Source organism: Strigops habroptila, chromosome 2 (genome assembly GCF_004027225.2).
Source record: "Strigops habroptila isolate Jane chromosome 2, bStrHab1.2.pri, whole genome shotgun sequence".
Lineage (NCBI taxonomy): Eukaryota > Metazoa > Chordata > Aves > Psittaciformes > Psittacidae > Strigops > Strigops habroptila.
The window spans coordinates 60,088,219-60,160,307 of record NC_044278.2 but is presented as its reverse complement, the minus strand read 5'-3'; the positions used below and the strand labels follow the sequence as shown (position 1 = coordinate 60,160,307).

General features: G+C 39.4%; 1 protein-coding gene across 2 annotated transcripts; it reads right to left on the bottom strand.

Annotated features, from left to right (window-relative positions):
* Positions 1 to 20,127: 20,127 nt before the first annotated feature.
* MRPS9 (mitochondrial ribosomal protein S9) lies at positions 20,128 to 54,749 on the bottom strand. 2 transcript variants are annotated; one of them, XR_003990162.1, is made up of 11 exons: positions 54,573 to 54,741; positions 47,453 to 47,632; positions 39,041 to 39,103; positions 38,920 to 38,950; positions 36,591 to 36,670; positions 30,197 to 30,279; positions 27,444 to 27,519; positions 24,558 to 24,726; positions 22,675 to 22,783; positions 21,669 to 21,813; positions 20,128 to 20,332 (listed from the first exon to the last, which is right to left on the bottom strand). XR_003990162.1 is itself a non-coding variant. In XM_030477160.1 (11 exons), the coding sequence occupies exons 1-11, from the start codon at positions 54,648 to 54,650 to the stop codon at positions 20,241 to 20,243; spliced, it is 1,131 nt and encodes a 376-aa protein (XP_030333020.1). In that variant the 5' UTR covers positions 54,651 to 54,749; the 3' UTR covers positions 20,128 to 20,240. The 2 variants fall into 2 exon arrangements, 1 of the variants encoding a protein (XP_030333020.1); XM_030477160.1 differs by having other exon boundaries at positions 21,669 to 21,838; positions 54,573 to 54,749.
* Positions 54,750 to 72,089: the final 17,340 nt, after the last annotated feature.

The window sequence follows — 72,089 nt, the reverse complement described above, 5'->3', positions numbered from 1 at the left end:
TAACCTTCCTCCCTGTGGAAAGACTTTCTTGATTGAAGCCATGCCATGACAGAATTCAAAGGCAGCCAAAAAGATCTGCCAAGGCCTTTTTTCGAAGCAAACGCTCTGAAAAGCATCAAGAGGGCTCTGAATGCAAAAACTGGGCTTCAGGAAATAATGAGCTAGAACAATTTTAAAATGGAAAAAGCTTGGGAGTTGGGCAGGCAGAATGTTTTAAAGGTTTGCAAAGGGTTGAGGACTGACAGTGCTTACTTGCTGAACTATTTTTACAGGAATAACATGATATCTTCAAGTTCATTTTCATTCTTCCTCATCTCCAAAACCCCAAACCTGAGCACGATGGATATTTGGCAAATGTGCAGAGAGATGGGCCATTCCTCATTTCTTATGTCCAAGCCCCTCTGGATCTAGCCTGAGACCCTCGCAGAGTCTGGCAGATAGAATAGCCAGTAATGTTTGGTGATAGAGGTGACAACTACAGCTGAACTTTCTCATTCCTTTCATATCACCAACATTACATCTAAATGCTAAAGCTGCCCAACCTGTTTGGGCAATTCTCTTAATTTGCTGAATCATAGAATCATAGAATCAAATAGGTTGGAAAAGCTTTAAGATCATCAAGTCCAACCATTGCACCAGATTTCATAGCATTGTCCTGAAAAAGAAAACCTTTATTTTGTTTTATTTTTTTTTAACCTAATATTTTGGGAGTGAAGTTCAGTCCAGTTTTGGGCAACAAATTTTGCAGGCTGTGAGTTTCTCAGCTTCATCAGACTGACCTCCATTGTGGAGGAGGTAAGCTGAGGGAGGTGGAGGAAAAGATGAGCACTATCCATGTTTTTCCATGTCTTACCTAGACACTTTAAATCTGGTATAACGTGGAACCCAAGTGTTAACGTGGTACCCAAGTGTTGTGTGCTCCCTGCAGCGAGGGGTCAGACCCAGCACAGAAAACTTATAAAATGTCTTTTTTCAGGTAGTCCCAGCAATGGAAATCATAAAAGAAGCAAACACCCAGCAACTTTGACATGATCATTTTATGCATCATTACCTGCCGTTGCTTTACACAACTGTTCGCCTGCTGTGGGAGCACTGGGAATGCTCTGGCATACAAAGAGCTTTTTTTCCTGTTCCTTGTAATATTTGAGGGAAGAGGACTGTACCCGAGGTAGAAGAGGACCTCATTTTTCCTTGAATACTGTCATGATTTACCAGTGAAGCAATGGTGGAGGTGTTCTTGCTGACAACTCAGTACCACTCAGCCGCTCACTCGCTGCTACCCAGCCCCAGGTGGGATGGGGAGGAGAATCAGGAAAAAAAGGTAAAAACCCATGGGTTGAGTTTAACTGGGAACAGTTCAATAACCTAAATAAAATAAAATATAATAATAATATAATAATGATTCTAGTGAAAAGGGAGACAACAAAAAGAGAAAGAGAAATAAAACCCAAGAACCCCAAGTGATGCACAGTACAGTTGCTCACCACCCGCCAGCCGATACCCAGCCCGACCCCAGCAGTGATCTGGGCCTTCCAGGTGTCTCCCCCCAGTTTATGTATTGGCCATGACGTGCTGTGGTATGGGATACCCCTTTGGCTAGTTTGGGTCAGGTGTCCTGTCTCTGCTCCCTCCCGGCTTCCTGTGCCCCTCGTCACTGGCAGAGCATGAGACTAAAAGTCCTTGTTCAGAGTAAGCATTACTTAGCAACAGCTAAAACACTGGTGTGTTATCAGCATTGTTCTTGCACTAAATCCACATTGTTATCACTCTAAATCCAAAACACAGCACTGTATCAGCTACTAGGAAGAAAAATAACTCTATCCCAGCCAAAACCAGGACCGTATCCACTAGAAAACTAAGGAAAGAATCAGCACAATGTGCTTTAGCAGGCAAATTACAGAAATGGCATAAAAAATCCAGAGTCAATGCTGGAGGGGGCTGGCAGAACAAGGAAAGGAACAAAAGCCAAAGGAAAGGAAAGGAAAGACAAAGGGGAAAAAAGATGGTGCAAGTATCCCTCAGTGCCCACCCAGCTCTTAGAACCTTTCTGGCTGGAGACACCTTCACATGTCCTGGGGCTTTGGGAAGGTCCCCTTAAGAGTCAAATGAAATCTCTGTCCTGCTGCTCTCCTCCTTGCCTCCCCTCCTCTTGGCTCATTCCACCTGCAAGTCTTATTCTACACTCTCAAATGCAGCAGATCTCTTTTCCCTCCAGCCTCTCAGGGGGCGTTGCTGGAAAGGGTCAGGGACTAAACCCAGCTCCAGACATTTATTTTTGCAACCATAGCAGCACTCTCAGTGACATGTCAAAGTTTTATTAGTCAGATTCATTAGAGAGGTGACTTATTCACAACTTCAAATGTATACAAAAAGGACAATAACAAGCCTACTTAATGATCGTGAAACAGACTTAATGCCATTTAATTACTGCACCTGTACCAAAAGGCAGAAGGAAAAATATAATTAAACTCTAGAATTAGAAAGGGGGAAAAACAGACTAATAATAGCGGCTTCACCAATAAACATAAAGGTTATATGTGGAATCCCCAGAATTTCAAAGTCAAAATAAATTTGTAAAAGTGAAAAGGTTAGATGCAGAAAAGATAATAATCAGGCAGCAAAAGGTAAATAATCCATTAATCATGCACATCTGCTGAAGCTAGTGAGGGAGCAGGGTGCTGGTCTGGCAGCACAGCAGCAAAGGCGATACCCAGTATCCGCCAGCCCGGCCAGCCCTGCCCTGTGGGCACCAGGTAGCACCATTGCCCACAGCAGCCCAGTCCATTGCCTGCTCCCAGGAAAGACCACTGAAATAGACCAATTAGAAACTGGCACTAGGCACAGTTCCTGTAGGAAATGCTGTGCTTAAAGGGGAGAAGCATATGGTAAAAGGCAAAACTTGGTGGGTTACAGCTAGACATATGTCTATGGAAAACCAAGCATGACTGCAGTGTTGGAAATGGTAGGTAGAGGAGTGCTAGCCAGCCTTGTGAGCACTGACACAGCAGCTTCACTTCATCACTGACCAAACTTCAGGTACATCCAGAAGTGGCAGAAAACAACATCTACAGCAAGACACAAGTAGGGAACTTTCAAACCAGAAGGACTCTGGGAAGAGCATTGCATTGATTCAGATCCTAGACAGGTGAATTTATGGAAATAGATTTCAATAAGTAACTATACATACGTATTCAGCACTGCAAAATTCCCGGTTTTCAGTGAGTGTAAGGTCAAGGAGTGGATGGCATTGCAAAGCTCAGAGAGCCTACTTTCACACAACAGAAGTGTTAGTGGCTTCCAATGGTTCCTTCAATTTTTTGTGTTTTAAAAGATATGAAAAGATTAGAAAACAATATTAATCTTCTGAGGAAACCTCTTTAGAGGTGCAACACAGAAACAACTTTTCTGTCGGGTACATGGAGCTGAGCTTTGCAAGAACCTGCAGAGGCATGGAAGTGTTGGCTTTTGACACAAATTTAGCAGCTCCTTCCCTCTCAACTGGTACAATAAGGTACCAGGGACCAAAGGTTTTCAGATCCATGAGGTAAACATACTCCCTTGCTGCTTCAGGTTCATCACAGCATTGTCTGGCCCTACATGGCACAGGGAGTGATAACCATGATAAAAGAAGCTCTCTCACACCTCACTGCCTGCATCCAGGAAGAGCTGCTGCCCTGGTGCGGGCACGACCTCCAGGGTTATCTGTCTATTGGGGCAGCCTAAAGAAACGTGAGGTGTCAGTTGAAATAAGTCATTTTATTTTACATTGTTCTGAAGTAGAGGAGGTGTGTATCTCACTGTGGGTGTACCTTTTGGTCACCTCTTCCTCAGTGTCTCTCCTGAAGCCATCCTGATTCTGTGAAGGAACATTTGTTTCCTGGTCATTCAAATAGCACATATTGCCTTGGCTCAAGGTATGCCCTCGCCATGATGCTCAGTTGGGTTTGAGTCCATGTGCTTTGCCTGGCAGCCTAATCCACTGCGAAATACCCCGATCTGAGGAAGTTTGCTAAATGTGTGGTTTTGTTTTTTGATGTCAGAGGTGACAACAGACCACCAGAAGCAGGGATCTACGGATGTAATAAGGCAGGAAAAATCTTGTTCACTAGGTCTTACAGAATAATGCCTTTGGATGAATTAGAGCGCATTTACCAAAATACTCCCTCATGCCTATTTTTGGTAAATTCATAATAAGAGGGCTAATCCCTCTATAGGATCTTAATGCTGAGAGGCATCAAGGACCCTGGTTTAGCAAAGCACTTACACAGGAGAGAAGCATGATATTACAGGGCTTTGATAACAGTCATGGAGATTTTGCCCTGAGGGAGGTAAAGATCTGGACTTGGGAAGGGAAGGACTCTGGCATAAAAGTCGTCAGTGTTTTTCCCTGCAGAATGTAGTCCCTCCAAGTACTCTGAGTAATGTAAGATAAAACATTTTTTACCTCAAAATTCTCTGGGCTCCTGAACCATGAAAAATGTGAAGCTGATTTTCAAGCTAGTTATTGTGCTTGAAAGATGCATAGGGAGCCATTGAGAACCATCAGGGGGAACATTTCCAGCTTTAGACTAAACAAAGAGAAAACCGGGCTTGTTTCTGGGGGAAGGAGTTTAGCATTTCTCTCTTAACTCTCTAACACTGCAGAGGTGCTTTACTGGACAGAAGCGTCACTCCACTGCAAGAATACCTCGTGGGCTATTCAAAGGTGCACAAAAGTATCTTTAAAAGAATGTTAAACTCTTTGGTGCTAGGACTAAGAAGTCTACAAGTGTGCCAAATTAATTGATGACGGTTAACCTAGATCTCCCAAAACCATGCACATATGTAGTTGTCCTCAGTCTAGCTCCTGGATATTCTCCCTACCAATGTCTAAGAGACATCCGATTGTTGAAATAGAAAACTGCAAAGCTTCATTTGTATCTATCTTACATATTAAACAATAATATGTAACCAGGAGGTACTTGAATTTACCAACACTTCAGGTTCAGCTACAAGCAAGTCTTAAACAGCCATCTTCATTTATATGACTTTGGAAAAAATTATCTAGGAAAAAGAAACTTGCCCAGTTTAAAAAGTTGGTACAGAAACTGTAATAATGAACTAGTTGAAAGCAAAGCCTCTCTGATTTATTGCTTTTTTTCTTGATATTAGCATTGCTATACTAAGCTGATCTCTCTTCCAGAGAGGTGAAGCTATAAAGGGTTATCATTAGTTGAAAGCAGAAAAGATTCTGAATTGAAGATTCAGAACAAAGAGTATTCAAATCTATTCAAAAGACAACTGGAGCACACAGACCTGAGAAGCAGTTATGCTAAAAATGTCAGTGCTATAAAGCCACATGTGAACATTTAGTGTTACACTCTGCTATAGGGTGGCAAAATCACTACAGTGTTTTTCCTGCAAGGTTCAGAAGCCAGCTTCACAACTGCTCCCATGCTGGAAAGCAGCAAAGCGGGATGGGGTGGGTTCCCCTTCTCAACAAACTAAACTGAAAAAGATGTGAAGTAGTTTACTAGAAATCTGCTTTCCACTGACAAAACTCATTAAAAGAACTGAGAGTTCAGCATAACCAAAGTAATATGGAGGCTTGCTTGTCTTAGAAATATATATTTTTCCATTTTTATGACCACATGTCACAAGCAGTTTATATCATTAACGTCAGTGTAGCAGAAAATTGATTCCATGGTGCTTTACAGCCACTGCAATTTTATATTTAGTAATTCCTAAGCTTACTCCTCTACCTGTGTGAATGCATAGCAAGTCTCCTCTGGTAGCTCTGGTAACCTCTTTTACCTCCATTCACTTTGCCTGCTTTTCTATCACTTCCCACCCCCAGTTCCTTTGCCTCTGATGCAAATAATTCCCAGCAGAAGATGGCCTATGCTCAAAACCATCTTTTCACCCTGAATAAGGGACCATGCAAATTAAATGCTCAGCCAAGTAAAATCCAGATTGCTAAATACCAGTGAAATTGTGTCATGGAAACAGACTCCCATAACCTGCCTTTGCTTTTACCCACCACTTGTCAGACATGATCACAACAATAGCAAATTAACTTTAGGGGAAAAAAACCAACCCTGACAGGGCAAAGATACTCGGGCAATATTCAAATGAACCACTTAACCTTTCAGTACTAAAAGCTTCCTGCAATAATGAAACATTAGTCACTAACTCAATGTGCTTTGTTAAATATTAGACAAGAGCTCACATTCAATTTAGCACTCACATATACTTAGCAACAAAGAGCCATCTGTGTTGACGACAATCTCCAGGATGGGAAGTGTGTTGTGAATGGCACTCCAGCGTAGTAAAGCTCTGGTGGTGAGGGAAAAATGCACAACAGCCAGTACATCATGGGAAAAGGTGACCCAGAAAGGAGAATAATCCTGCTTATGAGGTTATTCGCCCTCCCCAGCGCTATCCAGCCTGTGCAAGCACAAAGGTATTCCTATTCCTCAGAATAAAAGACTTGCACCTAGCTAGTGGGTAGGCAAGGAAAATTCTGCCCAAAGCAGGGTGTTGCCCATGCTGTCTGCATGGTTTTGTGAACAGGTTGCAGCATCTCACTCCTTAAACTGGGAGTTAGAATTCACGAAGTCTCTGGATGGCACAAGCATTGTAACAGAAGCAGTGCTTGCATAAGCCCCTGAAGCACTGACTCAGAGGTGCTGGGGAGAAGGTGAAGAGAGCAATGACTTTAAAATACTTGCCCAATTAAGCATGTGGACACAAAGGCTGCATGAATGGGACCTATATGTAAAGTATGCCAAGTTCCTTCCCAAGTAAAGAAAAGGAAGAGTAGATTTATTGCCTACCAAAAATTCACTTTTGTCTTCTTGTGTTCAGTCCAGAAACTGCTTTGTAGTTCCCTTACCCATTGGCCTTCCCTAACCCTTATGGGCTCCCCATTCACTTCAACCGAAGTGCAGTTGCTAGTTGGTAGCTAATGTCAGTACAGCTGTGTCTGCTCTCCAACATTTAATATGAGGGATAAAACATCCTGACATACCTCCACTGGCCACCTGATAAAACACAGATGTTAGCCCAGAGCATGTTAGTGGATCCTCAAACAAAGGATCTTCAAAATATCTAAGTCTGAATTTCACTTATTGTATGATTAAAAGTTTCAAGATGAGCTTCTGAGCTGTAAACCACTCAGTTTCTTCATTTTAAACATGTGTATTAATATACCCATGAATCCATGTTAAAATAAGAAACATTATTTGCCTGTCACCACATGTATTTCAATTGCCTGTAATTTTATTTCTTGTTCCACAAGAACTCAGAAAGTGCTTTGGACAGCTCCTGACCAAGACACAATACAAGTGTTGTCTTCTTTAGCTTTAATGATATTGCTCTGGGCAAGGTCAGCTGTTTCATATTGTTCTGTCAAGAAAAGAAAACGTATAAGCAATAAGATCTGAAAGGTTTCAGGCCTTTTGGGAATGCTCCCTGTAAGGATCACTACAGCAGAAAGTCTCAACCGGAACGACAACGAAAATATGTGGCAAGAGGAACAAGCTTCTACAGCACAAAGTTATATTTTGAATTGTTTCCAATTCCTTTAGCCTCAAAGAAATGCTTTTACAATTTCTGCTGAGCCCTATAGAGGGCTTCTCATCCGCACTTGAAAATTCAGGGTATTCTTTACTTGTACAAGTTCCTTATTTGTGACGTATATCCAAGCCCATAGTGAAGTAGTTCATATTCGGACAACACGACAATGAAGTTTCTGGAAGCAAACAACCAAAATCCCTCTGAGCCATAATTTCTGTATATTTGGGGTGTCTTCTGTATATTTGGTTGGTCCCTTCTTTAAAGAACAGAGGCGATCTCTACTTAATCTTGGAATGTCTATGGAAACTTTTCAGTTGTGAATCACAGGAGTTTTCAGCTGGTGTCTTCTACTTCTGCTGGAAGATGCCAGACAGAAACACACGCAGGTTAAAAACAATTGTAAAACAATTGTAAAATACTAAGAGAATATTTGCTACAATTTGTCCTGGATCTCTTACTACAGAATTTTTTCCAGCTACTTCTCTACAACAAAAGTCACCCTTTCCAGACACAGTGAAGAGCTGAGAATATATTAAGTGCCAAAACATAAAGCTGAACAGTTCTTGTCACAGTACATTATGATATGATGATAGTGCTTTTTCTGAATTGTTCCATTAGAAAAGCTATTCTAAGGGGAAAAAACATGGTTAGCAGTCAAAATATTAGGAAGAATTCTTAGTAAATGCCGCCTATAAAAGTCTGCTAGAATAGCTATGGAGATTGCACACACACGGAATTAAAAAACCCCAAACAGTTTTATTCTAAGATCTATCTTTAGCTGGGTTTAACTGAAAGATTCAACCTACATTAGGGCAACAGATCAAAGGGGGAAAAGAATACTTTTTTAGAAGTATTTATTTTTTGGCCAATAATAAATAGTTGCATTAAAGGCAACTAGCAAAATGAATCCATAACTAAGGAGAACTGCTTGTACTGGGAAATACGAGCAGGCACCTTATAACAGTCTTCCAGTACCTAAAGGGACCTACAAGAAATGTGGAGAGGGACTTTTTACAAGGGCATGTAGTGATAGGAATAGCTTTAAGCTGAAAGAGAGTAGATTTAGATTAGATCTTAGGAAGAAATTCTTCTCTATGAGGATGGTGAGGTGCTGGCACAGGTTGCCCAGAGAAGCTGTGGCTGCCCCATCCCTGGCAGTGTTCAAGGCCAGGTTGGATGGGGGTTTGAGCAACCTGCTCTAGTGGAAGGTGTCCCTGCCCGTGGCAGGGGGTTGGAACTAGATGGTCTTTAAGGTCCCTTCCAACCCAAACCAATCTGTGATTCTGAGATTCTATAAACTGAAATGGTCCCGGAGGAGGATTTCAAGTGAGGTTTTCCACAGCTTTGGTATGAGTGTGTGGCTCATTTCTGAGCTGCTCAGTAGTCACCAGCCTCAGTCACCCCAATGGGGACCTCCCTCCACCAGCACCTCTGGGAGACCTGGCTGGGGGCAGACCCTGGGGAGCACCGGTGGCCTGCGCTGTGGCCGTGGGGTTTCGTGGGGGGCTTCCACAAGGGCCAGCTAGAGGCAGGCAGGCTTGTCTATGTACATACGTACATGTACCTGCATGGGACATTTCAGAAGGACTTTGAACCTGACTTGGGACTTTCCAAACTTTTTTAAAAGAAGGTGTTAAACTCTTTAACAAAGGTAGGTTTCAACTTTGGCTTAAATATGCTCTCTGTATTTATCAATGCATGTTCAACACATACATATGACTTCGTATTTGCATTTATATCTATATACACATATATATTTACATATGCACCTATATATAACTCTGCAACTGTAATTCTTAATGACCGATTTCTACAGAGCAGTGAAATAGGCGTCATGTGGTTGTCTCCTATCATTATAACAAAGTTCATCCAGATTTGAGGGGGAGAGGGAGGAGAGGAGAGGGAAGGAAGAGAGAAACTGCGTATGAACATTTTTGTTTGGGGGGATTGAAGGCATTTAAGGGACCTTTACAAAAACCACATTTAAGAGACCTCTCGTTCATCTCGCGAATAGTACAACAACAGCTTGCAGGAAATGATAATTATCTCCTACTACCACTTGCTGGTACCCTATAAAATATTCTTTTAAAATAGCTAATGCGTTGAGGTGTGTCAAGTAGCTTTTTCACCACATGATGTGTGATAAACAGGATATCTCTCATAATCAGAAATCTACAGCACGCGGAATGTAAAGATTAAAAGAGCAGTGTTTTTCTTTAAATGAATGTAATCAATGTGCTTATTAGTTTGCTGCGGCAGAAGGAGGGAGTGGGTGGGTGTTTCAGAGCTGGCACATGTCTATTTGGCAACAGTGAATAGCCTGAGTGTTTATAGAGAGAGCTCTGTGGAATCCCTAGATTCTGCAGATTTCCTTACCAATTTTGTCTCAGATAATTAAGGATTTTAAATAATAAAAGGAAAAGTTAAAGAGGAAGTACAAGCTCCAGCTGGATCAAATAAAAAATTAAAAAAAAAAAAAAAAAAAAGAAGAGTTTTTAAATTCTCAATATTGCCTTAAAACTAAAAATCAGCACTAAAGCACAATTTGGCTCTTAAAAGTAACTATGGGAAACTGGCACCTGCTTCCTCAACAGATCTAGTCCCTGGATGTATCCAGAGATATATCTTCTTAAACCAGTGATTAAAAAAAGTTTCTACAGCTGTTGGACCTGCAAGACACAACCCATAAATGGGACACGATTGAGCCGGAGACTTTCTGGTCCGTACCTCGCCAAACTGCACCACTGCACTGACCTGAGTCCCCAGCCATGGGTTCGGTATAAAGCTATTGTCAGCCACAGTGGTATGCAAGCAACAACCCCAACGTCTTCAAATCCCACTGTGTGCTTCGAGAAAGGGTAAAATGTGCCAGCAACCCTCCTTGGCTAAAATGGAAATGAATGTCAGTTTGCACAAACAAGTAGTCGGTCATGCCTGGGAATAACAGTGGCAGGCCTCCAGATGGGACAAAGCCTCCCTCTCCGGATAGCAGGACCACTTAGTCTTAGGCACAGTGTGTGCACCGCCTGTGGGAGGAAATTATCCAACGTAACAAACTGGATGGAGTATTACTACACCTCTTTTGTGCACACGAGGCTCCTGGAGAGCCAGTGTGGCCGCTGCTGCTGCTGCCCTCAAGGAGGAGGTGAAGACACAGAGAAAGAACATCACTCATTTTTGAGGAAGAACTGACATCAGTTTTGCTAATAACAGCAAAAACAAAAAGTCTGACCTGCTCTTCTGGCCGACCTTTTCTCCTTTCCATGGCCCAGCCCAGCCCCATAATTCTGTTTCATCTACAATTCCAAAAAGCCATTTTTGGCCAGTTTTGACCACCAGCTAAAAGTTGTATAGCCATATTAGGTTTTAAAAGTCCCAAAAGCCTGCTGAACCGAGCCCTTGGAGGGCTGGTGGCCAGCTTGGAGTGGATAAGGAGGCAGCACTGTTCTTTGAGAGCAGCATCTCTGGTGCTGTTGGACACGAGGACTTGGCTCAGGACCCAGCATGAAGGCAGCAGCACAAGCTGCAGCCTGCCTGTGAGCAGCCATAAGGATGGATAGACAAGGTCAGGGTGCCAGGCACTAGCATTCTTTTACTTGGATTTTTAACTGAAATCTTGGACACTGCCAGAAAGACCAAGAGCAAAATAGGCATCCAGTGTTACCAAATTCCTGCAGCTCATGGTCAGGCGGTCAGCAATTTCTCTGTAGTCACATATGAGCTCTGGAAAGGAGCAGGAGCTGAACTATTTCCTGTGTCCTAGTCCAGCACCATAAGAACTTCTCAATCGAAATATTCTTCTGAATTGTTCCAGTCTTTATATGACTTCCCTAAGTCATAACTATAGCATGGCTATCAAATTAGCTCAAGAGATAATCTTTTTTCCCTTTTTTAAAAAAATCAGAAAGAATAAACTATCTTCCTTAGATCTAATACATATAATATATATGTATAAAACCTGGATGCATATGTGTGTGTATATATATAAGCATATAACACACAGATCAAATACTACTTTATTATAAAGTGTTAATGTCTGGTTGACCAGAATGTTTCCTACTTTTACTATGACTAAAAGAGACTGACACTCTTGGGTAATGTTTTATTTTGACAGTTGTATGAAATTAAAAGCTAAGTAAAACCAGGAGCAATTCAGAGTGGGGTAAAATCTCTGTATTGTAGAGATGTTATATCTGGTTTTGACTGACTAGGTGCACTTTGTCCTTTTTTTTTTTTAAAATTTAATACTCAGAAAGTTACACTGAGCCTCCAAGCCATAGAACACCACCATGGTCTGTAATAACAACTCCATATCACAGCTCTGCCAGACCCCCATTAAGGAGGCTCCTTCTTTCCAGTGAAGCCAGCTCCTCTTCAGACACTGGCACCCTCCTCCTACTCCCCAAAAAAAAGAAAAGAGTATGTGCTCTGATAATCTGTCTGAGAGCCATTTCCATATACTTAGATCTGATCCAACGTCCAACACTAGTATAAAGCAATCTTTGCTTTAAGGCCACTGCACTGGGGCCTCTCCCCACTTGGAGGCATCCTATCACCTGGGGAAAAAACATTAGGCACCCAACAAGAGTCCCCCAAAAGGCATGGCAGGGCTTGCAGCTCTCTCAAAACATTCAGTGTTTAATGCCGCTCTGAAAGGGGTAGTCACAGCTTCAGAGGCTTTGCCAGCTTCAGGAGCCTCACCAGACCCTTCTGGTCACAAGCTGTAGAGGGTGGAGGAGCCTCTTGTCTCAGGACACTTCTGTCTGGTGGGAAGGAGAGGGAGAAGGGGTGAACCTCCATCCTATTCGCTCTCCGGTGGCCTGGTGAATATGAAGAAGCCATGGGAGGAGTGTGAACCTATAAACCACACTGCGCCATAGGCATTGATGGGATTTCACAGAGGATAAAGGTCAGATCTTAAATCCTTGAAAACATAAGGGCCTGATGCAAAGGGCCATGAAGTCCATATGATTTCCATATGATTTCTACTGACTTTGTATCAGGTCCTGAGGGTATCACACAGTGGGATACTATCCTTAGGCAAGACCAGAACAAATGTCATCCAGAAGAGGCAGGCTGAGAAAAGTGGCATTTGCTCGTTCTAAGCTGCAAGGTACAGTCGCAGCTCCATGCTGCATCTGTTCTCAGTACACATAGCATCTGGATAGAACATTTTAAATCGTATCCTTCAAAGCACTTTCCCAACTATTCAGCTTTGGCAGTGACCATTTTCTCATGCGATGTTGATTACCCCTACCATTTCCATGACCATCTATTATAAATAATGGCCATGCACAGAACTGTGTAGGTGAAGCACATTAATGTGCTTATACCACTCTGCAATGGGGGCATGCTAAGCTGCTTCTATGGGAAGGTTCCTCCCCCCCTCCTATTTTGATTTTTCTGCTGCTATACTTGATGACTAGCAATAAAAATGGGTAAACAGAGATCCAAGGGAAATGAAACTACATCTGCGGAACATTCAGAGCCAAAATACACAAGGTGGATAATTTGCATGCTGCATGTAAAAAGTAGTTACGCAGCTTTCTTCCTACTCTTTACATCTCCATAAAACATAATAATGGATTTCTAATTATACATCCAAATAATAGTCAAGCTGCAAGATGCTGGGAGAAAATTGGAAAGGGGGAAAGAAACTAACCAAAGGTACAGATGTAACGAGGCTAGTGACATTTCTATAAAGATGCTTTAATGGTTGTTAAGTAGTCATTTTGAAACAGAAAATTTTAAGTGTCCTAATAGGAGTTTTCATTTTCAGACAATTTGCTACGCAGTTAAGTGATGTCAGACTACAAGCTGTAATCTACTACAATGACCAAAGAGGAGCATTTTTCACGCCCACTACAATATATAATTGATATCTAAATTGGCGTTCTACAAAAGAAACCAATCAGATTGATGCCAACTTCAGACAGTGGATGAAGTCTTGATTTTTTATGTTAAACATCTGATAAAACTTTATGCTCAAGTGTTCTATTTGTAAATGACAAGCTCCTTAAGGTAAAAACAGACCCACAGCAGGTTATGAAACACAGCCAGTGTCCCCTTTTCATTGGCAAATGGCAGAATTTGGATTGGCCACATTGCTGCAGGGACAGGGCACATCCTCGGCCCGTGCAAGGTGTGAGAGCTCCTGCCGATGGTTCCTCCTTCCCTTCCCCACTGCTGTCCTGCCTAGCTGAGGCCAGCCCAGGTGCCTGCCTCCTGCTGCTGGCCAGTGTGTTGGTGGGGGAGATACAGGACCCCCTCCCTCATGAATGAAGGGTGACATCCCAAAGGGTTGAAGCGCTAAACATCATCACTGCATCAGTTGGTGCCACGGCATCCACACTGAGCAGCAATTGACTGCCTGAGCTGGCTCCTCTCCCAGGACCTCCCCAGCCTTCAGCAGCCACCAGGGTTGACCTGATGCTCTAGCAAATTCAGTTGCCCTTGACCCTCTGCTGCTGCTCTGAGCTGTTTTGCCTCCTGCCTAGTTTTTGTTTTGTACCTTGGGATAACCTTATGGGGCAGCCTTTTTGCACATTCCTGGTCTGAGGCATCTTCCAGAGGGTAATGTGTATGTTTTGCAGGCTCAGCTCATCAATATCAGCTCCATCAGCATAGTACCCGATGCAATCAGCTCTCCCCAATGAGTTAAGGCAGAGATTACCCAGTAATCTTGCTGTTACAGAAACAAAGCAGCAAATGTTTTTCTAATGAAATTTTCTAAATATCGTTTTCCTTTCTCATTTTGCCTTAGTCAAATAAAATCATTTAAGTGTTCTTCGCAGCTTGAGTACAAATGAGTCCTTCAGCCTTGGAAGCATGCACTGAGAAGAGAAAATAATCTGCCTGTTTGCTTAACAAATTGCTTTGAAACTAAATGAAGTTCAGAGGTAGTGTTAGGGGGAGATTTAAACAGGTCTCAAAGTGACTTATTCACAGGGAAAGAAACTCTATGAGGGAAGCTGACTGTAAAACCTGTATGTCTCATCAGCTCTCCTAGCAGAAGCAGTAACTACCAGAGAGTTGTCTTAGGTGAAAGGTAGAGGAGGGATCCCTGTGGGCCTGGCTCAGAAATATCCAAGGGATGTCAGTGCTCTTGTCAATGTCTCACTAAAGAACAAGTTTTTAATTCCTAGGAATTTAACTGCAGCTGAGTGAGAAGGAAACAGAATTCTGCTCTACCTTGCAGATGATATAACCCACGGATGAACTTTTACTAAATAACAGATCCTAGATATATTACATCTACATGAGTAGGGGCAGCCTTTGCTTTAGTGATGCTGAGGTCCAACGCCACCACAACTTGATAGCCTCAGCGAGATCCTTCCGAGTCTCACATCCCTTTTGCAGTATAGACAGACAGCAAACACCAGCACCAAGCCTAGTGCTGCAACATAACACCACAGCAGTTGCTGGTAGGGTTTCCTTTGCTATCTCGAAAGTTGCTTACAGAAATGGGAATGTCCAGCTCTGGCTGAGCATGAAGGGTGGCATGCAGCAGAAAATTGGCAGATCGTAGAATCACAGAATGGTTTGGGTTGGAAAGGACCTTGAAGACCGTCTAGTTCCAATCCCCCTGCCATGGGCAGAGACACCTTCCACTAGACCAGGTTGCTCAAAGCCCCGTCCAACCTGGGCTTGAACACTGCCAGGGATGGGGCAGCCACAGCTTCTCTGGGCAACTTGTGCCAGGGCCTCACCACCCTCATAGTAAAGATTTTCTTCATAAGACCTAATATAAATCTCCCCTCTTTCAGCTTAAAGCCATCCCCCCTTGTCCTGTTTCTACATGCCCCTGTAAAACGTCCCTCCCCAGCTTTCCTGTAGGACCCCTTTAGGTACTGGAAGGCTGCTATAAGGTCTCCTAGAGCTCTCTCTTCTCCAGGCTGAATAAACCCAGCTGTCTTAGCCTGTCTTCATAGGAGAGGTGCTCCAGCCCTCGAAGTATCTTTGTAGCCCTCCTCTGGGCTCGCTCAAGCAGTGGCTCCAAAGAATGTTTATCATGAATATGGTGATAGATGCTTTACATATATAAATATATATGTATAAAATATAGACATATTTCTTATGTTAGGGCCCCAGAGCTGAATGAGATTAACAAAAAGCAATTTTGCCTTAGTTTCAGGACTGGTCCCTGATCTGTTCCTGCTTGCCTAGTTATACTTTCCATTAGTAACTGCTGTTTCTCGAAAGACAGAATGATGCCAAGATAAAGGTGATTGCACCAGTGGTTCCAGGGCAGAAATTACTCAAAAAACTCCACCATGCCTTGGTACAGTCCTTATTTCAAGTCCCAGAGCAGCCCTGCGAGATTGAGGTTGGTGGTGCTTCTGAAACTTTGACCGTAAATACCTTGTACCTAGAGTGATGGATCACATGTAGGCAGTGGCAGCTATAAAGTTTTTTAGCTGGTGGAGATATTAGCAGGATTTTTTTTGTTGTTGTTTAAACTTGTGTTCATATAATGTAAAAGAGGTCTTAGAGGAAAATACTGTGCAAAGCAAGAGTAGTATAGAGTATTCACTGTCAACAATAAAATGACAAGGATATTGTTATACTGCATAACAGAGGGAAAAGAGGTCATTGCTTTATAAAGGACCTTGTGACTGTCTTGCATACTGCTTTTCACGCCTGGCTGAGCACCACATACTTGTCTCTGCAAGTGTGAGGTTAGCCAGCAAAATCTCCACTGAGAGCTCTTGTGCAGGGACACCAGTGCCTGGCAAGGCTATGTGCACACTGAAAATACAGTGCAAGACAAAACATCTGCTTGATTCAACTTCATTGCAAAAAGGAGAACGCAAGCACATGGTTACACGATATCCTCCCCACTCAGCTCACATACAAAACCATAGGGCAGCTGGGTTCTCAGGATCTTCATCAGGGACTGTAGCAATAGGACAGGGTAATGGGTTCAAACTTAAATGGCAGAGATTTAGGTTGGATATTAGTAAGAAATTCTTTTCTGTGAGTGTGATGAGACACTGGTACATGTTGCTCAGAGAAGTTCTGGATGCCCCATCCCTGGAAGCGTTCAGGGCCAGGTTGGATGGGGCTTTGAGCAACCTGGTCCCTTTAAGATTAAACCTTTAAGGTCCCTTCCAACCTAAATCATTCTATGATTTTAACTTTATGATGACTGGCACAGTGTTACTGTACCATTTCTAAGCTTCACACATCTGCAGCTAGCATTTCTTAGTGTACACACTGGAATTAGATTGCTGAAAACTAGCATTAACTGACGTTTATTATTTCTCACTGAAATCTCTTTTCAGGAGAAAAAAAATCCTGGAAAGACAATTTGAATCTACCCTTTTGAAACCCAATACATTTATTTTCATATTAATCTGTTGTTATAAAATCATTATAAGGAAGATTCATCATAATTTCTTTCTCAAGTTACATACCAGTTCTGAAAATAGCTCGTTTCATTAGATTGCAAACTGCTCCATCTTGTGGTAACGCAGCAGCATTAATGCAAAACAGCAACATCCTCACAGCTTTACCTTCTGACAGGTTATATTGCATTTGTCTTAGAGACAATTTTGGTATCTTAACTCAAAGCCAAACATCAATGTGTTGGAGAAAAAAACAGAAGAGCCTGGAGGAATCGCACATACACTGACCCAAAAGCACAGGCGGTCTTGTTCTTTTTGCCCATGTTCAGAAAATATTTTTATGTTTAAAGTATAAGAACCAGTCACATTCAGGACACTTTTCTGAAATCTTGTTGGCAAGAATAAGTTGGTCCACACCGAAAGTGGTTCAAAATTGAGGCCTGAGAAGCCTGGCTTAGACACAGTTAGTAGGCTGGCGTTCAGGACTGCTGCTTTCAATAACCTTGGGAGTGCAAGGGAATGAGAGGAACAGCAAGTTAAAACAGGTTAATCAAACTGGTAAACTGAGTCTACTACTGCGCTGCTGTCACAAACCAAAACTAACAACCCCAATGAAATTTCCATGTTTGGTTCTCCCATAAGATACTTCTGGTCTGATAAATCTGTAACAATGAGTGAAAAAAAATGGTACTCCCCTATTGATCAGCTTTAACACTAAAGAAACAGTCCTTCTTAACCCAATTATTTAATCTCCTAACTCCTAACGTGACATGTATTGCAGACAACTGAGAATAATTTCATAGAAGTGGAAAATTCAGAATTAGTTGGAATCCTGAGCAAGTAGCTATGAAGCAAGTAACCTGGTGCACAGCATTAATAGTATTTCGAAGGACTTCCCTAGAAAGTTCTTATATGACAAATTCTATAGCTTTACCCTATCTAAAGTTTTTGCTGGATCTAAGCAGCAAAGGACATGCACATACCTTTTTGGACAGTAAAATGTTAAGAAATCCTTTAAAATGTGATAAAAAAATTCTGTATGTTGTAAGTACTGTTATGCTGTTGCACTATTACAGCTTTATTAACTAACAATGAGGTAGGAAAATTAATATGGTCAAACTGATCCACTTTCATTTGTCTTAAGATAAAAATGCTACTATTTGATTTCCTCTTCTATCTTCTTCAGCTAGTATCTTTATTTAGGTCCATATGTTCTGTTACGTAAGCATGTCAAAAGAATCCTAAGCTACCTGTCCCAACATGGATATTTACTGAGTGATTTTATTACAAGCCACAGCTTTTACTGAAACATGATCTATTTTGCTACACACAAACAATTCAGAGCTGAATTAGCAGAAATGCTAATTAAGCCACTTTGTATTTGCCTTGGTGTAAAACATGCCTCATGTAACCTCCATTTGCTTTTCAAAGTTAGATGAATTGCCTCAGCTGTTGAATACAACTTAACAAGTCTTAGAATCATTTAGGTTGGAAAAGACCTTCAAGATCATCAAGTCCAACCATTAACCTAGCACTGCCAAGTCCGCCACTAAACCACATCCCTAAGCACCACATCTACATGTCTCTTAAATACCTTTTAAATACCTCCAAGGACGGTGACTCCACCACTTCCCTGGGCAGCCTGTTCCAGTGCTTGACAACCCTTCTGGTGAAGAAATTTTTCCTAATATCCATTCTAAACTTTCCCTGGCACAACTTGAGGCCATTTCCTCTCAACCTATTGCTTGTTTCTTAGGGGGAAAAAAAAAAAAAAAAAAGAGACCAACACCCACCTCGCTACAACCTCCCTTCAGGTAGCTGCAGACACGTATTTTGAATAAGACAAACTACCTTAGTTTACCGAGTACTCTCATGAAACAAGAGTTAAAAAGAAGCACAAAGTGGCTTTGGGGAGTAAAGAATCAGAAACACGTCAGTCAAGGATGCATATCCAGTTTCTGAACTTCTCTGCTTTACTCAGTTCAAGAGATCTATTTACTCGCTGCCCCCTTCTTGAATAGTGCTCGTGAAAATAATGACCCATACTGATCACTCATAGCTGTTTATGACCTGCATTGCCCTGCCAGCACCTTCTGTTACCTCTGAGGCGTAATATCTTTGGTATAATCTACAGCAAATAAGAAGGGCGGCAGGTACTTTAGTGATTAGAAATCTGGCTGGGGAGGAAAAATTCCAAGTACTGAGGTCTTCTAAATTAAAACAAAGTTGGAAGGTGCTCTGTTGTTAAAAACTACTGAGTTGAAAATTTTTTCTCTGCTTTCTTTTGGTGTGATGAACCTTATACTCTTTTTTTGCTGTAGCTTAGTTCCTATGGGAAAGATTAAGGAAATGCTCTTCCTTGGAAGCTCTATGTATTTGACCTCTGCCCCAGGAAGTTGGCAATAAACCAAAACCTTGCACTTCTGGGTGATTGCTGTAACCACTATTCTATTTTGGAAGGTTACAATTATAGACAGGAGGTGGGCAGCACTGTCATCACCTCCTGTTTCTGATTTAAAAAAAGAAAAGTTATGACTGTTTTTGGCAAAGAGTCCAATGCTGTCTTTGTGCATTAGCCATATTCGGAACATGCCTCCTTGTTCAAGCCCCTTGAGATTTAAGGGGTGGGGAAGAGTATTCTAAAAGATTAACTTTAGTCTAATCCCTTCAAGCTCTTTCTGCATTTGGGAAAGAAGAGAAAAACTGACTCCTCCAGAGGGTGATTCAGAGCACCTAAATTTAGGTATTGCTCTGAATCACACTCTACTTAACCTGGGGAGGTATTCCTGAAGACAACTGATCACACAGTCAAAGGTTATCCTCCGTGACTGTTCCTCTCTCAACATCCCCTCAATTGTCAGTACCATTCTCACTAGTTTCTTGACTCCACCACAGCTTAGGTGGGAAGTTGTCACTTATCCTCAGATACATATGAGGCAGAAAGGGAGGCACGTCAAAGTTGTCCAAATACCTGGTTACAAGCTGCCTAATTCCAGAATTTAAATAGTCAAGTCATTAAACAAATAGACTGATTTTTAGAAGTTACAATCTACCAACAGTTTCATAAATCGCTACTGACTTCAGTGGAGCTAAGACGCAAAGCTGGCACTCACACTACTATTTCCGATGTAGCATTTTGGCAAATGACACCACTGTTTTCTGCAATTCTAAGTAAATTTAAAGAAAGTTGCTTGTTGCTTTTGAAACAAAGAAAACATGGTTGTTATAATGGAAAAAAATCTTTATTACTAAATATATTTATACAACAGTTTTAAATCATAAATCAGTATGTTCTGGAATTCTGGTAGCATTCTGTCGTTCCTCAAATACTCAGACTTATCGCTTTTTCCAGGTGAATTTCCGTCTGGCTCCCTCTTGACCAGGCTTTTTTCGTTCCTTCACACGTGGGTCATATGTTAGTAGTCCAGCTACAAAACATAGAAAAGCACCCGTTTGTTTACTGTTATTAGTTAATATTAGATATACTACATGTGGGCAATCCAAGGCAGCCAATAACTTTGCATATGAATTGGAACATCTAGAAGGATAAGGGTTCAATATAAAACACAGGGAAAGGAATGTCAGCAGATCCTCTAACATTTTAACTTTTCTTTAGTAACTTTCTTCACATTTTGCTTTACAAACCAGTACAATCCCACATTGTTTATATCTGTACTGCTTAAGAGCAGTGGTCTCCAAACATTTTTATTTTTTTGAGCACACGCCCCCAATATATGTGTAATTGATAAATTATACACACTACCAAAATTCTAAGATTTTCCTCCTGTACTCCCACAGTGCATCTTGCACAACACCAGGATGCGCACACTCCACTTTGGAGATCACTGCTTTAAAGCACACTTAGTGTTTCCAAAGTGTATTTGACAGTGTCCAAAACGTGTTCAGAATTATGCTGATGTCATTAGAGATATCCAACTCCACACAGTTTCAGTTTACAGGAGTATTCCTAGCAAGTCATACTTGTCAGTACTGAAAAGCTATAATCAAAGAAATTTGTTGCAAAGATACCAGCATGAAGATAGCTTTACTTCCATGGATGGCAACAGAGTGAAAAAAATCATAGCTGTTCTGCCAGTAATGCACACTGGTATGTCTCCCTACCAGCCCAGAAAGAGCATAGTTAAAAGCTCACTGTTCAGAATTCTGTATTTGCTGAAACAATATGGCATCTAATTACCGAGAAGCACCAAACACTGCAGTTACCCAAATAATTCCTATCTTATCCCAGGTAGCTTGTAACCTCTAAATAAAGCAAGAGAGGAAAGAAGCTCTTTCAGTCTGGCTAGTTGCATGTAATATGTTTATGCTCGTTACTATCCCTTCAAAGATAACCTTCTAGAATAAAACTTTTTTAAACATCAATAAAATGCAACTAATCAAGTAAAAGAAAATACAATGATAATACCTTTTAGCTCAATAATGCCTGATCCAGATTTGTTATAGTGAATACACATTCATGAGTTGTAAATTCTATGTTTTGGCAATATAAGCTGGTTAACAGACATAAGAGAGGTCATGAACAGATGGAAAAAATGCTCAAGTAGTCATTCAAAATGTACACAAAGGCTGATATGAAACAAGTGAAAACAATTTATAAATAAGTGAAATCTCTTTCATACAATATACAAGGTTTCACTGGGATTATTTACTGAAATCTGCACTATCTGATCCTTAATGATCCTCATATTAATTCTGCTAATTACCAGAACACATTAAGAAACACTGAAGTAATTTCAGTCCTACCTTGCCTCATGAATTCCACCTCCTTTTCTGTCACGAAGCTCCTTAAGGCTTTTGCAGAGGCTAAACGTATTGCTCCAGCCTGTGCTGATCTTCCTCCACCAGAGACTGTGCAAACCATATCATGTTTTCCAACTCTGTCAAGAAACTGGAAAGGGAACAACAACTGTTCTCTAAAAATAAAAATAAAAAATATATATATGTATACACACACACGTATATAAAGTTACATTTCTTACCATAGTTTATACAAAAACATAGTTAACTTTCAGGCAGAGATCCAGAAAGGCATTTGTATCTCTAATTTCCTACTGATATCAACTAAATCAATGGGAAACCAGCAGCTAGAAACTGTCAACAGTAAGCATTTTAAGTTCAGTTTTACAATTAATTAATGAAACAAAAGTATCCATAAATGCCAAGATCCTTCAGCTCTGGATATTAAAACTGAGCAATCTCTCACTTTATTCTTGAGCTCAGAAATCACAGTATAAAAAATCACATAAGGGATTAAGACCTTAAGTCAGACTTATGAGAAGTCTTCTCTGTATTAGACTGTGCTCATCCTCCAAAATCTGAAGCTTTACATGAAGTGTCTCACCTTGTTTGCTTCCACTATGTTACTGCATGCCACAGTAATTACACATGCATACAATCTGCAAATCTCTCAGGAAATATTTAAAAGACACTGTGTATTATTTACTTATTTTTAAAATAAACTGCAAGCCTTTTCTAAGGAGAATAAAATTTGAGGTACCCAAATAGTCTGTGCTTTTGGTTTTTGCACCCCTTCAGAAAGGGAGAGACAAGAACCACAGAGCAAGGGTTACCTATCAGTTCTTCTACTACTGACTCCTGAAAACTAGGAGGGAAAGCAAGACAGAAACAGGAACAGAGCATCAACTCTGTGGTGGAACACAGCACCAATAATATAATGGCATGGCATGGCATGACTTTTGCTGGAATAATTGAAGTACAGTAAGAATACAGCATTTCAAAGTGCTCTCACCTGTCCTGCAGCACTGGGAAGTAATGTAAAACGTCTATTCCATTCACTGTAACTTTTCCACTCCCATTGTCATACACTACTGCAGTAGCTCTCGCAGTTTTTCTTGCACCTTAAAGGAATTAAACCAAATCTGTTATGAGGCTTCAATATTCGACAGAACTGCAAGTGCCCAGGAAGTTAAGCAAATCTCAACACTTTCATACAGTACCAGCTGTCTCTCTTTGGATACTGAGGTAACAACAACAAAAAAAAAATTAAGAGGAGGAAATAAATACAAGCGATACACAACTAGCTTTCAATATTTGTACTCAATGTCTATCAAGGCGTATGGGGAGTGTGTGTTGGGAGAAGGTAAAAGTAACACTCTACCTCCCGTAACTTCAGTAGGTCAGGACATTTTCTTGACCTGGCGATGTCACGTGTATGAAAATAAACAGCTTGTTGAACTATAAGTACATTTTCTAGTAATATTAAAATACTTTATAAAATCATAGAAAGGTACAGAAGTTTAAGAATATGCACATGGAAGAGGTTAACGTTTTAATTACACTCATATAAGCAATGCCTATGCATCATTTACCATAGTTTCCTCAGAAATTACTACTTACAGTTAGTCCTCTCTAAGTGCATTACCTTCAAGTTAAACCATGATAAACTCCCTGTGCTAAAGCCTAAGACCAATCTTCTGGAGGACAAAGGAAGCAATCATTCTGACAAAGGAATTAGGAAAAAAATTAGATATTTTTCTCAATTTGGGAGGGCGATGAGACAAGACTGTTCTTGAACTTAATTCTTGAACTTAAATTCTTACGGCTTTTCTTTAATAAGATGGGTTGCATCTCTATCAAACTTCAGTAACTACCGTTCTGAAGACACTATTGAAAACCAGTGTGGATCAAACCCCAGATTGACGCTCTCACCTCTCCTTGTTGTCACATCATCTTGAAGCCAACCCAGCTAGAACAGAGCTCTCTAGCCATTTTGCCATCAAATTCTCTGCAACCTTTGTCCTTATTCTCATCTGCTGCATGCTGCTTGAGATTACACATCACCTGTAAGGTTCCTGTTCAATGTACAGCATAAAATGTGTGCATACACATATGCTTTGTCCAGAAAGTCAGACTTTCCTACACATGTTGTCGCTACATTACTTTTTCTAGGCAATCACTCATATCATATATCATTCTTCCCTCCACTAAAAACATAAGCAACCTGTGTTTAGAGGACAGATACCTTCACAGCTTTTCTCTAACATCACCTCAGTCTTGGTACCAATGACTAATTCCTGTGTCCCATATGCTAGCTCTGGTCATCCACTTCTTTAATAAATTTAGGAATTCCCTTTTTGTATTTTCCTAGGCTGTTTGTAAATATCCAGATGCCTTGCTATTTATTCTTGGCATCTTCAAAGTTCTCCTTTGCTGGACTGCATAAAAAAGTCATGATACAGGTTATCTAGGGGCCTAAGCATGCCACTTCTACACCACACAACAACACTGTTACAACCATGGAATTCTCCATACGCGTTTGTACTCTCCCAGGCTCCTGCCCTTTGTGTTCAAGTCAACTTTTGTCAGAAATTAAAGTCCTTCTGTATCCTACAACATGTAGCACAACAGGGTCCTCTCTACAGAGGCACTACTGTATAGAAATACAGATAAAACTAGCAGTTGATAGACTCCGTGCCAAAAACTTCCACTTTGTTACCAGACCATGTCATAACTCAGTATGCCATACCATAATAAACAATTATACATGCAATATACACGTAAGCATATAAAATGAAGTAATGACACCTTCAGCAGCGTTGTACATATTATAAAGAAAGCAGTGTGAAGGGGAAAAAAATACTACATCATTACCAACCAACTTGAAATTATTACCTTCACCAGTGCTGAAGGCCACTCCTCGCTCATCATACTTCAAGGGCTCAATAACTACCTTGTGTAACTGCACAGCAACTTCTTTGGTAAACTTCTGTATATACTTCTCTTCGATGTCACCACATGGCAACGTCATCAATTTTTGTAAGAGTTGAATAAACCTTGAATACTGAAGACAACAAGACTTCATTAAAGGATGCAAGTGTAATTGCATTTGCTAAAACTTTCTATTTTTATATAATTGATCTTTCCTACTTCACTTTTATTGATGATTTCTGACAAGATGACACTTTTGCACCTACATGCTGATTTAAGAACAGCATGCATCATTTTCTGTGTGACTAAAGATACCTATTTCTTTCTTCAGGCAACAATGAAACTTTAATTCAAAGCATAACCAACCCCTTTGTAATACAGGATTATTGTATTAGAATAAAGTTCATGTCACTTTTGAAAAGAAAACATTGAGGGGGTCTTCATTCTTTTATTATTGTTTCATTAAAATGGCAAAAGGAAAAGATTTTCACCTCGTTTTCAGTAAGTCAGCATGTTCATTGACTTGGAAATAATTTTATTTCACTGAACTGAACCTCTTAAATGATTATATTTCATAATATATACAGGAAATACCTATCTATCTATCTTTGGCTGTTCAAGCTGAGTTACTTTAATGTTTATGATTTCCTTTAAAACTGAACAATCAAGCTATTTAAAAATTCAAGAGACACTTGACTTAAAGGGCAACCTCTTGAAATAAATTATCCTTTGCTACTGTGTGGTTCTCCTTCCCCCTTACACCCCCCTCCAAAGTTCTTCAACATGTGATTAAAGAGTAAACACCACCGTGTTAACCCATTTGTGCTAAAAGCTGGGATGTCCTGTTATGAAGTGTTACTGCAGGAGCACCAGACAGCTGCTCACTGGATATAAAGGTATGCTATCATCTAAAACGGATTTCTCATATAGATATCATAACCTTATTTTTGAAGTTACCTTTACTTACAAGCTGTTATTAAAAGTATTTTTTCTTCTCTCCGTTACCAGTCTTCTGCACAAAACTAATACTTTTCTTGTAACTTAGCAATAGTACTTAAACTCTGACATCACTTAGAAAGCTACTTCTGTCTAATGATATGACACATACATGTGGTAAAGCCTTTGAAGAACAGAAATATAAAAATATAAAAATTTAAAAATTATAGAGGCTATAGATGCAGAAAGCTTCCAACAGTTCATTTGCAGAGTGCAAAGGAAAAAATTATAAATAGCTCTGATTTTGTTTAATCATGCAACCACCACAGAAAATTCTGTTGCAATGGCAAAATACAAGAATTTGAGCAGGTAAGATCATACAGAGCTCATACGGAGATATTTCAAATACATTTAAACAATGTTTGTTTCTATAGGCTGAGGCTTTGTGGTTTTACATGTGAGAGACCAGTTAAAAAGTTCTGAGTTTGTTTTGGGAGGTTTTGGTTTCTTTTTTGTTGGTTTGGTTTGGGGGAGGGGGGTTGTTGGGGTTTTGGGTTTTTTGTTTATTGGAGGTTTTCTGGATTTCTTTTTTTTTTTTTTTTTAAGTTTTGTGCAGTCTGCTTTTACAGCTGTAGAGCGTACAAAAACCAAGCAGTGAAGAACACTAAACTGGTTGTAAAACTAGACCAGTTCCTGGAACTCTAAGAGGAAAAACAGCTATTCCAAATGGAGGAGCTACTGAAAACACTGAAGTCATAACTGCTTCTACTGTGGCCAAGACAGAGGAAGTCTCCTGGCTGTACGAGGATGGAGAATTTACAACAACGATTTCCAACTAATGCTTATGGAACACAACCTACTTGAGACCTTTTCACATTCCCCATAGACAAGGAAGCCATCAGATGTTACTGTTCTGGATGACAAGTGAGCAAAGGGCATGTTTGCTGCCATTATGCTATTTTTTGCAACGATGCTGTCCATGGCAAGATATTGAAGAATACTCTTTCTAGGTGAGAAAATACTCTATAACACTATTTGTCTGAACATCTATTCTCTGGTACTACCATATTCAAGCTTAAAATTCCAAAAGAAAACTGAAACTGGCCCCAAAGACTGAACCTGCTGTTACAAAATCTAATGCTATTTAGGGGACTGTAGGAAAAAGCTCTGAGTGAGATAAAGTGCACGACTATCAGGATGTATACAGTCTTATTCCCCGAGACACATGTAAAGAAGGACTACGAATCTAGACAGTGATAGAGCTTGCAGATCCTGGGAAACTGCAAAACCCTCCTCTCTCCCACCATATTCCTATCATGGAGAATATAACCAGAGATTACTGTATCAGACCACAGATCTGTGTAGCTTTGTATCTTGTTTTTGGTATTTGATTCTGTACCCAATCAGTAAGAAAAAGGACCCTCATTTCTCTCTGTGCAGGTTTACCATTAGAGAAATCCATCATGTTTCCCATCTTGAACATTTACCCCTCCTCTACAATAAGCAACAGAGCTTTTAGCCCTGTCTGGTTTTCACCTGTAACTAGAATAAATGATTATTTATATCTATTATAAAGTGTTACCACACTCCTGACTACATAATTAGATGACAGGGAAAAGTGCCCTAGGCCTCACAATGTTACCAGGAGAAAAACTAAACTATGTTAGTTAACAATGGAAAATCCTTAATAGTTCTGTACTGTGCTAGATAAAAAAGCGACACAGCTCACTTTTCTTGAAAACATGAACGTGACGGTGCTGTGAGCATATACAGACTTTATGAGAAAGAAGAGAATTCTTTTGAAGAGCACCTGCTTCTGTTCTGCACAGTACCTTTTCAGCATCCAAAAATGCACCCAGAGTTCATATTTTTAAGACACAAGCCTCCTTAAGATTAGAAAGATTAATTACTTACATCATTATCTGACAGTTTTTCTAACAACATTTCTTCCAATTCAATCTTAGTCAGCCATCTGCTGCCAGCCAGGTTTCTGTTTAAAATATCACATATATTCTCCCTTTAATTAACCATGCAATTAGAGTTACATCACAAAGGACCACACATAAGTCAGTCTTTGTTCAGAAATACATTTTCCAGTATAAATGAATACTGATCACACTCCTATAGTAAACATAAGAAGGCCTACATTGATTTTAAAAGATCTGTCTTTTGACAGGGAAATAACTTCATGTATTGAATTAACCACATGAAAATTATGAGTATCAGTTATGCATTATTCATATTATTGAAGTCCAAGATTGAGCTAGAGTAATACTGTACTACTGAACAATCTTTCCCATAACTTGGGATTTAGTTTTAAAGGGCTGCTGCTAGGAAAAGTTTGGTTTACGAGCAGCAAAGAACAAAATCAAAGGTAGAATGTTAAAAATCAGATTCTAAAGTAACAGAATTTTGCCTCTGGTCTTTACTCTTCTGATCAATACAAAAGAACTCCACTAGCACTAAGCATAGTCAAAGTCCTACTACTGCAGCAGTGACACACTGTATGCTGTCTACTGTGTAATCTTGAACTGCTCAGAAACTGCACTGATGATAGCAAAAGCAGAAATTTCTAGTAATATAGCCTCATATGGAGGTGCTAACACAAAGAAAAACCAATGCTTGAAATAAAGCTTTATGAAATACCTATGATACAAAGTGATCAACCAAACAGAATGCCACCATAAATATATATGCCAAGATTATCAGCTAAATTTAAGGCAAAGCTGCAACTAGTTTCTTACCTCTTCAGGTTTTTTAGAAACAATCTTAATGAATGTTTTTCAGCAGCATTAAGGAAGCTGCGATTCAGAAAGCACTCCTTCTGAAGGCTGATTTTAAGTAGTACTTCTTCTTAAGTATATATTTTAATGCTTTTCTGAGTCAGGGCACAAGAAACGTTTATTTAGAAATGATGCTGGGTTTAACAATAATTTTAAAAAGCTTCCAATCCTGACAGACTCAAGTATATACTTACATTTACATATCGCTACTTCCAGTGAAGTCAATGAAATTTTTTACATGTGAAAAGCTGTAAATTTAAAGTACTTCAAGATCAGGTCCTAACCCTACAGTTAATATTATAGAATGTATCCACAATAGACCATTTTTGGGGAAAAAGAAAAAAACAAAACAGCCCTTCCCACCAACCCTCTACCTATACTTCAGAGATGAATTATCCAGGCTAATCTCAGAGGAAGTACCATATCCAGTGTGGAAAATAAGTCTCAAAAATCCTTTAAATTCTCTGAGCTTTTACCAACCTAACAGGGAAAAAACCTTTCATCTCTGACTAGCTTTAGGTCATTTTTCACATCAGTAAATCCACTGGCTGAGCTCTGTAAGGAGTCAGGTTATTTTTCAGCAGCATACACCAAGAAACTAAATTCATTTGTTTTCTTGTCTGCTCAGAAGCTAGCATGAATCTATGATAAAACATTCTGTGGGTCATAGGACACTATTTATATCATGAAGAAACATGAACTTCTGTTACTTAAGAAATTGAAATAATCTCAGCAAATTAATCCTTTCTAACATAAATAACAAATGGCTGAAATTAAGAAATGACAAACCAACATGATGTGCAACTGGAACAGCACATAAATCTGGCTAGAAAACGCACAGCAAGAACAAAGATAAAAACAACTTGAACAGTGAAAAACTAACTATACAGAAAAGCAATAAATGCCCAAATCAAAACTTTCTAGCTGTATCCATTTCTTTTAAAGACTTCCTTATTTTAATACTCTAATATATCATAAAATCCTTGCAAAAAAATCTCAAAATGGAAAATGAAGAATACAGCCAAAGAGAAGCAAACAGTTCTTAAAGCATATGCCCATTTCAAAGACAATCCTGACTATATGTGCTAAGAAACAAACAATGGTAGCATCTCTCATAGCTTCTTCTGGTTGACATGTATCTTTTTCTGTCCATTGGCTAACTAGCTGAAAAGGGCTCCCTGTGCATACCAGAGAAGTTAAAGAGGAAAAAGAAGACAAATTCAATTCAGTTACTAATAATGGTGATATTTAAACAAATCCAACCAAATAAACTTTTCTAAAATTACTATAGTTTTTGATGATTTAGCTGGTCAAAGCCATTAGAAGAAAAATAGTGAGATTAAGTATTTTGATACTCTTCAAGTTAAATATTGGTAAGTAAAAATATTCAAGAGCTGTCATTAATGAACGAGCCTCAGGCCTTAGGATTTTTGCAACAGATAAACAACTTCTTACGTATTTTAAAACACCTTCTTTTATTATAAAGAGCTTACCTTTTTCAAAGATCTTTAATAAAGAAATAATTAGAAAACTTCATATACAGAAACATAGAATCCTGGATATACTCTACTTATTTTCAAATCAAACTTTCATATAGGAGAGAATATTGAAAAGAGCAGGAAGACATTAAAGAGCAAGAGAAATGGAGGTGGTTGTCCCTATTCAAGCAGTGAGAAGCAAGCACTCCACACATACATACTACAGGTAAGACTTTTCAACCTGAAATTACCATGCAAATATTAGACAAGGAATAGAGAAAAAGTCTGAAAATGTGCTCGTGGAATAAAAGGCAGGTAGGATGGGGACCCACAAGAAGTGCCAAGACAACATATTGAAGCATTTTAAGAAAACTAGTATCAATATTCAGTCTAACTGGAAACTTACTTTTTTTCCTTCTGAGGAGGAAGGTCTTGAGCTGTCAGTTCATCTTGATATTTCTGAACATTCAGTAATTTTTCATGTGTGTCCTAAAATGTATATGGAAAAAGTACTTTAATGCATTTTTCCATTTCATATTTAAATTTTGTTATTTAAAACATATGCTTATGTGGTTTTACTCTCCAAACACTTAAAATGCAGGGGTTGGAAAACAAGCAGAGCTCTTGACAAAACAAGAATACAGCAAGTTAAATCTAAACCAGTAAAAATTTAGACAGTATATATAATATTTTCATACGCAGGTCTAAGTAATTTATTTTGAATTGAACTATTTTTCAACAGTTAATCATACGCTTGTACATAAAAATTCTCAACTGTATACAGAGTAGATTTGTATAATGGATACACTGCACAATAAATTTCATCAGTGCATCTACAGTTTAGTTTGACTTCCTCAAAATACTGACAAGGTATTAGTTAAGAGTTTTGTACATTGAGAGTGTGAGCTTTATTGGTGGTCGATATCAGTCAGAAATCCCTCTTACCCAGACATGTCTATAAGAACACACATAAAGTTGTATATTTACCATAATCAGAATTTCTGTTCTTTCAAATGTTACAGATACATTTATTCTGAATTTTCATTACTTTTTTTCCCTCGAAATTCTTAACTATGCTATTATTTTCAAACAATGCTGTGACAGCCATTTACCATTTGGAAAAACAAAAGAAAAATAACACTCCAGAAATTCACACTGAAAATATTACAAAAGAAACATGTTTTTAATAAAATATTTTCAGGGGTTTTTCCCAGTTAAGAAACTTTCGGAGACTATTTGGTTCCAAAATACAATACTCTGAACTACAACAGTGATTCAAATCACAAGTTTAATAGGAGTATTTGGAGAAATAATTTTAAGTGATATTGAAACAAAACAGGATTGCTGTACTACAACGAAGTACTTATATGCCAGATAATTTACCTCCATTACCACGTGAAAATAGAGATCTTATAATCACTATCATATACCTTATTAATATAATGAGTTTTATAGCAAATACTAGAGAGAAACTACAGTGCAAGAATTAGAAGGGACAAGGAACAACTGTTAGGGTTTTTTTTTCTTTGTATTACTTACAATAAGCAGTAAAAGAAGAAACATTAGTTCAGAAGTTAATCAATGAAACGCTAGTTCTTAACATAATACTGGGATGTGCAACAGGATGCAATGAAATTTCTGCAACAGTGTGCATTTAAAAAGAAAAAGCTAAGACAAAAACCTCTTGCTTCGTTATAAACACCTACTGTTCAAGCTGATTTATCCACTAATATAATAATACACCCGCACATAGACTAAAAATATTTGTACTGTAAGTGTATGTACTAAGAACAGATTGTTATCTGAGCTGCACTCAAAGCATTTAAATAGGGACAATTCACTGAAGTCTTTGATGCTGGTCACTGGTGACATTTTTAACAGCACAGTGGAACAAATGCACTTTTGGAATAACTCCACAGTATAAAATCCTGAAGTACAAAACCATCCACTTTTGAGACAGCATAAGAACTCACAGTAGCATGCCTTTCAGAAATCTTTTATTTTTTATAGAGATAACTGTATCAGACAGAAACTCCAAAAATTTTTCAACTTAAAAAAAGTCTATCTTCAATCACGGGAAACAGAAAAGAGTACTAGAAATTGTACTTCCAAATACTTCCAAACCTCATAAATAATCTGTAGATCTCTAAGATACCAAGATACTGCAGCATCACTGTGGGCAAGATTCACGTCACATCACTAATAATCTTAATGGCTCCATTCAGAGCTGACTATTAGGCTGCAAAAATTACTGCCTATATATTAAAAGCATAAACATGGTTTGGGTTAGAGGGCATGAGATGTGCCTGACACCAAGCAATTTTTAGGCATCTGTAGTTAGACATGAGAAAGAATCAGTATGGAAGGTTCTGCCTGGGACTGTAGAGGGAGGGAAGGGGAAAGAGTGCTGTGGCTGTCCCTCAGCTACCTGGGCAGAGCTCAGCTGGAAAAGGCGTAGAGAATCCTGCGAGCTCCACAAGTTTCTGCATTTGGGAGCAGTCAAACCAGGCATAAAGACAACATTCCAGTGTTAGATGATCAGAAGAGGTACTGGGTTACTGGGTCTTATATATAAGGCAGTTTTTCGCTTTGGTGCTAGTCTCCCAGTTTACCTCTTGCCTTCGTAAGGCACTGAGTGTCACCTTCCCAGCTGGCAAAAGCAGTCTGCAGTCTGCCCCCTCAAATAGCCACCATCTTCACTACACTCCATCATGTACATTTATGTATTGGAATGGTCAGCACAAAAATACATGAACCAGGAGCTCAATAAACACACAACTGTTCTTTAAAAAAGGGCAGGGGGAGGGAATCACTGTTGTTACCTTGGGACAGACTGACTACAATCAGAATTGCTTCTAAAGAAGCAACTGAAGGATTTGCAGGTTAACACGACACAAGGAACACTTAAGGATTTTGTCATCATACTCAGAAACTACCAATAAACACAGGCAAATAAAATGAGATATGGGTTGCCACCCACTAGTTTTTAGCCTCAGAAATTTGTTGTTAAAATGACAAAGCAAGCTTTACAACAACTGGACCAAGATTTTCCTGAAGACCCTCCCTAGGTATTCCCAAAGAATACCAACACTCCACTGTCCATTTAAGTTCTAAGAATGTGCACTTCTAACAATTAAAATGATCTCTTTCAACTGTTCATGTTAAATTACAGTAATTATGTCCATTCCTACAGAAAACCTTTTACACAAGAAATGAAGCCAAATGACATTAAAAAGTAGTATTTTAAAATACTTCCAAGTGAAGAAAACCACTAAATATAATTTCCTGCATATTTCTGGCAATGAAAGTGGACTTGCATCTCTTATGAAATAGAATTTTGGCCTGAAATATTTAAAAAAAAAATTAATGCATGTATTTCATCTCTGTATAAAGATGAAGTCAATAGACTAAAAGGACCACTCACGTGTGAAGTAAAGTATGTTGGATGAGCCTTTGCAAAATCAGGAATCACATGTAATGCCTAATAATTTATCTGACAAATCTTCACTCCCCAACGGCTAAAGAAAGCTTCGGAAGACACAGTTGCTTTTTCAAAGCTGACAGGTGAAGATTTTACTAATCACTTCAGAATTCAATAGTCCAATTCATGAATGTACACATCTGTGTGCCTTGTAAACTCAGCTATTACACAATCAAAATAGCTGATTTTACAAGATTGTCTATGTACTGAAATGCGTCCATTTCTAATAGAGAGATCAAATTTCACATACCTACAAGGATGCGTTCTTAAAATAAAATCTTATTTTACTCTGCATTAGAAAAATAGGGAAGGAATTAACAAATGAAACCCTAGGAGCAGATATTTTTATGATAAGAAATATTTTAACATTTTGGTTAAAATATGCTGCAGATGATATTTTACATCAATTTGCCTTTTTCTTTTCTTATGCAGTTTTGACTTCAGCATATACTTTGGGGTTTTTTTAGTTGTTTTTTTTGCTTGTGGGGGGTTTTTTTGTTTTGGGTTGTGTTTTTGGTTTGTTTTTTTTTTTTAAGACTTAAAATGCTCTATTGTTAGAGCATTTACCTTTGATAAACAATCTCTGATATTTCTAAAAAAGTATGAGAAACACTACTACATAAAATTACTACTTTGTTAGACAAAATGGTATTAAGAAACCATTTTGTCTTGTTCTGCACATTAGAAAAATATATTACTCTGGAAAACTCTTAAGTTAAATGATGATCAAATACGATATCGAACATTTGTGAAATGGTGTTTCATGCAATAAACATTATTTTGTGTATCAAGAAAAATAAATTGTCCTTTTCCCTGCAGCTAAACTTTATTCAACAGGCAGAACAAAGACAACAATGGAGTATAAAGCAAATATCCTTTATGAAAATTCACTTAATATTCAAGGCATAACAACACATATATCGGCGGATATAATACATGCAAATATACACAGTTTATTTTTAGTAAGTGTATAATATTATTTATTAGCATTAATTAAACAAATAATGCTGTGATCAGTTATATTGCTAGCAATTCATAAAATTCAAGTTCCACATGAGTCTATGTAGTAATTAATGGCATACAAGTTTAAGCTAAATATTATGTTTATCCGATTTATTAGACTTAATATACCAATTTAAAAGACATCCTCAAATGGGATTGATTACTTACACTAGACTGTATTAACATACACCCCCCTTTTTTCCCTAGCCAAATTAATTAGCTTTGAGACTTAAAAATACATTTTGTTAAATACACATTAGTCTAATAAGAGGTTAAAACAATGTTGGGAATTTCATGCAGATTTCAGCTTTCATTTGGCTGACTAAAAAAGAAACCCTGTTAAACCTCACTTAATGGATTTACATTTATAAAAGCCTATTTAATGAAAAAATTCAGAAACAGTAGCACACTCAAGTATCCTATACTAATGAAAAATGCATTTGTCAAACCCATTTGTTTGAAGGTGGTTGCCACACTGTTAGGAACAAGATGCACACTATTCTTTTCGAGATTTCCAAGGCAAGCTTGCGTACTCTTTCTAACTGCTAGGAAGAGCTAAAAATAAACTCGTGCTCCTTGTAAAATTTGTAATTTCTTCATTATGATGGAATGCAACAAAACATCTTGCCCTTGGGTTGCTCTGTTTCAGCCAAAACAAATGCAAATGGCTTGTCAGATGACAGCTGTTTGATAAGGCTCCTCTACAAGACCTGCATGCTTTACTTTTTTTCCGTGAAACTTGGGATGAAAGGCAGAAGGCAGGAAGAGAATTAATGTAGCATACAGTCTAAAGGCAATGCTACAACCGTGATTAAGTAGAAAAGTTAAAAGGCACAGATTTTCCACAGCCTTGCTGTGTGCAACCCATCCGTGTAACAAGTTGACAGGCCTAGCGCGTCAGCTCCATCATCCTCTCCGACAGCTAAAACGCAGCATTGCATCCCTTTTCAGAGAAAATTTGCGTCTGCACCATGAAGCGTTGTACATTATTTCTTAGCACTGCAGGGGGCTCAAGTCCATATGGAACCTTCACAAATATTACCACAGATCAAACCAGCGGCGTTTCGAGGCAGATTTGACATACCTATTTAAATGAACAGCAGGGGTCCTCGGGCTGCCTCAGGCTGCGCAGGAGAAAACCTCTGTGGAAAGCCTATGCTGCAGCTCCATTACTCAGCAAAGACACACTCTACATTTATCATTCATTTCATTTCTGCCAGGGCAAGAAGCTCATTTGCCCAAGGTCAACAACAAAAAAAAAAGGGGGGGGGGGGGTTGAGGGGCTGAGGGGTGGGTTTTATTCTCCCAAAGAAATAAATGTACCTGACAAGTGGGGATTTTGTCCTTTGGGTACGCAGAATGCAAATAAATATCAGATAATTCTAGTAAAAACACTACACTCAGTAAAGCTGTGAACCGAATTTGAGAACATGAAGCTTATTTTTTTTGACAACAGACTAACCACAGAACTAGCTTTATAAGACTATCTAATGAGGAAACAAAATCTGACATGATTGTCCAATTAAATCTTTCTGCATACATTATAAATGCTTTTGTCTTCTCTAAATACATGTCAGAAACATGCACATCTTTCTATAAGCTCTTCTAAAGAGGTAGAAAATGCTGGCATTATTGATGGTCATAGATACGAAATGTCTGTTCATCATTCACATTAAGACTCAGGGTCTAGTGATGTTCTATTAGATACAGCTTTTTTCATAAAGGTAAACAAATGCAGATCCTTTACTCCTGGAACCACACTAATCAGAAAAAGCCTTAAGTTTGCATGAATGGAAGAGTCTTGGAAAAATCAATTAAGCAGTTTAAATGCAAATTTTCTTCACACTGAATGTCAGCACAAATAACATTTCCTACAGCTCTGCCCTTCAAGGGGGAAAAAAAAATAAAACCCACAAAAACAAACCCACAAACTAAAACAAACTATTCTCTATTCTATGCTGAATTTTCCTAAAACTACGTATTTTTGTTGTATATGCATTCGCCATTGCTAACCAGATACTGCCTACAAGAAAGCATTTGGACTATTCAAACCTAGTCCACAGCTAAAACTGTAAAATAAGCCAAAAAATTAATAGTGAGAACTATTATGTGGTCTATTTGCTTAAATGTGATATAAAAATGCCCCTAATAATGGATATTCTGATATAAAAATATACACTTCATTTAGCTTCAGTGGTGATATTAAGGCCTCCTGTGAAAACATAAGTAAACTCAGCAGCTCCTGATGCGCATCTCTAGAATAACACATACTTGACTGGGATCTAACATTACTTATTACAAATTATAACATACTTACATGCATTAATGAATAATATGCCTGCTTGCCAGTATAAAAGAGAAAGTGAAACGGTCGGCCATCTTCTCCCCATTGGATTTCTAATGAAAAGCAAGATTAGACAAGAAAGCAATATACACTCACTAAATAAAATCCCCTGTATTTAATTGCAGTTATAAACCTCTTTCATAATACCTATTACTTTTTTAAATATCAGAGAACAAAGACATTTTACGGGTGTTCAACATCTCCAGAAATCTAACGACTTAGACTAGCTTGTTAAAAACCAATCTCCATCAGCAATTATAACCAAATATTTAATATAATGTTTCTAAAGATCATTTAACATGTACATCCTAAATAAACTTTCAAAGACTGTATAGTTGGTATTACAGATAGAACTATCCCTTTTAGAATAGGAAGAAATACAAATTACGAGACAACTGAAATCTACATAATGACCCTGAAAGATTAACAGTTCTAGAAAAATGGTGCTTTAAACCCAGAGCAATTTTTTTGTTAGTATAATACTTCTAAACTAAATCAAGTATTCATACAATTGTTTTTTGCAGGTAACACAACCGTATTCAGAACTGGGTGATTTTAGGACTTGTTCATGTTGATACATGTGGAATATGTAAATACGAAGACCTATCCTATAGTTTGTATAATTCATTCAGCAAGAAATGTATGTTCCATATAATTCAGCACATCCAGTTTATTTGGTTAATTAAAAAGATGTTATTAAAGGAAAAAAAAAATCCACTTCCAGGAAAAAAAAAAAAAAAACAAACCAAAAAAAACCCCAACATGACAAAGATACTTTCCAGATAAAGTGACAAAAATAACCTGTGAGCTCTTTACAAATTGAAATGTAGAGAAAGTCCTAGCCACTTTATCCAGTGAAGTTCAAATGAAGCTATCTATAAGCTATAGACAAAGGCAAGACTCCAAGAACTTGTCTGATAAGCATGATATGTATTGCATTAGAGTGTTAAGACATAATACAGCAGAAGCTGAATGTAAAGATGCAAAACTTACTAGAACAGAAGGAATAGAAGAGGCTTTTAGCCACACATACTACTAGTAGAATAAGTGAATTTCCACGTATGCAGCTGTGAAAGTCTATTTAGTCGAAATTACTGTTCAGGTATTTACATTTTTGTACTTTAAAGTTATCAAAGATATAATGCATAGACAAGACAAAGCTGCTTTAAAGGAGATACTTAATTGCAAGTGTTATTTTTAGATGTAAATACAAATATACATACTTATACTAATTAGTCCTTACACTCCTCAGGACACAGCTAGTATTTCAAAGAATTCTTTAGTCCTGAGAACATATAGAATAGTAGTTTAGCTCTGCTGTAAAACAGCCCTTCGATTTTTGAAATTGCATAATGACTAACTCCCTCCTACCTTTTTGCTTCCTACTTTTCACTTCACAATACTATGAAATTAGAAAATAATGCATGACACCATTTGAAATCTGAAATTCAAAAATTTCAGATAATTTAGCTTTCTAAAAGACACACAAAGCCTCAAAAACATGAAGTATCAATTAATTCCACGAACAGGAAAAGAACAGAAAATGGTCAGATTTCCACTGATAATCAGAGGTGTCCATCTGGGACTTGATAGTTCAGTGAATGTAGAATTTCACACCCATGCTACTAGTTCATACCAAACATGAGTCAAAAGTGGACCACAGGTTTTGACATAACTTTATGTAAAATTAATTTGGCAGTTTCAGTGAAATTCTCACTGACCGACACACTGGAATATCACTGACAACTGGGACTTCACATAGCATGTACAGAGCAAGGCCAAAGACAGTACAGATGCAAGTGCAGAGTTAAAATTTTCAGGTCAAAACCAAGGCATGATTGGGAGAGTTTCCACTCTCCCTATTCTCTCAATTGGCAATTTCAAAGATGTAATTTCTAAGCTTTTAGAGCAATGAAGTTACCAGGAAAACTTTGGTTTAAAATAGTATTAATGAATATTTTATGCCTGTGATAGACAGCTCTGACAAAAAGCTACTGAATTCAACAAAAGGTTTTCCCATGACTTCAACAGATTCTGCACGTCATCCTACCTATTGTTTATTTTTAAACAATGAAAAACATTTATCTATAGTCAGTTAACAAGATGTCTGAAAAGAACACTGGTATTCCAGAATCTAGCAGTACTTTTTATCCTAAAAACTAGAATATTAGATCAGGCTTTTACTGCTTGTGTCTTAGCAGTTATTAGGAACATTGGAAAAAAAGTAAATCTGTGAAAATAAGATATTATACATATGCAAAAATTCTTAACAACAATAATAATACCAACTATGAACACTTACTCCTCTGCTCTGGAAAAATTTCAGTAGGATGCTGTGAACAAACAAACAAGTATCAGCAAAAGGAAAAAGTTACTTAAAATCATGCTACAGCTATTTAGAAATGCAACCAAAAAAATCCTACCTTCATCATGGGCCTAGCTTGTTTGTCAAATAAGCCAGAAGGAAAGAGATAGGCAATAGCTCTCTGAAAACAAAAAGAGAGATCATATATGTAAATTTTTTTCTTCCACAAAAGCATCATCAAAATATTTCTTAGGTACTTTCCCACCGGGAAAAACAGTGTAACTTTTGTACAGTAGGCAACCAAACCAGTAAGAAAGAATGCCATATATGTGCTGTGCTGAAAAGCATATCATTACCTTAGGAATCCTCAGGAAAAGTTAAACCTCATTCTGAAGTCTGCACTCTACTGTATCAGAATGAATGAATTTTCTTCTTCAGTTTAGTTTTTATGGTATGCATTTATCATAACTTACCAGAACTACTCAAGTGCAAAGACCACCATTATATAACTAGTGATTTTCCCCTAAAATTTCAAGTGCTGTGACTTCTAGAAGAAATCACAACATTTATCTTTGTGAAAATACGTTAACAGACCAAGCATGGAAATCTTCTTTAAAGCAACTGGACAAAGCAAAGTTTTACACACATAGAGTCCCAGTTTCTCTATAGTTTTCTCTAGAAGTCTAAAAGCAATGGCAGTAGAAGATATTTTACATAGCCTAAATAAGCATTGTATTGACCACTGAATTTGGAAATAACTGTGCATCACTACAATCTTTGTTGAACTTGAACTGCTCAGAAGACAGACTGTTATATGACATCTTTCTTCACCTTAAATACATGAGGGTTTGCTAAAACAATTTAAAAACAACATATGACATTCATTACACACTCATTGTTTACCACTGTTTTCACTACCTACAAGGTATACCATTTGGTTTTACTTAACCAGTATCTACCACTATTCATGTGATGTGTAAAGTTAGTAGTATTTGCCTCCAACAAATAAAATAGGTATACCAATATTCCACATCCATTTCTGTTCAACATCAACTTACTTGCCCCCTTCAGTGTAACTAAAACATGATTTAATAAAGCAAAAGTATGCATTTATGAGAGCTGTTTATTTCCATTTGTTTTTAAAAACAAAACAGAAAATGCTAGCCATCAAAAACCCCCAAAGGTAGGGGTCTGACAAGAGTAGCCAACTTCAGACAGTGGGTAGTAGTGCTTAAGATAGAAATCTTGTGCTTGTACAGTAACAGGGACTAACTGAATAAACCCCTTTGGCAGTGGTCTTGTTTATATTTCCATTAGACAGTACAGAAAAGTAGAATTACAATAAAATCAGAGTTTAAAATCTTAAAAAGAATGGCTCTTTGTTGCTTAGGTTACCTTAGGGCTATTGCTTGCTGATATTTTTTTCCATGGACATGGAGTGGTTTGTCAGTGCTTCAACTGATTTAATATGCATGGAGTGTAAAAAGACCTAACCTATTACTTTCATTAATCCCCTACTGGCATTCTGAGCAGAAATTTTGAGAATTCTGAAGCAAACAAAAGGCTTAACTTGATTTTATGAAATGGTAATTTTGTTTCTCTTAGTGACTACTGTATTCCCATTTGTTAGTCAATGGGCATTTTATGCATACACACAGTAGGTGAACACCTATTTATGAACAAATGGGGATTAATTATGATGACAATAGAGAAATCAGCTGTGAGCCAAATGATGTTAAACAAACACCTTATATAATATATTAACAGAATTTATTACGGGATACTGAGACTGACTGTTTGTGTACTTAAGGCATAGTCTTTATACAAACATTTCCAGAATCTCAGTCAAAACAGCTACTGTAACTATGACACCTTAATAAATGCCAAATATAACAATTTAGCATTTATAATAACAACATTTATAACGAATAGAGTGGATGCCATTGGAGACCTTCTACTTCTAGAAAGTATATTTTATATTATTTGAGTGTATACTGGTGTCTTTCACACTAAAGCATAAACAAACCCTGCATTAAGAAATCCTACCATCTACTTTCTGCTCTCCACACAACTAGCCAAAGAATAGTTCACTTTGTAAGTTCACTTTTTTGTTGTTCCAAAATAAAAAGAAATAGAGTCCTGTCCTGCCTTCTCCCTTTTTATAGAAATGTAATTAAGAATGGACAATTTGTCTTTACTTCCCATTAGGAACTATCCTGGAACTCAACAGATTCCAGTTCAACTTTGTTCAGAAGTTTCTCCTTGATTTTAAATAGCTGTGTCCTCAGGCTGTACTTTTAGCAAATACATAGCATAACAGTCAGCCTCTCGGAAACTACATGTATAGAAGCTGATTTTTGTCCATGCAAATGTTTGTTTTGTAGAAAAAGAGCATTTCGGAAAAACGTGTAATTCTCAACACTCATGTGTACTAGCAATAAAATAAGACGGTGGAACAACCTTAGGAATGGCATCAGAATTAGTCTCTCCAAACTGCAGCTGGAGCACATAAATAACCATGAAATATTTTCCTGAAATCTTTTGACAATGTCTCAAGATTTGGAACACAGGCTTCCTTTCAGGAATCTCCATGTCTCAAATCAAAATTCTGTATAGAATTAACTGCACATTCTGCGTTTTCCTGAACATACAAGAAGCAGGTGAATGACCCTCTTAAAACTTTATAATCAAGGTTTTAAATGCTAGCAGTAAAATTCCCAAGAAGCCTTTTAGGCTTAGCTGCAGTCTTCCATTCCAGGAGTGGTCTTCTGCTTAAGGGTCATGGCCCATATCCTCCTTCTAGTGCTTAATTTGACTTGAACTCTAGATGAGAAAGGAAATGTCATGCTCAATATGACCAAGAACTACTTTCTTCATTTCAGCTATGCAAGATTCATTCACCCCACTCTGGCATCCACTGCTATTTCACAATTGTATTTGCTAAATCACACGGTTACCATTGTCTTTGGAAATAAAACACAACTTTCAAAAAAGAAACATCCATAATTATTTTCAGCAGAAACACAATTAAAAATCTGGATACCTAGTATCACAATAGCATTTCCAAAAATCATCACACAAACTACTGGAAAAAGGTGGAATGGGTACAGCCTGCTTCTGCTATAAGTTACTAAAAGAATTAGCCATTTCCTTTTGGGATTTGAAAGTGTATGTTTTTAAACTCTAACAGTAATCCACATGCACGGGGGGAGGGACGGAAATCCAGTCACACCTTTAAAAATAGCAGATAGTAATGAATACATGTTAGCAACAACATGGTTTACATCAGACGTTTCTGAAACTGTGCTAGTGAATGCAACATTCCTGTAACAAACTGAAAGGAATCCTGTCGTATCATCACTTATTGAGGGATGGCCTGAGTCAATATACTGCCCACAGGACTACGATGTCTTTCACTTGCAGCTGTAAGTTAGAATTCAAGCCAGTCTGACTAATGAGAACAAGCTTCCATCCCTATTAAATAAATACATATCTGGCAGTCCTTCAAACATGCAAACCAATTCATTAAATAATATCTCCAGCACTGCATGTTGCACATTCTGACTTCTGATCCTCCCTCCCTTCCTACATGCCAAGAAGTTTTGTTCACTCACTCCCTCAAACATCAGACTATCTCTGAATCGAACAAGTTCAGCTGGGTCAATAAGGGTTATGGGTTTGGTTTTTTTACCCTTAAGCCTTGAGAAATTAAGAATTCAATACTTTAATTCAAATAGAGTTGACTGAGTCATCCTGGGATAGGGAAAGGAGACTGAAACAGTTCAGTCCTTAAATAAACTGCCATAAGGAAGAGAGGTTTGGCAGGGCAAATCAATCTTGCTCAAGTGTCTTCCCATACTTTTGCTGAATCTACAGCTCAAAACATTCCACTAATTTTCATGGCTCAAATCATGTGCAAAGATAGTTATCTAAGTAATATCCGGGGAGAAAAGGTATTTTGTAGAAAACAAGGAAGGAAAGAAAGAAAAAGAAAAAACCAAAATCAAACCTCCACCCTGGGGTTCCCTTGCAACAGCATCCTTTTTGGAAGGGGACTCAAGAATCCAGCTCATTCTTTTTTAAATATACACGAAACTTTAATCATCAAAACACTGAAGAGAGAAGTGACACTTTATGCCATAACGCTTAATGAAACACCTGAGCAATAGCTGTTTCAGCTTCTTCTACTCCTCAACTTGATCACACAAGAGCCACTTTTCTTCTTAAACCTTGCCTCTTGAATCACGTTATTTAGCCTCTGTACTTCAGCATTTCTCAGACTGAGATGTTTGCTGGAACAGCTGTTTTCCCTTCTAACCACACTAGCAGTATACTTTAAAACTTTTCAGCACCCAAAATCCAGACTATTTGAGGCAGAAACAGGAGTGAATGAAAGAATGGGACATGAAATGTTAACTCTGAAATGGTTTTATTTATTTAACAAAGATTAAACGGTTAAAAAAAAAAAAAATCCATGACACACCTAAGTTTACCTTATAAAACAAAAATCCTTCTCTAACAGTTAACTACTAAAATTTATTGAAACCACCCAATTATTTGTCACTTTATCTGAGTTCTGGCTTAGAGAGAAAGAAATTTCAACTTCACAGTGATATATCATTTTAATACCATCACTTGAGGAAATAAGAAATGCTAGCATTACATGAAAAAAAACCCCACCTTTTTTATTACATTATTTTTATACCAACTAATAATTTCAAAACAAAAATTAACATCTTGTCCTGAGCTTGCAGAGCAAAAATATACCAAAAACCTGGTGAAAGAAACAGTCATTATTCCCATCTTCATTTCAACTTTTCAAAACACTGGTCAATATAAAAAAAGAGCTAAAAGAAAAAAAAATAAAATACAGCAGTCATCAATTCAGATGGACTTTGAAACAGAAGCAAGAAAATACTGATGCAGAGTTTGGCTCCACTGAGAAAAAAATGCTGAAAAGAGCATTCTAGCTTCAACTATTTGAAAAACAATACAAAATCGAGTATTTCTTGTAAGGACAGTGCTGGACAACACACTTCTTGCAGGTAACAGCATTTTGTCCTGAATAATGTTTCTGACATTTCACATATGCCAATATTCACTCATTTCTAACACTGTGTTACTAAAATTTGAATGTTATTTAGAAATCAGATGTGTTGAACCACTTTTAAAAGCAAATGAATACAACCTATTTTTCATTAAAGTCTTCATTCATTAAACAAAACTATACCCTATGAGGAATGAAGTTTTTCCATATTTAACATTTTCATAGTTAACAACCTTACTTATAGTTTTGCAACAATATATATGCTAGTGAAGATAAACACGTATTTTAGATTCAAATTATTCCATCTGCTTGACAACAATTTATTAGGTCATAGGGCAGACAACAAGAGAAAATGAGCACAGATCTCTCGCTTTTGAGTTTTACTAACTCTTATGGAGAAAGAGTATTGCTTTATGATGAGCTCACATCTGGGAAAGCATTTAGTGACTGCATAAAAATGCATAATAAAAATACTGGGATATAAATAGGTCATGAAGATTAAGATGCTTTTCTTGTATTAATCTTACTTCGATTTCTAGGCTTTAAAGTAGAACAGAACTGACAGTGGAAAATGAAGGTGGGCTATTTACTATAACCGTAAGTTAAAGTTAAATTACAAAATAAAAGGATTACAGACTCAACCGGGGAAAAGCACTAGGTCAGGACTGTAATCTCTATTAATTAGGTATCCCAGCTGGGCAGTGAGTATGCAGCTGTTAACTTGATCAATGACTTACCTAAATGTCATCTCTACTGATTCGCTTATAAATTACCAGCAAGTGAGACTAATGTACAGGTGCTAATTTATTTAAACTGTTCTCTGCAGTTCTACATAGCTTTATAAACTGCATCTGGCACCTAATGTTAGCTGTCAGTTGTACTTAGACATGCCTGTCCTAACGACTCTGTTCATTAGAAATGAGCACAAATTATGAAATATTGTGAAAAATGATACATCAAATGGAATGGGCAAAGCAAATCAATTAGAAAAACTTCACAGCACATATTCACACATAGGAGAATAAAACATCCTAGCTTCAGAGTGAGGTCTATAATACCAATTAAAAAGCAATTGGTAGACTTCTGCAGAGTTATATATCAATTTGCTGGATTTTTATTTTTTTCTCCTCCAGAAATACAGTTGTAATGCATAGCTTAACTTTTCATTCCTAAATAAAAGCATCGGCATGAGGCGATTCTGCTTCCACAACATCCAGAAGGATTAGCGAGTCAACTTACTTTCCTGCTTAAAACTTCACAACGTTTAGCTTTTACTAAGCTATACCTAAAACTCCAGTGAAGAACAGAATCCTGTGATGTCTACTTTGGAAGTACACTGCACAGGCTGATTAACGGTAGAAGACATGGAGGTATATAAGCACTCATCAGAAAGAATTATTACGATGAAATGTAAAGCTTGATAATTCTCCTGCCAGTGCTTAAGCAGCTTTTATATTTTTATAACAGAAATTTAATTATGCATAGCAGACACTATTACACACACTAATTATTTTCCAACACCTGATGGAACACGAAGAAATTAAAAATGTACCATAGATACTTGGTAACACCAAACACAACATTACTCTTTTGACTCCAATTCTCTATCTTTTCAGAAACAGAGTGCAAAGCAGCCCCATACCTGTCACCTGCACTGCATTTGGAAAAACTCATTTCCAGAATGTATCTGCTTTTACTAATGATGGAGCTCAGTTAATTTTTTGCAAACTACCAGTGTTGTGGATTCATAAAGAAGAAACCACTACTTAGATCTGGTCATTTTCAATTTCTTGCAGTTCAATTTCTTGTAAGCCATCTGTAAGCCTTCCCTCTAGACCCTGTCAAAGAAGGAAGCCAGACTGCAGATTAATGCAGTCTCCTACTATTAGCTTTTTCAGCAAACAAACAGAACTATTAGCAGCAGCATCGTATTGTACTAACATGGGAGGTATTCTGGTGGCAACTCTGTACATGAATACAAGAAAGTAACTCAAAAAGTTAAAGGTCATTAAAGGTAAGAAAAGAACATCTGAAAAATACAGGAAAAGAAATCTCTACAGGCTGTACAGAAATAAGAAAGCCAATGTAGAGTATCAGGCTGTTATTACTGCTGACCCAGATGCCTCGATGAATACTTTCACTGCTGACAGGACCTTATCAACTCTACACCAAGATTGTAATGGTCTCTGCATTGGCACTTCTCTGTAGAAGAGCAAAGTGACATCTCCAATTCTGAATGAAAGTAGCCACAGTATTAGTGCAAAGCTTTGTACTCGTAAAGCTTGATTTCCTACCGATTGGTGACTTGAAGTCAAGTTTCCCTTACGGATTTTCTGATATCTGATAAAACTCAAGTGTCATTTTAGCCTTTTTCTCAGCAGGCCATTAGCTGTGTGTCTCTTCTCTACTGTCTATTTTGGGGAAGTTTTCAAAACTTAGTTTTGAAGCCTGTCAAATGTATTTGAAATCAGCCTGTATCACCACCTACAGACTTAGTTCGTTCTTGGCACAAGCATGCTGTCAAGACCTCTTTTGTGGACACAGCTATGCTGACAGAATTTTGCCACTGAGAGGGGCAACAAACTCCTCACCTTGAAAAAGCTAAACCACGCACACTTCTCATTTCCCACATACCACATTACTATGCCTACCCTAAAGACCCTGCCAATATACTGTGCTGCCATGGCTATAGTAACAGTGCTGCTGCTGTGGAGAGAAAGCTTCAGCCATGAGACTTCACGCAGCTTCACCTAAGAGTGAATGTCACCAAATGACATTTCTCCTCCGTACCTCTGATGTGTGATAAAATAAGACAGAAGCGAAGACCAAGTGGGACATAAAAAAAAAAATAAAAAAATCCATGCAACAAAACATTTTGCTGAGTGAAAGGGAGAATATCTATACATAAGCCTAAATGACACAGACAAAGAGGAGGCCACCCATCCATCAGTTGTCAGACGGAATGGCAGTAAAATAGTATGTTTGGAGCTACTGATAAGAGTTTAAATTCACGTCTATATTAAAATCTCTAAGCTAAACCAGAGTGTTAGTTGTAAAACATCCTATAAAATTTAATTTGCATTACCGCAACCACAGTATCACACAAGAAAACCTGACCTAAATATACACAGCAGGTCAAATTGTGGGTAAACGTTTCAAAGTGCTACATAAACCTTTACGGTGCCTCTTATAACCTTATATCAAGGGAATTATCCATTAGTACTTTTAAAAAGAACCTACTGTGCTTTAGCACGATATGGTATATAGCTCTATACTGTGATGTCTGACCTCACATGGTAGCAGGGGTAGAATATCTATTCACAGTCACAGTCACAATGTTTGCAAAGTATAGTAGCATTCTTTCTTATTCTGACAGTTTGATTAAAATTCACAGAGAGCTGAGGGGCTCATGCTGAAGTAAAGTGCTTTCAATATCTGAAACTCTACAGTAAATTACTTCTCCAACAGAGCAACTGTACTTACATCAATATCCTCTTGGGTAAAAGTTTCTGGATCTTCTCCCATCATGTTGGCCAAATGTCTCTTTCCTAGGTTGAACTCTTCAATCTGTTTTTTAATAAATTCCTCTGTGTACTTTTCAGGTCCTGGGGCTCCTACATGTCTCCTCTGCACTGCTTTAGTGGTACAGATTAGCCTTAACACCTAACAAAAAAAAAAAAAAAAAAGAAAGTGAGAGTTACTTTACATTTTTGGCACAGTAAGCTCTAAACAACATGAATAATATAACAAGCCATTCATACCTATAACAAGATTCAATGCATTACTGTAATAAGTTAGATAAAGCAGTGCTTTTCATGAAACCATTTTCTTCCAATTGTTTAATGCCCATAAATCGATAAACACATTCCAAAACTTTACGTTTTCACACATTACAATGAATTCTGAAGATTTTTCTGACGGAAAGAGATGTATCATATGTCAGGAACATCCAGCAGAAGCAAAACACAGCACTGATCAACAGATGCGGTCTTCAGATAAAAATCTATCAGTAAATAAGCAGGTTTTGCCTTCACCTAAAAGCATCCCATAACAAAGCATGAAAAAAATCTGTGGGGCAGCTCTCTGGTGGCTTTCAGATGTGGCTGTACAAATGGTGCTAAAGGCTCTGGAAAGGTTATGGAGTCCTCCTTCCTTGTTCATAATGCCAGAATAGTTCTTAAGCTATTTCACTGTCTCAGGCAGAACAATCAGAAAACTAGTAAGTCTCACCAGAAATACTACTGAGCATCACACCAGCTCAGAAGTCACTTGATCTTTATGGGATACAGGTTTGGTTTTTCTTCTATCAAGGCAATCAGTAGTTAAGATGACCGATTTCCATCAAGCGCTCTGCCAGACAAACAGGAGCTTCACTGACAGAGCTATCTATAATGTCCCAATTCTGGCCTAGTGCCAATATTATGCACTATTTTGTCTCTCCAACGTTAGTATTAAAGTCCTCTGCAGCTTAATTATTCCACAAACTGAATGAGAACTGATTATTTGTGTGGTTGTCTGTGGGCGGCGGGAAGGAGGGAATCACAAGTAAAAAGGCTGTGTGGGACAGAAAAGCAAAGACAGAAAAAGAATCATTTCTGAATCAGAAAAAATGCCTGGTTGTGTTCACAACATAGTACTCTGAAACACCTCTCCAGCTCCTTCAACACTGCACAGCTTGGCTTTGTGAGCAGGCAGTGCAGTTTCACAAGGCAGAGCATGCCCACCCTAGAGCCTGCCCCTGCCAGCATTCTTTCTTCCACTCCCTTCACTCACCCTGCACCAGCTCTGGCACTCGGACCCTTTTGCAAGGCAGGCTCAGGTGCCTACATGTGGCAGAATTTCTGCTCCCTCCCAGTGAGTGGCCAGTCCTCAGCTGAGCTGGTTAAGTCCAAGCAATTCAAAGAAGGCTCGGAGAAGAGATGACATTGACATGAGGTGACTGAACCACACAACTCGGGGCAAGGAAGCAGAGGGGGAGTCCTCCCTTTACCTTCATTTCTTTAAGCAAATTATTAAATTGCCTCTGTGTTCTTGGAGCTGCAGCCCCAGTCTGCATTTAGCCAAACATTAAAACCCAAACATGCACAACAAAGTGAAATAGTTAGGGTCCTCATTATGAGGAAGAGAATAAAGCTAGTATGTGAAACAATTAAATGTTCTCCAGGTCCCAAGAATCATCTTCTCCAGATCACAATTTAGACATGCCAACGATTTTGATGGTTGTTTTCCCATTCTGAGTTAAGCTAATATGAGTAGCATAAAATACTTACTATCTTCCTGTAACTAATACAACAGTAATCTTCAAACCCAACTATAACCAAAATTATACATGTCTCATCAAAACAAGATTACATGGATATACTTGCAAGACAAACACAAAAGCGGATCGAACTTACACCTTCTGTTAGTAACATGTGTTACCTTGCATGAACTCCTCCTGTGAGTAGAAGCTTTGAGTGTCGTCTATTACATAGTCAAGTCCTACATGAGCAGGAAATGAAACACAGCTATTCTTCTACTTTCACAGAGCCCGGCTGGTATTCTGGACATCTTGCAGCCCAGGATGGGCTGATTAAATGCACATCTGTAAAGCTATTACAGATAAAATTACCTGTCCAGGAGTGTCTCCAGATTCAATACACAAAATCTAACAACTCTACTTAAAATTTCAGTTTAGAATAAAGACTACAATATCCTGCCCTAAATCTATGTATAGTACATGGCTGTGCTGCAGGATAGGTTCTATGAATTCAATAAGGTTTAATACCAATGGTAAAGTAATCTTGGAATAACAAGGTCACACGAGATGAAAAGAACTGACCCTCTATGCTTTTACAACCTGACATAGATAAAGATATGCCCCCCAAGGTATGTTCCTCAGAAAAGTAACCAATACCTCTGCCAGAAAACATTTAAAAACAGCTTCAAGGCAGAATTTGGTGCTGAAGAGCCCACTGTTGCTTTGTTTCTCCACAGCTTATATGTATCATGTGCCATGCTAGTCCTGGTTTGCCCCCCTTTTTTTTTAATTCATGTTTTCTGTGAGGTTACATTAACATATACAGAATTAAAATAAAACAATCAAAATTTAAAATGTACACATTTTCCACAGGCAAGGCTCTGGTGAGTTCCTTGGAAAGCAGAGGTATGTCTACATATTCCCTATTCTTCTCTCCTAGTCACTCCTTAGGAAAGAATTCAATTCATCTTCTGTCTTACTTGTCTTAATAGTAACTAATTATTTGTAATTCTTTTTAATGAACATATGATTCCTTATTATGTGGCCCAAAATTGCTTTCTCTCTGCTATGCTTTAAACGGAATACTTTAAAAAAGATTGCTTTCATCTTATTCCTGTCAATTTCTATTGTAATTTTCTCATTTTTGTCCTCCTTCCCTCAAGCTATTCATATTCTTCCCTAGTTTCAATTCATCACTAATCAAAAGTCCCTGGACACACAAACTGTTCATAATTAGAAAACAGCCTCTTATGCAAATTAATATCTACTGCATTGGGTACCTCTTCTGGGATAAGAGTACTATTTCATGGGTGGTACAGGCAAGAACTGCAAAGCGCAGCTAAATGCTTCTGGCATTTCAGTCAAACAAGAAAGTGTGCTCCTCTGCTTTCTAGAGGCTTGCATCCACTTCTTACACGTTTCATAAGGCATTTCAGTAAATAGCAGCCTTGCCATTTTTTAAATAATAATGGTTATTAACATATCCCTGAAATAATAGACTCTCCACCAGGACAGAGGAGAACGGAAAGCCTTTACTTCTGGATACAACTCCTTGGTACTAACCCTCCCTCCCTACTCCCTCGCATTAAAACAGCTTGGCAAATCCTGATTTTCAAGGAAGACTATAAATATATGGAAAATCAGCTTATATAAAATTTGCCTCAGGAAAAGAAAAAGGCATTTTCAGACAACGTCAACATCTTGAACTTATTTTTTCCAAAAACAGAAGTAACTAGAACCTTTTACTTGTCCTGTTGATTTTGCTTCTCTAGAGTTATATGGATAGAACATCAACACATATCACAGAGGAATCAAGCTTCCCATATTTTTTGAATGCAAGGAAAGGGGAATCAGAGACAGGAGGCTTCAAGTCAAGAGAAAACATCATCCATTTGACAATGAGGTAGTTACAGAGATAGACGATGACAGCAAATGATATGGCACGCCTGCTGTTGCACCATTTTCATGCTGCTTCCATGCTCTAAGCTGGCACATTACCAACCATCTCCATTTCCAAAACCATGGAGCACACAAGTTTGTACTAAAAAATTATCCTTGGGGTAGAACTTCTGCAAGACATGTGGAACTGGAGCTGTAGAACCACATCAGCATGCAGGACTAAAGCTGCCCCGTGTCCACTGCTCCAATTACTGGCAGAGCTACTGCTGCTGAACCAAGCAGACAAGATACTAACAGTGGTCTACCAGTCACTTGTTGCACAAGAAAAAACATGTATTATGTAGCAATCATATAGAATGTAAATGCTCAGACCCATCCCGAGTTTCTAAAGAATTACATTTCATTCAATAGGTGAGTTTTTGCTTTCTAGTGTGCCGTTTTACAAAAAAGTGTTTTAATTTATTTACTTAAACAATATTTACATAATCTCAGATTTCAGTCAGCCTATGAAATAATTAGATGAATCAGAATCAGGTTTACATTTTAAGAAGCATCCTGTAAAACACTTCAGAAAGTATCACAAGGTGTCAGCAAATATGCATAAATGATTTTATATTAGTTTTTATACCAAATTTCACAATGTATTTAATCAGAAGAAACTTCATCTAAAAATGAAGTCTCTTAACAGGTAACTGTAAAACTGCATCTCCCCCACCCAGAAAATCTACTTTCTGTGCATATTTGACCAAACCTACATATTAAGTTTTGCTTATACGGTATGCTATGGAAATAAATGGCAGCTCTAAATGTACGGATACATGGCAAGTGGTCAGATGTGCTTAACTGGGAGCAGAATTTAGATACAGTTGTTTTGAGGCACAAGTTATTAAAAATCAACAGGCTCTTCAACTCCAGCTTAGTTAGTAACTGCAGAAAAAGCTACTCCATTCCAAGTATGTAGTTCTGAAAGACGGTCACCAACATGCTATCATCTCTTTCTGGTATCAGTACATATACCATCTACAGAGATTTAGATAAGGTGCCTGACCCAATCAAATTAAATAACACATATGGTACTCTGAAATTGTCAGAGAACAGCTAGTCAATCACATCAGAAGTGATTTCTTTTCTTTACGAATTCTGCTAAATCTCTGCAATTTGCTTATTTAGAAGAATAGGAAACTAAATCTGTTGTTCAGTCAAAGCTAAGGGGACTGGAATTACAAAGTTTCTCTCCACTTTCTCAAAGTGAGACACTTTTAAATTTAAAAAAAAAAAAAATCCCCAAGAAATTAAACTGCTTCTCCCATTAAGACAGACAAGAAGCAATGAACTAAACTCCAGCAAGAGATTTTTAGGATCGCCATCATAAAAAAAGTTCCCCAACAGTACGGGCAGGTAAGTGCTTAGTGTGAGAAATGGTTATTGCAGGTTAGAACAAGAGTATATCAACTTATTACCCCATCCTCAACAGCAACCGGTATCAAAAGCACAAGAAGAAGACAAGTACTGATAATTTTCCCAGGACACTTCCCCAGTTTCCAGCAATCTGCAGTTCAAAGACATGCTGATATCTGGTTTTTAACAGTCCCCAGTGGAATTTTCTTTCAAGTTTCTCAAGTGGCTTTTTGTATTCCTATAAATGCTTAGTTTCCTGAACATCCTCAGGAGTTCCACAGGTTAACTACACCTGTGGAAGGGTGAGTTTCTAAAGTCTCCTGGACCCACCTCCCATTAGTTCCCTTCATATCACAGAAGGGTTTGGATTGGAAGGGACCTTAAAGACCATCTACTTCCAACCCCCTGCCATGGGCAGGGACACCTTCCACTAGACCAGGTTGCTCAAAGCCCCGTGCAACCTCCGTCGAACACTGCCAAGGATGGCGCAGCCACAACTTCTCTGGGCAATCTGTTCAGTGCCTCACCACCCTCACAGTAAAGAGCCTCCTGCTTACACCTAAATCTACCCTCTGTCAGTTTAAAGCCATTCCCCCTTGTCCTATCAATACCTGATCTTAGAAAAAGCCCCTCTCCAGCTTTCTCGTATCCTTTGGTTCACAGTTAGGTGGGCTGCATACAACTACAGACTTAGGTACTGATCCCACCTCAGGGGGTGAGAGGAGTAGACAAATGACCTCTCAAGGCCTCTTCCAGCCCTGCCTTCTACAGTGAGTCCTCCTTCAAGATCATTTCCTCATTTACAACACAAATCTTTTTCAGCTCAAACTCAAGCAGGTGCCTGCCAGGAAAACTAAGTCATTGTCATAATCATACCTTTGATATAGGACAACCAAACCAACACAAACTATTCCAACTGAGAATGGAATCAAACGTTAGAATATTTTCAGCCTTATTCTGTTTCTCATTCCCTGCAGAACTTAAACGCATGTATTTGTGCTGCATAAAGAACTACCCCGATGGGCACCAGGTCTTTCTCCCTAACGGACAAAGCTAATCTAGAAGTAACCAATATAAACAGTTCAAATTGCTCCTTCCAGTATTACCTTTCATTTCCTTACTGCATCTATCTTCTGCTGCCCCACAGTTTGGTTTAGTTCTGTCACCAAACAGTTCTTCAACCTTTATTATCCTAAATTACTCTGTAATTTGAAAGTGTTACCAGCATGCCTTTTTACCCACTTGCTGGTGACTATTTAAATGTATATACAGGTGTATCGAATACCACTGCACAAACACAGTGGCTGTCCTCAATACTGACCACAGCCAAGCTTTTTAATGAACCAGCAATCAGCTGAACACCAGTATCTCTAAAAACAAAAGGGTAGTGCTGTTTAATCATAAGTTAATACACTTGTGGAGCACATTCCTCTCTCTTGCAGGAACTGGAAGAGTTCGCTTCCTACTTACATGCTGAACGAACACAATTCAAGGTGATGAACCTAAAATACTACTATCTGGTCTTGCGGAAGGTGCCCCTGCCCATGGCAGGGGACTTGGAACTAGATGAGCTTTAAGGTCCCTTCCAACCCCCAAACCATTCTGTGATACAACTTTGCGTTGCCTTTGGTCTACGCACTGCCTTGTTAGTTCTAGGTACATACGTAATGTATCAGGTTTTAACTACGCTTTCCCTTTATATCAAGAAAGGTGAGCTCGGCTCACGGTGGGGCCGGCCCTCGCCCTCCCCAACGCCGCCTCCTCTCGGCGCCAGCCCCGCCAGCGCCCGCTAGGCCGCAGCCCCGCCGGCCCGGGGCAGGGGCCGGGGACAGAGCAGCACCACGTCCCGGCCCAACCGCGGCCTCCGCACTGTCACCGCGGCAGGGACACCCGCGCTCCGCCCCCCCTCCCGCTCGCCACCTGCCGCCGCATGGAGCGCCCCGCGCCCGGGCAGAAGCCGAGCGGGCTCCGCATAACGGGGCGGCAGGAAGGGCCCGGGGCGGCAGGAAGGGCCCGGGGCGGCAGGAAGGGCCCGGGGCGGCAGGAAGGGCCCGGGGCGGCTCTCACCTGGCCGCGCGGCCCGCCCGGCACCGCCGCGCTCCAACGGCCGCCCAGCCGCAGGACGCGCCCAGCGGCCGCCGCCATGCCCGCAGCTCCCCGTCCCGGCCGGCGCAGCGCGGAAGCTCCCCGCCGCAGGCCGCAGGGGCACCGATTGGCGGGCGGGGTAAAGGGGCGGGGCCGCGCCTGCGTGGTGGCCCCGCGTCCGGCCCGTCCGGCTTCCTGAGCGGGGCCGGTGCGGCGGGGCGTCTGGGCTGCGGTCGGGTGTGGGAATGTGTTTGGAACGTAAAACGCTGCAGCGTTATCAGAGTTGAGGCTGGTGTTTAAAAGGACGGTGTATAAGTTGTATTAACTTGGGACCAGGTCAGCGGTAGGCCCCCAGCTGTCACCTGAAGCGGGCTCTGCCCCGGTGAACCTCACTCCTGAAGGAAGAGGCTGTGATCAAGAGTCCTGTTTAAGCGGGTAGCGTTGGGCATCCCAGCGTGTCCCTGCAACACGGCTGCTCTGGAGAGTTGTAGCAAAAAGTATGCCTCACCCCAGCACCGGGCTTTTTTTTCCGTGGAAAAATGCCATTTTTCTAGAGATGCAGCAGCTGTCCCCTGCTGAGGGGGGGTTGGTGTCAATACTGTCACCTCCCATGGTGACATTAATCGGGGTGCTGGACTTTGAGAGTTTGAGGGTTTTCATCAAGCGTGATTAGCAGGAGGTGATCTTGCCCCTCTACTCTGCTCTTATGAGACCTCACTTGGAGCACTGTGTGCAGTTCTGGTGTCCTCAACATAAAAAGGACATGGAGCTGTTGAAGCAAGTCCAGAGGAGGGACATGAGGATGATCAGGGGGCTGGAGCGCCTCCCGTATGAAGACAGGCTGAGAGAGTTGGGGCTGTTCAGCCTGGAGAAGAGAAGGCTGCGTGGAGACCTCATAGCAGCCTTCCAGTATCTGAAGGGGGCCTACAGGGATGCTGGAGAGGGGCTCTTCATCAGGGACTGTAGCGATAGGACAAGGGGTGATGGGTTTAAATGGGGAGATTTAGGTTAGCTATAAGGAAGAAGCTCTTTACGGTGAGGGTGGTGAGGCACTGGAACAGGTTGCCCAAAGAAGTTGTGAATGCTCCATCCCTGGCAGTTGTTCAAGGCCAGGCTGGACAGAGCCTTGAGTGACATGGTCTAGCGTGAGGCATCCTTGCCCATGGCAGGGGGATTGGAACTACATGACCTTAAGGTCATTTCCAACCCAAACCCTTCTATCATTCCACAAATTACATAGTATATACCCTAAGAGGTGACTGGATTTTGGCAGTAGTTTTTTCTACCACAGGAAAAGTGGAAAATAATTAAAAATTTAATTTAAGGAAGTTCCACTTTAGACTTACTGGGACCTTCTCTTTAAGAGCAGTTATTGAAATGAATCTCTGCTTTTCCAGGTTTGTTTTTCTTTTCACATTTTCACAAGTGACTCTTGCTTTGCCCCATGCATATATAAGGAGGATTTTCTTGCTGGGATGTAAAAGAGGGTATAAGAAAACTGGCCGTGGGCAAGGGAAGTCACCCATGTGGGGAGGTCAAGGAGAAGCTGCCCGGAAAGGTGCGTTTATTCTTGCAGTTACCAGCTATGAAAATGAAAACATCAGTAGTTTTATTGACATGGATACATGTGAACACAATGAATGCTGCACTGAAGAGCGGTAGAGTGTCTCTTTCCTGTGCACACCTGGCCAAGCACTGGGAACTGCAGCTGTGCTTTCATTCATGAGATGCACAGGGATGGCATTTGGTTACCAGCTGTTTCTCCAAAAGAGAAGAAGGGGGTCGGGTTAGGGTCACAGTCCCACTGACCCACCTCCCGGAGCAGCCAGCAGAGCTGAAGGGGTGGAGAAAGCCAGAGATGGCATGGCCTCTTCAAGGCCCGTGGTGAATCTCATCTGCCATCTGTCGCCCCGCAGCTTGGCTTTGTTCAGTGGTGGAGGAGCTCCTCGGTCCTCACAGTGCTGAGCAATTGTTGCCTCTCACCCCTGTCAGCTCTACAGAAACAAAGCACTGCTGGAGTGAACAGTTCTTATTCGCCACATATAATTAATTGTCAGTTAAACTCCAGGAGCAGGACCACCTATAAAATTCCGTCCACTTATACTTGGGAACTCGTTGATGTAAATGCAACTCCCCTGACTCCCTAAACCTATCTACTCCTATGCCCACTGTGGAAAAAAAAAAACTGAATTATTTTGTACTTGGGAGCATGTTTTCAATGATGTGAGAGTTCATACAGCCTGTGATTTCAGTCTGAGGTTACAAAAGTGTTCTCACAAATTGCTGAATGGAGTCCCTGATTCCTGTGGAGTCCAGCATTTAATGACAAGGGCCATGTTGTATCTCTCTCAGATCTTCAGAGAGCTCAGCCCTTAAAAATCAATGGCTGCCCCTTAAAGGTGGAAGATTTTTAAGGTGCACAGATTCCAAGTGTATTTCCCAACCATCCTGCTGCTGCCAAAGGGTTTACCTGGGCTTGCTTGTCCCTGGAAGATGCTACAGAGATGCCTGGGTGACGGGTTTCTAGACTGATTATACAGCTAAATGTGAGTGTAGGTGGTTATTACTTGGGATGCTTTGAAGAAAACGGACTTTCGTGGTGGGCACAGTTAATGTGTCCCAGAATGATTCCTTCCGGTGGAACGACTGCCACTTCTGCTTGAATGGCAGGAGTCTGGGTTTGCCACTTCAATATCAGTTTTTAGCACAAGCCAAGATAAGATAAAAATGAGTGGAAGTTATTTACATGCTCAGCCAGCCTGCATCCCCGTCCCTCTGTCAAGTTTATTAAGATTTTTAAGAGGTGGAGGGAAATGCGAGAAAACCATGTCTAATCTGCTTATCCAAGATTAACTCCAAGGGGCTTCTCTTTCTATCTCTGCATTTAGTTGACAAACTGTAGATGCTTACCTAATCCATGCAAACTACCCTGATGCTTCGCTAAGCCCTCTGAGGATCTTTAGTCTCTTGTGGCAGGAATGTCCTTTCTGAGCACAGCTGGGCAATGTTCAGCTCCGGGGACTTGTTCAAATTGTGAACCTGATTACCCATATACTCGTGTAACTTGCCAATCATGCTCTGTGTAATCACAGAACTGGGGACTGTTGCCTGCAGCGCATTACCTGCTTTTGTTTTGAGACTTAGGTAGTGAGGGTAAGCATATAATTTGGGATGATGGAAGCTTTGGAGTACTAACAGGAAGAAAATGGTGGAGCTTGTAGTTTCTGAATTAAAAAAAATCACTGAATGCAGGATAAGCAAACTGGGCTGAGCCTGCCATGTGCATGGGTCAGGGGGCAGCCTGAGGGGCACATCCATATTAGAGGCAAATTTCTGAGCACAAACCTAAGGCTGAGCTTCAGCCCAAATTTGCTGGTTGCTTACATTACCAACCTAAATGTAGACAGTTCTGCAGTGAGATTTGGGATGTCCTTTTGTAATTAGAGTTGGGATTTGTAGATAGCATGAGGTCAGGTTACTGATATGGATAATAGGAAAACCAGTTGCTTGAGGAACAGGTGTCCCAGTGGCAGTGATGGAGATGTATAGATCCATCTCCAGCTTACTGACTCACAGCTGCAGACAAAAAGATGGCAAGGATGGCAGTATTGCATCAGACCAAAGGTCCATTGAGCCTGGTAGCTTCATTCTAACAGTGGCCAATGATAGATGCTTACAGAAGAGTAGAAGTACAGGGCACATATACAGAGATACTTCCCTGATAAAGTCTCCTGAACTGCAATGAGCTGAAGGCTGTATCTTAGGCTTCGACATGCTTAGAAACTCATGCAGGAGAATAGGACAGGACTTAATGGAGGATGTAGCAGATTCTGCTGCTATGCAACAGAACAAGCTAATCTGCAGGAGAGAGGGTGCATGAAAAGGGGTCTCCATGAAACAGAAAGCAAAGCAACTAATTGTAACAGAGTTAAAACTTCTCAGGATGCCATAATCAAAATCCACTTCTGAAGAGATGCCTAAGATTTTTGTGGTTTTCTCTAAACAGAAATAAAAGAGTAGATTTGGTTTTGAATTCTGAACTGAAGTTATTCTTCTTGTGAATTATTTTCTGTTCTCTTTACCCTGTGCCTTTCTTGCTTAGGCTGTAAGTATTTTGGCTGAAGTTCTGGGACACCGGTGCCAAAAGGGACAGCAATCACCAGGGCTCATCCAGGGACCAAGTGGTTGGGTGGCAGTCTGAGGATGCTAGACAGAGCATCTGCATACTGAGAACACTCCTCAGAGCCTAACCAAGGGCACTTTCTGGGTTCTCTTTAGACCCAGGAAGTTTAGAAACACCCAGATTCAATGTTCAACAAAAAAACTTGAGGTTTTGGCTAAGGAGAGCACCGGGAAAGGGTGGCTTGACGGTAAGCTTTGGGTTTCAGAAGCTTATCAGTATGTGTTTGGAAAAAACCCAGAATGCATGTTAAAAATGCAGAGAAATCAGCAGTATTTTAACTCTGTTCCAGTTAAGGAATTTCTAGATATTTGATGGCATGTGTGTGCTTTTTGACATCGAAATTGTTTTGCATTGATCTTTTTCCTCACTATTGAAAGGCTTGAGGCTGATATATCCAGAAGTCATGCTTTCGTAAATGCCAACACATAAATTTTCTTTAAAAAAGCTGGTAATAAGAACCACTATTTCATTGCACCTACTTTTCTTCAAATGTGGAGTGAGCACACTCCACTTCGTAGACTGCATACGCTAGCTACCTAAGGGTTGTCAATTATGTTACGCTATAACAGGCACAGCACTTAGGGGGCTGTCAATCAAGTCGGTTGTGAGAGAGATTTCAAGAATCATTATTCCAACAGTATTTATCAAATATAAAAATAAAACAAATTTGCATGACCACACCAAATACAGAGGTACTGTATTTCATTTTATAGTGAAAGTGGTTTGGATTGAGCACAGAATTAGTAAAGGGAAATCAAAAATAACCAGAGATCTTTGCTTGTAAAGCAGTGGCCCCTGTTTTGTTCATTCCTACAGCTTTCCTTCTCCATGAAAGAAGATGTTACCCAGATCTTCACTGCGCTTTGGATCACAGCCCTGCATCTGTTTCATTTTTATTTCACAGTCTGAGGGTTGTTGGTTGAGGAGTTTTTTTCCACAGCTTATGGGTATTGTTGAGCACTGCAAGACATTTTGGGGGGGAACATTATTTTCTGCAGTATTATGTTCCAGCTCTGCCATAATTTCTGTGCTTGAGTAGCCCCCATTGATTTTACAGACAGTTCTCAGAAAGAAAGAGGACTTGTATGGATGTAATTTGGAGGCATCTGAAGATAGTTTTATTCCACATGGATGCCAGAGTCAGCCCAAAGAGATCCAAATGCAGTGTCTCGGCCTATTTTTAGTTGGCAAGTGCTTTCAGACTATGTAATGTGTCTTTGTCGTTTGTCTACCATACGCTTTGCCTCCATATGTTTATCACTGTTGCTATTGCTGATTCAGTATTTCAATAATAGAATCATTTGGAGCTGTTCTTTAGATTAGGGTTTGCATCAGACTTTTTTGTCTCTATATAATTAGACTAATGTTATTACTGATCCTAGCAACAACTTTGAGTCAGAGCTGACATTATATCCAGAAGCTGTGCCTATAGTGCTCAATAAAAGAGGCTCAAGGACTGGCCTAAAGAAGTGACCTTGATCGAGTCGCACCAGGACTGATTAGGGCCACCTTTCCTGTACAGCAGAACTGCTTGGAACAGCCCAAAATAGAACCAGAAATACAATTAATCTCCCCCATCCACAACCATGGAGCAGTAGTAGTTTTATCTCTTCATCACACAGAAGGAAACTTATTGCAATTCCCATTAATGAACCTGTTCAGATTTATAAACTTTGCATTATTGATTTTTATAAATACTGGAAGCATACATATATTCAGAATAAATAGAAGAAAGCAGTAGTTTTTCAAATTCTATCTGCTTCCCAAGATTCATTTGTAGATAGAGAGTAGACATTCTTAAGTCCTATCTACCTCACCAAATAACCAGAAAATACATCTTAGAGCATGCCCTCCTGGGACAAGGCGAGGAATTTGCCAATGTACAGTTTATGGATGCTGCTGAAGGTTGTGAACTCCATCTGTATCTCTGTCAGACTGCAAGCTCCATTCTGGTTTTAAGGCTGGGATGTGCCTTCCAGTGGCCTCACGTCTTTCCTGCTGGATTAAAATTCATGCAGGGGACATGACGGTCAATGGCCAAATACCATCCCATAGGGTGCTGTGGTCCCAGATACTAAGTTACTCCTGCTAAGGAGACCAAGTTGTTGAGGTCACGGTCACCTTGGCCACAAACTATTCTGGTAGAAGACCGCATTTACCTGCTGTAAGATGAATGAGAGCGGAGAAGTTATAGAATAAAAATGATCCTCTTGGTGTCTTTGGAGCTTGGGAAATGGCAGATCCAGCACCTAACACTTCCGTGCTTCTTGGAGATGCTCTGAAGAGGACAAAGTGGTTATTCAGAATTAAATTGCTTCTCCCCTCAAAATAAAAATTATGACCAAAATACCAAGCAATTCAGAGCTGAAAAGGAAGTTTTAACTTTATTTTAACAGGCTTCGGACCAGTCTCTGAAGTAATGAAGCACAAGAAAATATGACTTAAAAGATTTCAGGTTTTAAAACAGATGTAGCAGCAGCAGCTTCTGAGTCATCAGGCTTCCACAGAAAGTTGAAAGAAATACATACGATGCATCTTTCACAGAAATAACAAGGAAAGAGAATGAAAAACTAGATGTGGATTAAGGAAAAAGCACCAAGTACTGCTGTTACTTTCTGATCATTATTCAAATAATAAAGAAAATAATGTGCCATTTTCTGCTGTAGAACTCTTTACAGAAACAAGCAATTCATGTGCCTGTATTGAATCTATATCAAGGCTATAAATTGTCCAGCAAAACCAGGTATCTAACATAATACAGATGTCTTCCCCAGGTGTTCTGAGAAAAGACCTGATTGTTCTTTTTGGCTTCTCTCATGCTGCAGCAACGAGGCATTACCTATAGTTTACCCTGTGGGTGCCAGTATCTGAAGACCAACTCAGCATGACACCTAGAAAATATCCCTTCCTGTCGTTCTGCTGCACAAGTAGAACTTAGTCCACAATAATCCTGTTTGTGTACAGCTGCAGGGGGAGGTAAGCACAGGAAGCTTCTTTAGCATTTGAACATCAGTGCAAGATCTAACCCGAATACAGAAGTAGTACTCTGCTCTCCAAGAGCTAGGCTGGTGCCTGGAAAATAGTTTTGATTCCAGATGTTTTATGCTACCCTGGAGAACCTGTTCAGCCATTGCCCACTTTGTGCCAAGTTCCAACTGCAGGAAATAATCCTGAGGAGAAGAGTAGGAAGCGCTATTGAACGCTTTCTCTTCTCAACCATCTGACCTCCACGTTGAAAAGCACTCTCTGTTTTGACATCTCTTGCTCTGCTGTCTTCAACTGTCAAAGAAAGCACTTAAGAGGGCAAATGATGCAGTCTGGAACTAACTCATGAAAAAGCGCACATAATTAAGATTATTATACATACCAGTAGAAACTGCCTGAATCATCACCTCTTTACATGTGAGAATCTGATACTGCATGTCAGCCTAAATCTGAACATCTGCAGCAAGCATCTGTATTTCTCAGATTATGGTAGTTCTGTTTCAAAATAGGAGGTAAAACAGGGGAGAGAAAGTTTACAGATTTGGAGCAGGAGAAGAGATCTCCAACTTCTGCAAGCGTGGTCATAAACTGACTGATTTACTTACTTATTGATGGCACAAGTTGTGTGTCATTTGTAATGTGCTGCCAGAATCCAGCTGGACATGGTTGGCTGGCAGCAAATTATCCTGAACCTTGCAGAGGTAAGTAGGCTGCAGCTTATTTTAAGGGATGCCAGACATTTTGTCTCTTTGGCCAAGCCTTCTCAGTCATTTATAAAGCTACATGGAAAGGTCAATCTGTACTTAGATATACAATATGATTAAAACAGATCACATTAAATTATTTCATTTTACTAAATATATATATATAAAAGCAAAGTAAAATGAAAAAGCTTGTTAAATATCTCTTGGGAGAGGACTTCACTGCCCCTGGGATGCAATTGCTAGTTTTTCACTCTTCTGGATACATTTTTTTAATAAGGATCAATCAGGAGTTTCATTAAGAGTTTCTGTTGGAATCTAGAGGTTCTGAGCAAATATGGAAAGAAATACAGTATTTTGTTTCTGGAAGGAACCTTCAGAGTGGAGTTGTCAGAGAAAATGTGATACTATTCAAAATAAAAAGCTACAGTTTCAAACGCTAAAAATAAAAGGGAAGAGGAGTCAACTACAATAGGATAGGCATTTTTTTCTCTTTGCCTCTCCTGTATTTCTGTGTGACCCTCCTCTCAGCACTCTTTTCTCTACATTCCAATGAATCTAGCACTGAACCAGAAGGCAAGAACTTAAAGGCAAGTCTTACTTGTCCACAATAGATGACATCATTTGCTCGTTTGCTCTTTCATATACTTCAGCGACAGCTCCATACCCTACTGATCCTGCCTATATAGACTTGACCTTACTGATCTGGTTTGCCTGAGTCTGTGGAAGGTATGACACTGATCTTGTGGCTGCTGGATCAGATCCTGTCTAGATAGCTTTTATATATGCTCATTTTCCCTGGATTTTTATTCTGCTGAAATAGGAGAACAAAAGATGACCATGTGTTTAGTGGTTCTGGGACTAGAAACTGTTAAGAGCAGAACTTCAATCTCACTACAGGCAAATGTCATTGTGTATGTCAGGACTAAACAGCAGAATTATTAAGGTTACTTTGGTTTTTAAAAGTGCTTTCCTGAGAAACTGCCAGCGTTCTTGCTCTTCATGGGTGTTTTCCATAACTAAGGGAATGATACCTGCATATTTTATCAAAAGATAGGAAGGCAGGGAGGGGTGGTTAACAAGGTTGTATTGGATAGTGTGGGACCTGAGCATCGTATAAATGGTATGAAATGAGGATTGGAGAATGTGCTGGGTTTGGCTGGAATAAAGTTAAGTTTCTTCATAGCAGCTGTTATAGGGCTATGTTTTAGATTTATGCTGGAAACAGTGTTGATAACACAAGGAAGTTTTAATTGTTGCTGGGCAGTGCTTACAGAGTCAAAGCCTCTTCTACCTCTCACCCCACCCCGCCAGCGCACAGGCTGGAGGTGCACAAGAGGCTGGGAGGGGACACATCCAGGACACATGCTGCTGACGCCAAATGACCAGAAGTGTATTCCAGACCCTATGACATCATGCTCAGCATCTACAGCTGGGGGAAGAACAAGAAAGATGGAGGATGTTCAAGGGGGTGATGTTTGTCTTCCCAAGTAACCATTATGTGTGATGGAACCCTGTTGTCCTGGAGATGGCTGAACACCTGCCTGGTGATGGGAAGTGGTGAGTAAATGCCTTGTTTTGCTTTGCTTGCACGCACAGCTTTTGCTTTACCTGTTATACTGTCTTTATCCCAACCCATGAGTTTTCTCACTTTCACTGTTCGGATCTATCCCCCATCCCATAGGGGAGGGTGAGCAAGTGGCTGCATGGGCTTAGTTGCCAGCTGGGGTTAAATCATGACAAGGGGAAAAATGTTGCTTTTAGATGAATTTGTCATAAAAGTTCTGATTCTGAAAATGCTCAAACAAATGAGTAATTTTACTCCTGTGAAGAATGTTTAAAGAGTTCTTTCATGGTTAGACATGTGGCTATTGTTCCTGTATCAGAAGTACTTTCTCTTGACATGAGTAAGTAAAGGATTAAGAGATACAGCTGACAAAGATATTCCTTACACACCTGGATCTATCCTTCTGCCACCACTTTTCTCAATAGGGCTATTATTCTTGTCTTGATATGGATGGCATCTGTGCCACACTTGGGGGACCATTCTTAGGAGCCCTGGAGGTCAGCATTTGCCCCCACAACTGATGACTTCCTGGCCAGCAGAGAGTCATCAGGTGCCTTGTCAGGGTGGTGAGCACACCAATGCTTCAATATTAAGTCCTAGCTACCTTTTGTGGGTGCTGGCCGGTAAACAGTCGATTTGTACTTTGAAGTTACGCAAATGCAGCTTGCAGCCTCTTTGAACCCTACTAAAGATGTCTGAACAAGCTGACCCAAAAGAGGAGCTGTAAAAGAGAGTGGGCAGGGAAGTATCTTCTTTCTATTTAAAAATATGCTCATTACACCAACATATATAGTGTTTGTTTATGCTAACACAAGTAAGATTATATCCATAAATCAAACACAAGAATAAAATGAGTAATTAATATTCTCTCTTTTGTACCTATTCTGTGCTTGCTTTATAATTTGTAGCAGATGGAAGCCAAATGTTTTCAAAGAATCAAAACCAATTTTGTAAGAAGATGGTTCATCTTCTCTAAATAATTTCTCCTTAGACTGCCAGTTATACTTATGATTTTAATCTGTAAAAACATTACTGTTGGAATATGATAATATTTTGAGTAGTTCCAAATGAATCTATATTCTTGAACCTCCCTCCTTATTTCATGTCTGAAGATTCTTCCTTTTAATACCACTATCTCGTTGTTGTACTTGTCTTCGGAAAAATCTAGAAACCTTTGTGCCACAGCAATATTCTCACACTCTGGTAACAAGCTGTTAGGACCTATTTGTGTTAGATTTTCCTGATTTAGATCAAAATCTGTTTTTTAAATTTATTTTACTGCAATGGCATATATAGTACATTATGAGTAATTCTAACACAAACCAGTAAAGATGTCTGCCTTTTTTCTTAGTTAAGATTTAAAGAATTTCTAAGTCAATATTTAAAAAAATGAAGGTGAAGATATGAAAATAAAAGAAGCAGAACTGAGTGAAGTAAAACAGACAAGGATGTTGACAAAATAGACTTTCTCTTAAGTGACAATTCCAAATACACATTTAGGAGTAAAATTAAACAGATGATGATGGTGGGACAGAAGCCTATGGCAGAAAGGAAGCTATAGTGCATGTCCAAAACACCTAAATAAACAAGACTGAGAATAAAAGCTCTTATTCTTACAAGGTTTTGCATAATTCCCTGTCAGAAGTACAAGTGTGCAGAACTAGGAAGTAGGTTGTGTAAGAAGGCACATCCTGTATTATTTTGAACTTCACATTTTATGATGCCAAAAGTTAAATGCATAGTGTAAAATTTGCAGAAGCTAAACTATATGATAATTATCATAATTGGGGATATTTCTCTCCAGGGAGTGAGCTCTAATAGTGAAGGAGTGACTCGATGTTAAAATAAAAATCTCCCTATGCTTCGATTAATTAAATAAAAGGAATCTACTATTGCATGGTAGTAAGGCACAGGATTTGTACTTTCTATGGGCCACAATATATATTTATTAACAACCGTATCTGTGTTTACTGGAAGTTAAGACTGCAGCAGGACATACCCTCTCATCTGAAAATTGCAGCTATGGAAAAGAACACCTAAGTGGGTATATGTATAATCCTTTTCATTTTCATATTGCCTATACAGCTACCAAAAGCAATACTTACCTCACTTGCATTAACAGATGTAGCTCAGGCCAACAACAGCACATGCAGATGAGGTGCTGCTCCCAGAGGCATGTCAGAGAGTGTCCTGGAGTTCTGAAGGTGAGTGAAGTGGGTGTCATCCTCCACCCTCTCAGTGTCTCCAGACCTTTGGGGAGCAACATGTCACATCTGGTCCTAAATTCCTGCAGAGCCTGAGTATGTCTTCGTTTGGCAGGCGCTTAGGCTATGTTTGGTGGTAGGCAAAGCATCCTGGGGCCCCGTTCTGGCACTGAGGCCAATTGAGGCTTGCAATTATAGTAATAAAGTTCTTACCCTTCAGCAAAGAGCTGCCACATCCAAAGCACCTGCTGGAAGTGGTGCCAGGGCTGTACTAATTCTTGAACTATGCTTGGCCAAATCATATTTGGCACAGACCAAAGCTGTGCCTGGAACTATTCTGACAGTGTAATTTTACAGTATAGCTGATGGATTTCTTCTGTCCAGGAACTTTCCCTGACACTGTTTAATTTATTAGTATATAAATTAAAAGACTGGCTCAGTAGCAGAGTCCCAAGAATCACTTGCACCACTGAAGCCAGTAGCAGCTTTCAGAACAGCTTAGCAGGTCTGGGGTGAACCCTTCTGTCAGAACTGCATGCAGTGTAGCAAGGCACCATGGCATAATCTGACATTGCTTCAGCCCTAGGGTGCAGCCGAGGTTTAAGTTACCTACTGCTCTGCTAGAGGATGAGTACTGGCAGAACCAAACCCACCAAGTTGTGGTCCTGTGATCTGCACAGCAAAGAGCAGTGCTTCCTTCTCTAGTTCCCTCAGGCCCTCTCTTATCCATCCCAGTCCAGATCTTACTTGCCTTCTGCCTGCTTCTCTCCTGTCCCCTGCTGAAGTAGACATAGGCCAACAAGTGTAATCTTCTGTGTCCTGGCTTCAGGCATATTTAAGAGAAAACCTCTAGTGGCTTTAAGATTCCCTTTCATGATGACACTGAGGTCCCTGTGCACAGGTACTGCCTCTTCTGGGAGATGTTCTGGTGGCCACCAAAATTTTATCCATATTGCAGAGGCTGGATGGCCTGGGATTAGAAGTGGATGACAGTCTCTCTTGAGGTGTGGAGGAGCTTAACACTAGGTGAGATGTCATTTGCCCTGATCCGCGGAGAGCTAGGTGGCAGCACAGACTTCCAGAGCTCATCCTATTCAGATGAGATCTGAGGTATTTTCTCAGGATACAGCTGCTGGACACTTTGGCTTTTGGGTTCAATCCTTTTATCAGTCTATTCAAGTAGAATACTGTAGGTTTAGAATGAGACTAATTAATCTGTCTCTCCTCAGGTACTGATGGTGTTTAGACCAGTGCTGAGCCGCCATAGGTAGCAGGTCAGAGTGGCTTCCTCATGACCTTTGGACTGAGGACATTGCTAGAGTTTTTAGGTTCCAGATGTATTAAGTGATGTTTAGAGTTTTTTAAAAAGGGGCTTTTTCAGAGCCTGTCAGGCCTGGTAGAACAACTAGCTTCTGAAATCTGTAAAGACAGACTCGAAACAAAAAAAGCCTAGAAAAATTAATTGGTACAGAGAACACTTTGCAAACTCAATGGAACTCCTCTGAAATTCACTCCTGGCAAGACTCCTCCTTTTAAAAGTCTTTAAAACTTCTAGCACCAGTCCCTCTGCTTATTTCAGTTGATGCAGTGTGGCACAAGGCAAGCAGTTTAAAGGCTGAGATGGTTGATCCAATGTTCATAGACTGACACTGAGAAAAGAAGACCCAAGTGTTTTTATTCTGAAATCATGTTCCTAACTGACTCATCAAAGTTATTTTCATTATATTAGGTTAGAGAAATATGATGATGGCATAGTGATAAAGACTCTTTCTCCTAGGCAGTCTACCTGTGCTATTTGTTTGTTGTCTTTGTAAGTACATTCTATTAATATCATATATTTTTACTCTGTAGATGCTGCAATGTTAGAAGCCACTTTCCACACAGTTTATTCTGAAATTGTATGCCATAACATTGCTTATACAGATATGAATATTACTTGAGCTTACAGTGGCAGAGAGATAGCTATCTCAACAGGACAGTAAAACAGCTGATTACTTCCTGAAGCACCTCTTTAAATCAAGAATCCTCCCAATAAACTACCTTTTAAAAATCCTTTTAATATTAGAGCATACAACAGTTAATCACCTTCAAAAACTGTAGGTACGGTGGTAAAAGGAAGAAAATGTCCTTCCTCTTTCCACGGTTACTTCATCCTTGTTTGAGTTTAAAGTGCAGCTTTGGTTTAGTAATTTTAAATGCCTTCATTTAATATTAAATTCAAAGAGATTTTTTTTGAAAATTGAGAAGAAAACAAGGATGCTGAAAGCCTCCTCTCAGTCTAGACTGCAGGTTTTTGTGTATGGAGGAAAAATGTTGGATGTCATTCCTGAATAATGTTGAACAATGTTTTATCCATCAAAGTTATCCAAATACAAGCAAAGGGCAACTCCATATTTCAGTGACCTGACTGGTCCCTTTGTTGGATGGCCAGCTCTACTTAGTTGCAGACAGTCATAAAAGTATAAGGCACCACAAAAAGAGGTGCTCTAAGCTCTGGAATTTATTTTTGCAGTCTGTGCTCATATTTGCTATTGCACTTGATCTTGTCCTCACTGGAAAAGTTCTAAAAGTTTACATCAGTTAATTTTATTTGATCTATGTAAACTAGAAGAAAATCCCTGAGGCTGACACTGAATCCTGTTCAAACTTGTTTAGATTAACTTATTTTAATTAGCGACCTAAGTGAAAACAAAGCAAGGGTAAAATCACTTCCTGTTCACCACTGATGGATGTGTCTTCAGTGAAGAGTTAACATGAATTATCCGTGCTTGAATTACTCTGTTTGTGTTAGCTCTGTTTGCATGAAAGCAACCACACTGTGAAATAACACTTGAGTTTGTTTTGTCCATGCTATGCTTGTATGTCATACTAAGAGCTGTGGATGGGCATCCTATGGATTTCTTTACTAGAGCAAGCTGCAAAACAAAACAAAACGAAACAATACAAAACAAAACAAACAAAACACCCCGTTAATTGCTTATAAGAAAAGGCTGACCTCTTTAGATGAGCAGAAGGCACTGAAGGACTGTATATCCTTGAAGTTTTCCCACGGAGCAAACATATGTCCCTGCTACAGGGAGATCAATTGTTAGGCTGCATCCATTAGTAGGCCAGCCAATTAGCACTCCAGGCTTCACCACGCCAAAGTTAGGATCCTGTGTACAAGTTAAACTTGGGCAACATTTAAGCTAAAGTTAGCTTTGCAGAGATGATCCTGCATTTGGGATTTGCACTCCTGCACAATAAGATGCAGATCTTCTAGTATACCAAAACTCCTTGTATTGCTCAGATCTGCTTAGTGACAATAATATGTCAGATTTGGGGATGAGCTTGCTTGGGTGCGCTGTGTCTACATGTGCTTTTGAGGTCGAGTGTCTGCTCAGCGCGGCAGTCTGCATACTTTCCTGAGCCTTGTTCTATGGTATACTCCATTCTATCCTATATATAGGATATACTCCTATCATCTGACATAGGTATAAAACTTAGTAATTATGTTAAAGATCTTCCCTGTCCCAAAATTAGAAAAAAGGAAAGAAGGTAACAGTTTGCAGGACAGGTTAGTAAGCATGGCAGTTCACTGCTGAAGGAAATTGAAAATACTAGCCAGCCTTTCAAAACAGGAATCTATATTTGGGAATCTAAATACATATTTGCTCACTTAAATGAATGGCCTGAGTTTTGGAGGTGCTGAGTTGATGCAAACTCTGAATGTTTTTAATTCTCAAAAATCTGGCCAATTCCTTTCATGTCTCTGTGTGGAATATAGTCACCCAAGCTTTTTTGGCTCTGAGGTTTAGCGAATGAAAACAAACTGGCTTCAAAATTGTAGGGGAGGTTAGCAGCAGCTGCTCAAACCTATGTATCCAAGAAAGTAAATCTTAAAATGTCAAATGGATTTCTTCTCATAAAGTCAACCAGCAATAAACAGGAACAGAGACATACCTGGAAGGGTAAAACCAGACCTCAGCCTTCTGCTTCTTGCTCAGACGATGTTTCAGAGCAACCTTGCCCTGGGCCAGGGGCTCAGGTGGACTGCTGTACAGGAACCTAAGGCTTGTCGCACGTTCATAACAACACCTATGATTTAGATATTGCTCTCTTCAGTTCTCAGTGGAGGAGCTGCGAGTTGGCACAGTGATAACCTCTATATCATCCCTCTTCAAAATAAATGAATAATCTTGCAGCAAACAAGAGCTGCCCAGGCTGTGGCAGACTGGTAGAGAACTGCTGTAAGACTGAAATGCTTTGTGCATCTGCACATAAAGTGAAGTTCAAGGTAGAAAGATAGAAGTAGTTAGCAAGCTTTCCAGTTGAATTTGGTACCGCTAAAACTCAAAAGCTGAGAGCAGAATTAGTGAACCTTTTAGATTTAAGTATTTGAAATTCTAGCATAAAATTATCTTTCAGTAATGGAAAAAATAGAAATTAATATTGAAATGATTTTGCATTCAAGAAGTGCAAATCTGTCTTCAAGTTCATTTAGCAAAGTGACATTTAAATTACTATGAAGAATTGTGTGCGCTATATGTTATTTGTAATTTCATAAAATGGTGGGATGAGATTGTCCTGGGATCAGCATGTGATTAAACTGATTATATACCTTATATACATGGTATGTTTCTTATTCAGTCACAATCAAAATACAGTCTACTTTTATTAATATAATAATTTAGATGTCATGAATGAAGTCTCAGTTAAATATTTTTTAATTTCTATTCACAGCCTTTTATTCACTATTAACAAACTCATTCCTCTCACCTAAAAAAAAAGATTCTACTTTTCCCATCACCACGACGGCTGACATCTGCTAGGATGACCCCTTGCCCCTAGCAGCAAAGCACTGCTATGTAGAAATGGACAACAGACAGATGCTCTTCTCCTGATTCTAAAGAACTTTTAAAATATGGATGGGTGCAGAAGAGGGCACCAGATACTAACCATCAAAGCAGACACTGTTTTTCTCTCCTTAACACCCATGCTGAGTATTTTTCTTTTCCTCACTCCCAGCCCCCGTGTATGCATATGTGTCTTCATACTCAAAATAAGTCTTATTATTTTATTTTGAGTCCAGGAACACATCCAATTTCCTTCAGGCCTGTTGATCTTCCTTTTCTGCTGTGAAAATAAGGGTGTGAGTAGCAGACAAAGAAAGAATATGCTACCTTAACCCATGCTGGCACGCTCTCCTGACTCCCATCTTTAAAGTTTGGCAGCAGAGGTCAAAGTCACTAAGCCCAGAAGCCCATGTGTCAGTTCCTGCTACACTTGCTGACCCCACCCTGGGTGTCATACAAAAAGGAACTTAATGTAATGGGAAGATTGTATGGTTAAAATTACCTCAGGAAATTCCAAAATTAAGATTTTCAGTGTGATATGTTAATGGGACTATGTTGCATAACTGGCGCCTTCTGTGTTTTTTATTGCTTTTAAAGTTATGGCTTATTATCTGTCATTCTGACCCAGTTCTTCGAAGTCAGTTGAAGTCAAAATAGCCAAGGTTTCATCACAGCAATCTGGGGACAACTGAAGAATTACAGACTGATGATAAGGTGCAGGGACAGGACAGAAGACAGAAATAACTACTTTGCCCCATCATGGGAATCCCTATTGTCCCTGGACCACAGAATCAGAATCTTTCATCATTGTTCTCTTTTTGTGGCCCTGTATATGTTAGTTGCACTTTTTTATACATTGTGGCTGAATATTTATTTATAGCCTGGTCCATACATAACTACCATGGAAAAAAGAGTTCCAAATTAGAATCCCTTTGAACTCGGGCAAGTTAGTTTTCATTTGGATTAGTAGAGCACTGAACTGTGTGGGAGCTAACTGCCTAGCTTGTGATGTATCAGAGCAAAG

Coding starts and splice junctions, on each gene's coding strand:
- MRPS9 (XM_030477160.1), bottom strand. CDS start 54,650: ATGGCGGCGGCCGCTGGGCGCGTCCTGCGGCTGGGCGGCCGTTGGAGC. Junction 38,951..39,040: donor AAGCTAGGCCCATGATGAAG/GTAGGATTTTTT, acceptor GTTTGTTCACAG/CATCCTACTGAAATTTTTCC. Junction 22,784..24,557: donor GGCCTTCAGCACTGGTGAAG/GTAATAATTTCA, acceptor AATTCCTTTAAG/GTGCAAGAAAAACTGCGAGA.